The 61569-nt window shown below is 39.2% G+C and overlaps 2 protein-coding genes across 8 annotated transcripts; both read left to right on the forward strand.

Moving 5' to 3' along the window:
* The first annotated feature begins 2508 nt into the window (after positions 1-2508).
* On the forward strand, positions 2509-23082 carry LOC118161185 (interleukin-1 receptor type 1-like). Of its 3 annotated transcripts, none has more exons than XM_035316278.1 (13): positions 2509-2643; positions 3833-3942; positions 6750-6831; positions 8125-8191; positions 9760-9991; positions 12055-12244; positions 13988-14162; positions 15165-15230; positions 17471-17591; positions 18448-18593; positions 20278-20421; positions 21480-21644; positions 22699-23082. In XM_035316278.1, the coding sequence occupies exons 3-13, from the start codon at positions 6829-6831 to the stop codon at positions 23055-23057; spliced, it is 1668 nt and encodes a 555-aa protein (XP_035172169.1). In that variant the 5' UTR covers positions 2509-2643; positions 3833-3942; positions 6750-6828; the 3' UTR covers positions 23058-23082. The 3 variants fall into 3 exon arrangements, with proteins under 3 accessions (XP_035172169.1, XP_035172183.1, XP_035172176.1); XM_035316285.1 differs by lacking the exon at positions 2509-2643 and adding an exon at positions 2913-3019; XM_035316292.1 differs by lacking the exon at positions 22699-23082 and having other exon boundaries at positions 21480-21695.
* A 5663-nt stretch (positions 23083-28745) lies between these two features.
* On the forward strand, positions 28746-46283 carry LOC118161153 (interleukin-1 receptor-like 2). 5 transcript variants are annotated; one of them, XM_035316234.1, is made up of 12 exons: positions 28746-28854; positions 30871-31058; positions 33802-33871; positions 36858-37107; positions 37434-37626; positions 38398-38560; positions 39503-39568; positions 40123-40243; positions 42310-42458; positions 42768-42911; positions 44327-44488; positions 44965-46283. In XM_035316234.1, the coding sequence occupies exons 2-12, from the start codon at positions 31011-31013 to the stop codon at positions 45351-45353; spliced, it is 1755 nt and encodes a 584-aa protein (XP_035172125.1). In that variant the 5' UTR covers positions 28746-28854; positions 30871-31010; the 3' UTR covers positions 45354-46283. The 5 variants fall into 5 exon arrangements, with proteins under 5 accessions (XP_035172125.1, XP_035172138.1, XP_035172116.1 ...); XM_035316247.1 differs by lacking the exon at positions 28746-28854 and adding an exon at positions 28987-29509; XM_035316225.1 differs by lacking the exon at positions 28746-28854 and adding an exon at positions 29591-29801.
* Positions 46284-61569: the final 15286 nt, after the last annotated feature.

A 61569-nucleotide genomic window follows, 5' to 3' on the forward strand; every position in this document is an offset into this window, starting at 1 on the left:
ACTTTGGACTTGGTTGAGCATTCTGCACTAAAAAGAAAATCAACGACCTAATCATTTAAGATCTTCTGGAATGAGCACCCTGGTAGACCCAAGCTCTGATGTGTTGAAACAGGTATGTTCAGACTGTAGAAACTGAGAACTGGTTTGTGTTTTCAAAGATCTATAGCTTTTGGTGCTACAGCAATCTGTAGCAAGACGTAACTCAGTATAAATAGATACTTTGGCATAACTTTGTGTTTTTGTTTTCTTTTCACATTATCCTATTTTAAGCAACAAGCCCAAAGTGTCCTGTGGAGAACTTCAGTGGAACTACCAGGAATACCTCTGAATTACCAAATATGATAGCCATCACTTCCCCAGTCAGTGATAGATGAGTCAAGTGCTATACCTTTCAGGACCAACAGGAACTAGTTACTGTATTACTCCGAAGTTCACCGTGGCCAGATGCTCCAGGATACTGAAGGACACAAACTTCTGTCCAGTTTCTTGGTGCTGACTGATTTCTGAACAATGAAGTCTTACTAGCAGTAACCTGGCATCTGCCCAGAGGTCTGAGCCCTGAAACATGCCCCAGAGACACGCAGTTGGACGCAATGAGAGGCTTTTCCCAATTACATGAGCTCAGTGCCTCAGTATATTCTCATGGTTGACTGTATAATTGGGGTAACAGGCTGGCTTGTACAACTCACGAGGGAAAACAGTTATACGGTGGAATAAGAATGGACTTTAGCAAAATTATTCTTCTCTAACTGGAGTCCTACTAGATGTTTCATGATAAATTCATCTACAACACTCAGGAAACTCTAGGAAACATCCTCGGCTCTGAGAAAGATGCATACTTTGGCACTGAATCACAACTTGGCAGTACGGACACTTGCGTGCGTTCTTTCAGAATTGTACTTTTGGTTCCACATGATTATTTTCTCTAAAATGAACATCGTTTTTTTTTTTTTTTTTTTTTTTTTTTTTTTTTTTTTTTACTTTAGAAGTGTGGTTGTGACAGATATGAGATATCACAATTATGGAAATAGTGATGCGTGCCAGATTCTAGATATGACTACTTCATCTTCCAATATGTAGGTGTTACTCTTTCTATGAGACTGATGGGTTTCTGGCACACTCCCTATTCCCTGGCTTTCCCGCTTATTGCCAGCTACTGGGAGAGACTTCTTTCTCTGATCCCTCATGAGTAACCAACTTTCAAACTAGTTGTGCAGCTTAATTGGAATCTTTGCTATCATCCTTTGGATATTGTGGAATGGTGTATTGCACAAATGGCCGCTCACAGCACCCTAGAATCTTTGTTCTTAGGATTGCTATAGCCTATGGAATGAATGTTCCAATGTTAGCCAGTCACCTTAACACCACCCTTGAGTCAAAAACTGTGAAGGCAAATATTCCTTTAACAGAGCTAAAATAAATAGGAGAGTTTGCAAAGGGTTATAAATACACAGGCAACAGGAAAATAAATTTACCCATCTAGCTCCTAAGTGTTTGTCTCACCCTTTATATCTATCATCCAATAAGCTGGTAAGTATTTCGTGGCTTTCCTTTCTGAGAACTCTGTGGCTCAGGGAAGCTCTTCATCCTAAAATTGTCAATACAGAAGAAGAGAAGCCCAGTAGGACAATCCCTTCTTTTCTCTAATTAGTGTTAATGAAACCAAGAAATCCCCTTGCTAATGAAACAAGTAATCTAGCCCTTTCCCCCCAAAAAGACTAGGCTTTCCATTTTGGAAATGGCAATGGTTCTGTAAGTTTGGAACAGAGGATCGGCTGTGCCATTTAATAATTTAAAACCTTCCTTCCCACACTTTTTTAATCCCTTAACAAGTTCCTTCACACTGTTTTGGGAACTGTTCAAACCCCAAGGGGAGCCTTCTTTTTATGTTACGTTTTTGTAATTCATATTATGAATGCTTACTTTATCTGGAATCTCAGTGGAGTTAATGCATGTGGAAGGTTTTGAATAAAAGCAGAGATGGGAATAAATGATCACTCTGAGTACCCTCCAGTCAGGTTTTTGAGGAGTGACCAAAATTATGTTGGTTGGAATCAAAATGAAGGAGGCTAAGTCAAATTCAAGGAGGAGAGGACACTGAATTGAAAACTATGGGCACAGAAGTGATTCCAGAGAAACTTTTCCCTGTTTGGAAAAAATTACATTTTTATGTTTGAACATCCTTAATTTCACCATTGAAGTACGGAATGAGAACTTCTATAGAGTTACTACTGAAATACAGAAAGAAAAAGCTTATTGTTTAAACTGGAAGAGTGATGTCCTGACACAGTCGAAGGGACAGATGACCAAACAGGACAAAAAGTAAACGTGACGGAAAGCAAAAAGGCTCTGCTCCAAACCAGAGCATAAGCTTATGAACTCATAAACTCATAAACCATAAACTCATGTTTACGGCCCTGAGGAGCTCTGAGGAGGGCAGACCATGGCTCTCCACGATCCATGAAGTAAACCGGGAGGCGCTGCGGCTCTCCCCTCGGAGCCATCCCCGGGCGGTGCAGGCCGAGGGGCGGCCCCGGGGAGGGGCGAGGCCCCGCCGCGGATCGGCAGCCGAGGCGGAGCCAGCTGCCCGCCCGCTATGTGGCGGCGCCGGGACGGCCGACGGGGCTCAGGGAGCAGACGGAGGTGAGGAAGGGAGGTGAGGAAGAGCGGCGGGCCCGGCGGGGCTCGGGGAGCCGCCTCGGCCTGAGGCGCGGCGGGGAGGGCGGCGGGGGTCCAGCGGCGAGGGCCGCGCGGGGGCGCGGCCATTTTCCCCGCGCGGCAGCGAGGGGCAGCGGGGGCCGGGCGGCCGCTGGTTCGCAGGGTGCGCGGCACCGAGCAGCCTCGTTGGGAGGCGTTTTCCTTCGGCGTGCCCCTGTGCTTCTTCACCGCGTGTCCCATTGCACAAGAGCGGGTAGGAAGGGCTGCAGGGAAGCGAGAAGTGTAGGAGCGCCGAGCGTGCCACGTTTAAAGGCTTATAACAGGAAGCAGGACAAAGCTTTTCGTAAATCTCCTTGACCTGGTAAAGCACCACAGCAACTGTTTATTGCACAACACGATCAAACAAGAACTTTTTTTTAAAAAAACAAAAACAACAACAAAAAAAAAAAACAAAACAAAACAACAAAAAAAAACCTGTTATGATGACAAGAGCGGGCTTTGGGCAAAAGCGCTGCCCTGGCAGAGCTGCCTGCGGATCTCCCTGCGGCAGCCGTAGGGGTTGGGGTGGTTGCAACCAAGGCATTGCGCGACAGCTCTCTGGAGTGACAGATTGGTAGGAACGAGTTGTCACCCAACAGTTACCGAGTTGATTCACAGGTCAAGTTTTCAAGTTTCCAGAAGCAGCTCTTAACTTCTGGGGAATTTCGTCAGGAATGTCAGGAAAACGCTGGGTGTGTTGTGTTGTTGTTCCTCATAAACTTGGAAACTTCAGGCTTGTTTGACTTGGACTCTTTTATGTGCTTAGACTCTCAAAAACAGTTCCTAAATGAACACACTCGTCTTTCATACCAGTTGTGAAATTGGAATACTTTGAAAGCTGGGAAACTGACATAAAACTGTTGCACAAATGTTTAATAACACAAAATCCTTAACTTAGATCCTTTAAGTTAACCCTCAAGTGAGAAATACTTTCTGTTTTTGGTAAACATTCTTTTCCCGAGAATAATACATTAATTTTCATATTCTTTTTGCATCACTGTGTTTTTTACAATTATAGTTTTATCTACATGAGTCCTCCAGGTCCTCTTAAATGGCTCCATTCTTTGATGGTGAAAAAGTAATAATTTACTTTTGATTTCAGTAACAACCTTTTCATATTACTTTATATTGACAGGTATCAGGAGTTGAAATGACATAGAAAACTGTTACAAGCTCTGACTACAAAATGAGCCTCTTCCACTTGATGCTGAAAGGAGGAACTGGGTTTGATTTATTTAAATACTGGTAAGTTCACTTCATTGAAGGTGGCGTGGATGCTCTCGTTGTCTCCAGTCTGACGTGAGGTGGAGATCTGTGAATAGGTTACTTTTTGTTGTGCTGGCATCCATGGCTAGTTATATACATCTACAGTGTCCATCTGTCCGTCCAGACATCCATCCATCTCTGTCTCTCTCTCTTCCTCCTCTCCCTGTGTTCTGATGAAAAGTAAGGCAGTACCTGTAACAAGCATTTGGCTCAGAATCTAGGCATATGGTTGCTAACACTTTTTCTCAGAGCTGAACTGGATATGGTCAGCTACGCTTGGCTCATATATTGAGCACGTTAGACAGGAAAGTTGGGACCTCAGGTAGAGTAGATGGGAAACAAAGTACGACTGGTAGAAAGTCTGTTTTGCTTTGCTTAGCTTGAAAAAGCCTAATGACAGGAGTAAACTCACCAAGGAAGAAGTTGTGAGCTGTATGAATCGTTGTGATGAGTTTAATCTTGTATTGGTGGTTGTATTTTGAACAAGTACTTTTGTTTGTTTGTTTTTGTTGTCATCCCTTCCCCTCCCCCCCACCTTCACTGTTTAGTTAAACTTTAATAAAAACTTTGGTTAAACATAAAATGTTGACACATGTAGGTGTGCTTACAAAATTGGGGCACTTTATATCTCAAGTTGCACTTCAAGCACATTTTTTTTTCTTTATGGCTTAGAGACTAAGGATCTGTTGGCCCCCTGATAGTAACAAGTCCCTGTAGATAGTGATCAATATTGAAAACCACTTAAATAAATTAATAGCAAAGTGCTGATAAACAATTGAAGGATCTAGGTGCTTTCTAAGCTACTATCCTGAATGATTTGTCATTGTGTTGGCCTTGGCAAGAATCATTCATGTCCATGTATTTATAAATTATTTACAAGTAAAATCATTTTAAAAGTTGGAGACAGAAAATTTTGAAAAGAAAGTTACGGTCATGCCTTCTGCACAGCTTCCTGAAGGACAAGTTTGCTTAGGGGCCCAGTATGTCTTTAAAAGCTATTCTTGCCGTGTTTGAAGTTGGCAGTGTGCCTAAGGCAAGTAAAAGGGCAAGTTCTGTGATGACAGGCATCTTTCAATGAACAAAAAGTCAGTATCTTAAATTAGGTCAACATATTTTCTATTTCTGTTTTCAAGATGTTAATTTTAAAAATTTGAAGGAGAAGTAGTAAGTCATATTTCAGCTACGGGAAGGTAAATATTAGGAAAGTAACTTGGAAATCAAAACGTTTCTTTTCTTGGTAGATGAAACCACAGATATGATTGGTAGGTGGGTGGTTTGCTTTTTTCTTTTTTCAGAAAGACTTCACATACAAAAATTTTTCCTTTGAGCTCAGCAAGCTTTGAGCTGAAATAGTTTTTCAAACTAAGTATGTAAGCATTGTCATCAGTGAAGTTGCTGGTCTTTCTACGTAAGTGAGACTTTTTGAGCCTCTGTAGCTGTCAGAGGGGCATCTCATACTGCTGAGACTGAGGTAGAAGGCAGTTCAAGGCTAGTCACTAGGTATGTGAACAAACAGCTGCATTTTAAACAAAGTTTCACATTTATGGAGTCTGAATAATGTTTCACTGTGCATTCTTCTTAAGAAAGAATGCTTCTAGGAACCTTTTGTGTCACTTGAAACCGGAATAAAAATGCTCTGTATATTCTCAGATATTGCAACTACAAAAGCTGGAGGCTTCTTCCCTTCCTTCCAGAGTTTCTAAGTTTTACCATTGCAGTATCTGAATTAGGGGGAAGGAAGTTTGTAAACAATAGAACTTTTCCTAAAAAGTTGAGCTTTACCATAAACTATTAGAAAGATATCCACCCTTGGTATTTGAAGCCAGTAATGGGTGCAAAATGTAAAGTTTAACCTTTTGGATTGCTTACTTATTTTTACCCTAAATTTAGGCATCGTTTACTTTTAGTAGTCAAATCAGTCTTACAAAGTGGCTACTTATGTCTGTGTTTGCTGATTGCTTTGGCTCGTGTAATGTTGTCTCTTTGACAGAAACAATATTTTTCAAAGCTCTTGGCTAGAATTCTTGGTCAGTCTTTGCTACAAGTTTTGTTATTCCACTTTTGTTTTAAGTAGTGTCTCAAGTGTAGGCCCAATTATGCTCTTGCTTTTACATTTAGGATGACTGTTGAAAAAAATTAGCTTTGTGTTAGCATGACTATTTTGGTTAGTCAGATTTTCAACCAAGTGATTGTCCCCCTGTACTCAGCTCTGGTGAGGCTGCACCTCAAATAGTGTGTTTGTTTTCAGGCCCCTCACTACAAGAAAGACATTGAGGTGCTGGAGTGTGCCCAAACAAGGGCAGCGAAGCTGGTGAAGGGTCTGGAACACAAGTCCAGAGGAGCAGCTTAGGGAGCTGGGGTTGTTTAGTCTGGAGAAGATGAAGCTCAGGGGAGACCTTATTCTCTACAATTACCTTAAAGGAGTCTATAGTGAGGTGGAGATCGGGCTCTTCTCCTAATCACCAAGTGATAAGACAAGGGGAAATGGCCTCAAGTTGTACCAGAGGAGCTTTAGGTTGGATATTAAGAGATTTTTTTTCACTGAAAGGGTTGTGTGGCATTGGAGTAGGCTGGCCAGGGAAGTGGTTGAGTCACCCTCCCTGGAGGTCTTCAAGAAACATGTAGATTTAGAACTTAGTAGCATGGTATAGTGAAGGATTCTGTACTAGGTTAAAGGTTGGACTAGATGATCTTAGAGTTTTTTTCTGAATTTAATGATTCTATGATTGTATTGTCCAAATAATGTGTTTTTTACGATCACTTTTCCCTTTCTCAATTTTTTACAGGTAAACTGAAATGTCAAGAATGATGATCGACTCTGACACGTTACAAGAAAAACACTTACAAGGCAACTAAATAAAGACTATGGTATGAATGCTTTGTCAGATAAAAAGATAGGCTGTCAGTTCAAAACAAGTAAATACTTGGAAGCTTTTATATTCCGATGTTGAACTCCTGCTCCGTGTGCCCCTTCCTTCTGCCCTGGCACCTCCGTATGTGCAAAGTTTCAAAAGAAGTAGCTGGTGGGGACTATACGTTGCTGTGTGAAGTAGATTGGATATAAAAGTAATTCAGGGCCACGGGTGTTTTTCAGGGAATACTCTCTCTTCTTCCAAGCTACTTCTAGCTGATGAGAATACTGGCACCTGTGTTCATTACATTTGCAGTGATTGTTACATGGGAAACGAGATTGCTTTAGCGCAAGAAGGAGCAGCACGAAGAACAGCCATGTAGGAAAGGGAAGACAGTTAAATGCAGACCTTAACCTTCAAAGAGCTGTCAGAAAGGAAAGGGGTCAAGTGTTTGCCAGCTGACTGTCAGTACCTGGCTTGGGAGGGGCTCTGATGATATCTTGCCAAGGAAAAAGCAGGCCCATCTGAGAGAGGGCTTGGTTAAGATGCAGAGATTTTGTGGAAACCACCTGTGGGCTATGAGGGCAGTGGTTTTCTGTTCAGTCGTGTATGTGTTAGAGAAACCTGTGAAGAAGACCAGAGGTGTGAAGTGCAACTACAGTTCTAGGAGGCTTTGCTGTTTTGTGTCTGACCACAGCAATTCGCATCACCCACAGTTTCCACATATGTTTGTCTGGAAACATTGTCACATTTAGACACTAAATGCCTGCCAGATCACCTTAGAGTTACAGTACATTTGTCTTCCAGCAAAGAGCTACAAGTTCATCAGCTGTTAAAAGCAGTGTGGCCTCTACTGTAGGAGCACAGTTTGCAGAAGGAAACCTCATGTATCTCTGCAATCGCGTCTTTTGTAAATGTGGAGGGAGGAGGAGCTTAGTCAAGCTTGGTATCAAAATTATACAGTATAACTTAAATGTTAGCTGTCTGCTAGCATAATTTCATCCATGTTAAAGTTGCTTTTGGGTTTAACTAGGCTGGCAAAAGAAAAATACACTTTATGCAAGAGTTCTTCCAGAAGAAAATTGGAAAAGTTCCAGTGGAAAGCTGAAAACTGAGCAGCCTTCTGTGGGCACCAACTTTGGTGGTGGCCAAAATGTTCAAAGGCTGGGCCTAAACTGCCAAACCGATTTTTCCCTCCCCACGATGACTAATGCTTTCCTAAATTTTTAAGGAGTAACGCAGGGTGCAGAGGCCACTGTAGCTTGGAACACTCATACCACATTAATGGAAAATATTTTTTTCTTTGCAGCAAAAGATGACATCTACATTTTTGCTTATTGGTCATCTAATTCTACTGATACCTTTGTTCAGTGCTGGTAAGTTAAATACGTTGTTGAAATTACCATTTTAAAAAAGAAAACCTGTAAGAGACAAGTTCTGCATGTCTAGCAGAAAAGAGTTACTGAGAGAAAATAGTGGATTCAGAGTGTTGAAGATATTCTGAATGCCGCATTTTGGATTGAAGTTGCACTGGGCATGGGAAGGACAGGTTGACATAAATAGTTTTAAATCTAGTCACACAAATTTAGGGTACTGAGGCTTTGAATAACCACTCCCTAATTCCTTTAAATAAAGTGTAAAGAGATTGTCTTCCTTGACTACAAGTGAGCTGTTAAATGCCTTCTTTAAGAGATTTGCTGTTTCTCTAGTCCTGAAAACAGACAGGTGGAGGCCAGTTTCCTTTGCAATTAAGTAGTAAAATTTTTAGATCTAAGTTTTCAGTAGAGTTTAGGCTACGTAATTTAACGGTATTTATCATGCTGTTCTTGGAATAAGCAGGATAATATTAATGGATCTTAATTAGTTTAAACTCTATAGGGAACTATTTCAAATTTTTAGATTAGGTGACAGGACGGTGGTAGGGGTGGGAAGGTTGCTGAAAACGTATTTTGAAATTCAGTACGTTAGCTTTGAATTTTTATGGTCATTGAGCAAGATTTGGAAAATAAGATTTTTTATATAAATTCAGTGTTGCATATGTATGCAAATGTTTGGAAGCTTTTAAAATCTGTTTTATGGCCAAGTGGCCTACTCTGTTTGTGATAAACTGGCATTTTCAGAATAATTTCGGCCTCTAGGCTTGAGTGTTTGATGGCTTCTTACAGTATCTGTCCTTCTTTCCTCTCGTATTTTTTGCCTGATGTTTAAAAATTCCTTGCTAGGATGCATGATTGAGTCATGTAAGCTTGCTCCATGCCCATAATTTAAAAAATGCTCTTTATGCTCACCTTTTATGTGATGATCACAATAGCATTTTATCATTTAAAGGGTGGTACTATTGGTAGAGGAGAAAATTGCAAATAGATTAAGGAAATAGCACGTTATAGTTGAGATTTCCTACTCTCAGTACTGCATCTCTTCAAATTTAAGTTACGTTATGTGTTGGTTCACAGGCTTTTTTGATAGGTTGAGGTCTTGATCTAATTCCACGCAGTCATGTGCTTCAGGTCAAACACTTCCTCCCACCCCCCCAGATTTGTTTTGGGCACTAGAGTTGGAGCAGTGTGTGCTGCTACTGTTCTCAGTATGCTTTTGATAGATGGAATCTACATTAAGAAAATGGTAACTCTTCGTAAGTGCTCGCATGCTGAAATAGGTAGGATGTGAAAGATGTCGTGGTTTGCAGTGATGCTATTGCTGACTACTTAAATAGTGAGAAGTTATGACTTAAGCTTTGTGAAGTGTGTGTTTATTCAACCAGGGGGTAGTAAACAGACAAGAAGCAGTAATCTTGTAATATTTCAATGATAAATAGTTCCAGAAAGTCTACTTCCTAATTCTTTTTAACTTTGAATGGATATTAATACTTAAAACAAAAACAATACAGATTAAAAACACTAGTAACTGTTTTCTCTCTCTTTTTTTTTTTTTTTTTTTTAAATAGAAGAGTGCATTATTTGTGATTACTTTGTGCTTGTCGGAGAGCCTACAGCTATCAGTTGCCCAATAATAACATTGCCAGCTCTTCACTCTGATTACAATGTGACATGGTATAAAAATGGTAGTAATACACCCGTAACCACAGAGAGACACGCCAGGATCCATGTGCGAAAGGGTTTGCTTTGGTTCATTCCTGCAACGCTGGAAGATTCTGGACTTTATGAATGTGAAGTAAGGTAAGGAAAGGAGGAGGGAAACAACTGAATTACTAATACTAAAGTGGAGTAACATCTATGGGACTTGGGTGTACAGAATTTTTTGTTTTAGGTAGAAACCTTAGATCAATTAAAAGCACTGTTTGTTAACTTTGTGCTGCCTTTTTTTCTTCCATGTGTGTAGAATTTAGCATTGCAAAAGTGGCTCATACAGAAAACTTTTTATGTTGAAACTCAATAATATTAACAGTATTATCCTTAATGGGTGTGGGGTGTTTTCTTGGTTTTGAATGAAGTGTAAGGTTACTGGAAGAAATCTTAACTCCTTCAGCTTTTCCTGTGTTCGAATGGCTGTTTGATACTGACACATCAGAAAGACATTTTGATTTCTTCACAGAATGTGGTTAAATGTAAGGAGGATCTAAGTAGAGAGAGTTCTCTGTGTGTTACAGAGGATCAACAAATACAGATGTTCTGGAGAGCTTTACAACTTTTTTTGGAATCCTTTGGGAAATTTACAAATCAAGATGCTGTAAACCATTCTGATGTGTCATATTATAAAACATTGCAAAGCATTACTGGTTTAAAATGGGAATGCATATGAAGAGCAAAGCAATGTGCTAGACAGCTTTAAAGACAGTGAGTACCGTGTCCCCAGTACCGTTCAGAAGATCTAAGTGCATGGAGAAGAAACAAGAGAATCTTTTCAGCTTTTTGGCATCTTCAAGCTCTTGTTATATTTAGAGCTCAGATTAGTACACTGGAATTTACTGCTTCAGGTGCTCAAATCTTACAATGGCTGAAATTCAGTGTGTGCTGAACAGGAAATTAATGCCAGGAAGGTGCATAAATTTTTTGTTGTTGATGTTGTGGTCTTGCCACATCATGCTGAGAACAACCAACGCATTTTTGGGTGACCCAAAATTTGTTTTAGTAGGGTGTAGTAGGGTGTAGCTACAGTGCATACAGCACACCGGTTACGTTGAAGAGATTTGGATTGTGAGTGTAGTAACAGTAATCTGTAGGAACCTCCAGTGTAGGCACAGGTCACAGGCTGTTGCAGCTTCTTACTTCAGAGTCAACAATGAATACCAAATTGGAAGAGGAAAGAAATGCAACCCCTTCAAAGCTAACTAGTTAAATAATAAACATTGTTTTAATTTAGGCACTCTTGCTTTGTCTTCTCTTGGGCATCTTACCTCTTAAGTCTGGCTTGCATAATGTCAGCATGCCAAAAAGCATATGCTGAAGGTCCGTTGCATTAACCAGGCTATGCTTTGTGCATCAGGCACTTAAGTCTTAATTATGGCGTTCATCAAGGTGCAGCATATGGAAGTTGTTGGCAATTCTGTCAAAACATACAGCTGACTTCTCTGGAAACCTCTCTCCTAACAGAGCACTGAGAAATGAAGAATAAACAAGAAGTAATGAGTATTCTTTTATTTCTGGCTTAAACTTTTGCTTTCTAGTGCTCTATCTTCTGGAGAGCTGCTATACCACAGGTTGTTCTCTGTTTCGTGTAAGCTCTCAGTCTGAAGTAGTTTCACACCAATGTTTCATCTTGGTGTACACGGTATTCAAAAGCTTTGTCTCTCTTCTGCAAGAAGTTAAGCCTTCTTTTCTTAAAGTGTCCCTTCAAGGACACAGCCTTTCTTCATCTGAAGCCTTTCTTCACAGCCTTTCTTCACAGGAGAGGTGCTCCAGCCCTCTGATCATATTTGCAGCCCTCCTCTGGGCTTGCTCTAACAGGTCCACATCTTTCTTGTGCTGTGGGCCCCAAACCTGGACGCAGTACTCCAGTAAGTAAGATAAGTCCTGAATTCCCCTCCGGTGCTTCCAGAGCAGAGCAGATTCCACTTCTATTCACAACGCAACATCAGAGCTTATCCTGATCTCTTGCGGTCTGGAAGGGGGTGGCGATGTTTAAGAGCTAGGGAGACTGTAGCAGAGGTGATAGGAGCAAGTCTGGTAGAAATATTGAAGTCCCTGTAAGTCCTAAAATCTCTTCAGCAACTCAGGGAGTTTATAGAGGAAACAGAGACCTTGTTGTTAATGACCTGACTTGTCTGCTCTTCTCGTTACAGGGGTCTTAATCGCTCTAGCCAGAAAACTATAAATTTAAAGGTTTTTAAGAATGATAATGGCTTGTGTTTTAATGGAAAAATGAAGTATGACCAAGTGGTGAACAGCGCAAATATTGGAAATATTATATGCCCTGATCTAGAGAATTTTAAAGATGAAGACAATGTTAAGCCTGAAGTACACTGGTATAAGGTATTGTACATAAATATTTCAGATATAGAACATAGAAAATATTTAAAATGTGTTATGATGCAATTGTGAACAGCAGTTTTTGGAAGGCGAGTTTATTCACTGTGAGGTTTGCCGTACTGTTGGGAAGATGTAAGGAGGTATGAGAGAGATTTAAAACAACACTGTGTGCACTTTGACTCTGAAAGAACTTGCAGTCTAAAAAATCTGTTGCTTTTGTTTGTTGATTTGTGAAATGTCCAGTTTATATAGGTGATAAATTCGTAGGTAAAGTACGGAGGCAATAAGTTGAAGAACTTGTGTTTCCTTAAATATAAGGCTCTGCATAGCTATTTCTATTTCTCAGAATATTAGGCTAGTCTTAACTCTTGATTATGGTGCAGCATTCATATGCCTCTTGCTCTGATTCTGGCAAAATACTCTGAAGCCTATTCAAGCTTGGAACAGTGTGTTGTTTTTTTGTTTGTTTGTTTGTTTGTTTTTCCGATGTTGAGGTAGAATCCTAAGGCAGTTCAGCTCTTAATTCTGTTGTTGGTATTAAAGCGCCTATTTGGGCCTGTATATTATATCTGAAATAAGGTGCACAGATGTAGCACCAAGATTCTTTTTGAGATGATGCGGTTGTAAACTGCTTATAGGTCAGAGAAGAGAAAGGATTTTATTTATTTATTTATTTATTTATTTATTTTTGCTGCTTTTGCATTGCCGCAGATGTGATAATACACCCAACAGCATGAGTCACTGCTACAACAGCTCTGTTTCAGGGAAGCAGAAATGTAGACACGCACAGGCTTACATAATGGTTGAGGGTGAAAGGACCTCTGGAGATCATCTGGTCTGACACCTGTGCTCAAACAGGATCACCTAGAGCACATTGCACGGGGTGACATTCAGGCAGGTTTTAAATAACTCCGGAGAAGGAGACCCCACAGCCTCTCTGGGCAACCTGTGCCAGTGCTTTGTCACCCAAACTGTAAAGAAGTTTCTCCTTGTATTAAAATGGAACTTCCAATGTTAGTTCGTGCCTGTTGCTGGAACCACTGAAAAGAGCCTGGCTCTATCATCTTGATACCCTCTAGGGTACCAGCAAGTCCTCCCAGCTTTGTGCCACCAGCCAACTTGCTGAGGGTGCTCTGTCCCTTCATCCAGGTCACTGATGTGTGAGTTGAATGAGACTGGGCCCAGTACTGACCCCTGGGGGACACCGCCAGCTACAGGCCTCCAGCTGGACTCCTGATCACTCCAACACCGCTGAGCACAACCCCTGAGCTCTGCCATACAGCCAGCTCCCAATCCACCCCACTGCCCCTTCATCTATCCCACACTTCCTGAGCTTGCCTGTTGTGGGAGATGTTGTGAGGATGTTGTGGGAGACAGTCTCAAAGGCCTCCACTGCAGGTGTAAAAAACTTATGGAACGCCTGGGGTTGTCTATTTAACTCAAGATATTAAATGAAGGCAGTGAACTAAAAAACTACATTTGAAAACTTAAAGAATTGGCTGCAGTGATATTTAAAAGGTGCAAATGCAGCGAGACCTCTTTGGGCTTCATGTTACTGCACAGTGACGCTTGTATATGACCCACGTTGTGATTAAAAAAAAAGACAACTGTTTTTTTAATTATTTTTCAATAAAAATAGCAAAATGCTGTTTTTAATTTATTTTTAATAATCAGTAGAGTTCATTAATGGGCTTAATTATAAGATGATTAGTTCCCCTAACTCACAGGTACTTTTGATATATTTAGGAGTGTAAGCCCGGATTTCTAGAAGACAAGCGATTTGTGTTGGCTGAGGGTGAAAATGCTGTCCTGATTCACAACGTATCTGTACAAGACAAAGGAAACTACACTTGCCATATGGTGTATACATACATGGGAAAACAATACAATGTTTCACGAACCATGAGTCTAGTGGTTAAAGGTGAGTTCACAGAGGTGGTTTTCTTTTATTCACTCTACTCCTTATTTTTATGCAAACACAAGCAGTCTGTCATGACACCAGCTCTGTGAAAACAGAGCTGCACATTTTCTTTAAATAAATTTATTTTTCCTAGAATGCTACAATTAAAGTACAGCAATGCATATTGCTTACCCTTGAGCATTGCTTCAGAGGAAGAATTGTCATAAGGAAATGAGAAATGTGGGGTTAGAAATAAGAAAGCAGTGGTTGCGGGGGCAGTGGTTTGTTTTTGCAAAAACCATGTAAATAACCATTAAAATAAAAACAAACAGAAGGATTTTATTTATTTATTTCTTAATTTATTTATTTATTTATGAGACCATGACAGCAGAACTCCTGCTGGCCCTATTGGTCATCTTGTCTCTGTAGAGAGCGTTACTAATGACCTGAGTACTACCATGGCTATAGTCCTTTCAGAAAGGAGGTAAAGTGGAGGTAAAAGTTGGAGGTAAAGTGTCCATCTTCTTAGATTAAATCAACGTTCTTACTTTAGATAGGTGATAACAAGAACAGTGGCTTGTTAGCAGTGAGTGCATGTATCATGCAGAATGATAAAATTCTAGCCCAGTTTGTATGTTCTTGACAACTCTTTTACTTAACTAGAAGTTCACCTGATGTAGCAGGTCATTGAGGTAGTTTCTCTTCCTTATCCATCTCTTTGACAGTTCATTGCACTCGTTTGTGTTTCTGTTATCTGGTTTTGTATTACTTCTACATAAACTACCAGTAAGTCTTGAGACTTTTTTTTAATGCTTTTAAGATAAGCTAAAGTTTCCTGCTATCTTGGAAGCTGAAACTTAGATGAGTACAGCAAATTTCATTAGAGATTTTTTCCATTGGAAATTTGAAACTGGTGCTGAAATAGTACCAAAAATTAAAATAAAATCATTGTAGAACTGTTGGTTGAAGTAAGTCAAATCACTTGTTGTCCAAAGATTTTATTTTTTTCTTTCTTTCTGTTAGAAAGCCCACTGCAGATGAGACCAGAGTTTATTTATCCAAGGAACAACACAATTGAAGTGGAGCTTGGTAAGTAGTGACTATTTAAGAAATCATTAAAACTCAGAAAGACCGGGAGTTTATCTGTTTTACTGAAATAACATGTTAACGATTCCAGTGATTTCAGCAAGACTGGAAGGTAGTCATCTGGATTGAGGTTATCTGGAACACAGATGATAGAACATGATTCTTCCAAGTAATTTGCAGGGAGAATAACTGAGTGCACCTAAGATTGGAGTTTTTGACCAGCAATATCATGTTGGGTGCATCTATTTTTTGTTTATTACCATATGCCCCCTTTGTACCACTTACCACTGCCTGTGTCTTGACATATGTTCAGTATCATTGGGAATACAGTTACATATATCCAACACCTCAGGATAGCTACCGATTGACCAGTCTAGTAGTTTTTCTCTTCATCTGTGTTTCTTGTCCCCCTTTCCTCTCCAGAAAACTGATTTTATTCCTTCTAGGGTATGAAAAGTTTTCAGATAGCATTTTGTACCAAGTAGAACTGTTTCAAACTGTCTTTGATTTTTTAAAAACGGCTTTAACTGATCTTGGAGAAGTGCGACTGGCCATTTACCACAATTTCCTAGTGCAGAATGATCTGAGATGTCTTATACTTTCCTTGCTTTTTTTTTTTTTTTTTCCCTCCAATTTTTTTCTTCTTTTCCTTTAATTTTTTGACTTCAACAACTTGTGAAAGATATCTTGTTCAAAAGTTGCCAGGTTGTGGTGAGGATGAGATTTTTGATCAGAATACAGAACAAGCTTTAATAGGAGTTATTTTCCTTCAAAGTTTGGAAGGCTTTACTTTAACCAGTAAAGTCTACAGAAGTGGGAAAATTCAGGACCTGATACCATTAGTATTATTTTACAGACTTACAGTGCTATGGTCTTCAGATGATCATTTAATTCTGTTGGAAATAATTAGAAATGGCTCAACAGCCTCCTCTCTTCTGGTAATTACAGCTTCTCTGGTTTTGTTGGAAATACGTGTCTGAAAAGCTCTATTTGTCCTCTAATAAGGAGAAGCTCTATATGTGCTGCTAATAAGGAGATTTATTTGCCAGATATTAGGCTGAAATAGGGATACTTGCCACCATCCTTTTAAAAACTCATATAGCCCTAATCTTTTCATAAAAACTTATATTTTCCTTTGTGGTTGTAACTGTGGAAGAAATACAGTAATATTATGGTGGTGTTTCCCTGTACTGAATCTTGCAGCCACTCAAATGCCATGTAAATCTCATCCCCAGTTCTTACTGGTAAATTAATTATGACTTCCCATATAATTCAGAAAAAATCTTGCCAGTACAACCACTACTCAGGAATCAGAAGTGCACAGGACCTTAACAGGCATTTTCATTTACTGTATGCATCCTGTAGAGTTTTCTTTCTCCTTTGATCGTACTTGCTGAGAAAATGGAGAATCAAGTACATGGCAGTCCAGGGCCTGTGTGTGGTTCTCAGCCTGTATTAGGATTTGTTATGGGACAGCTTGTTTAGATTCCTTGATATTGTAAATGAACAATTGATCCACATTTGTTATGGCTTGAACACTGTAGATTACAACTTGCTGTCATATTATTGTTCATTTTTGCTGGTCTAAGGTACCCAAATCCAGCTTTAAGTACCTCACAGATCCTAACAAAGCAGTCACACATGAGACTAAAGGGAGACACTTACACATGGGTATCTGCATATGAGGTAGGTAGGGGCTTCAACTCCTGTTATTATTAATAGGACCTCAATTCAGTTGCCTAAACATACATGTCTAGTGCTGTTTTGGATTAACTCGCTGCTCTAGATATGCAGGTTGCCTGAAGATCTGGAGGCCTATTTGCTAGCTCCCTACAGATGTCTGGGTTGCTGGAGAGCATCTCAAATGTCAGGCAACTGATTTGGGCCCTGGAGATCTTTCAGTAATAGTCAGTGGAGTCCAGAGAGCCATTCAGATATAAGACGCAGGTGTCTATTTTAATACGAGCAGAATCCAGTGGAGGTGAACTCCTTTATAGCTTAGACATCTAGTTCACATGTAGACATGAACATTCAGTTACCTACATTTAGGGTGGGATTCACATTCAGACTGGAGAGACCCAGTTGTGGAGTAGAAATGGATGAGTGTAATGGACTTTGGTTTTCATAAGGTAGGTGGGATTTTCCTTATCCCTCCTTTTCCCAGTTGTTCCCTAGTCACTTGATCCTGCTCGTGTTACAAAACTTTTAATAGTTGTATTTAAATGGTTTGTTTTGTTTTGTAGGCTCTCATGTAGTCATGGAATGCAATGTATCCTCTGGCATAAATGGCTTGATTCCATACTGGGAAGTTAACAATGAATATGTTGATGACTTTGATAGCACCTACAGGGAACAGTTTTATGAGTAAGTATATTTATACACTGAACTGTAAGTGCATTTCTAGGTGATGTAATCTGCAGTTACTTGCAATAAATTCACCGTAAAGTTGACTAGTAGTCAATGGCAGTTGTCATTGGAAGACTGATTAGAAGTCTGCATCAAGTACATTATGTTCTTACTGCTTGATTTTTAAAAATAAATAATTTATTATAAATACTGATGCATTTGATACAAATGGAATGAAGCAGCCATACACGTTTTTAGAATGCTGTTATGAAACATATAATTTTAAAGCCTTATATATACATTTGTTTTTATGAAATTCTTTTGTTAATAGGCTACACCTTCCCCTCCATCATTAATATGAGAAGGGTAGATAAAAAAAAAAAGCCCTGTTGAAGTACAGATGTGACTGTTAATTTCAAAGAACACAAAAGAGAAGCTCTTGTTGTAGAATCTCTCTCTTCCAAGAGAGGACCTTTGTTACTCTGTGATGATTGGTCTGGGCTATTGTAGAGTGTGGATATGTTGATGCTTTCGCATTATAGCAACCACTGCTTTTAATTATAGTCCTTAAAACTTATTACAAGGAAGAGTGTGTGGGGGGAAAGGGTGAAGGGATTTTCAGCATATCAGTTCAGACTCATGCAGAAGCATTGTTTCCACCAAGTGCCATCATTGGTTTTTTAAAAAAAAGTCTTCTGTTACGTTGCAAACTGCTTTCTTTTCTACAAACCTCTTAGGTTTGCAGAGGTCAAAAATGAATATTCATGTATTTGCAAATAGTGTTTAACATGGGATAGATTCAGCAGAGATTCCAGTTTCTATACTGATCTTTCTTCTTTTTTTTTTTTTAATTTTAATCCTTTTTTAATGACAGAAAGGGGATGCCTCATGGAATTACTGTTGCTGGAACAAAATTTAACATTTCAAAAGTGAAACTAAAGGATTATGCCTATAAATTTTTCTGTCATTTCATATATGAGTCTCAACAATTTACATCATACATCAAATTGGAACGTCCAGGTAAGATATCAAGTCTTGATAAAAATTGTGATCAATGATGCCTACTTTTCAATTAGTTTGACACCACACTACTTGCAGCTGAAACTGTGTTTCTTAGCAAAATTAAAGGGAGTAGCACTTTGAATTTGCTTTGCCTTCTCTTGGTAGGTGCTTTAGCAAGCATTAATGAAATACTTAAATACATTGAAGCAAATATTAGGCCTCAGTGGAATTCTGTGCTTCGTTTTGCACACTTGTGAAGAAGCACGTGGATCAGAGGAGATCATGAGTGTAGAAGAAGAGTGACAATGGCCAGTTCTCTTACAGAACTGAGGGGATACATAACCAAGTATGGAACAGAGTGTGTCAAAAGCAACTGAGCATTTATGCACACCTGGTTGTCCTTCGGTAACAAATAATGGGCTCAGATTGTCAAGAGGAAAAAAAAAAACTGTTTAGATAGCAGGAAAAGCTTTTAACAATGCTGAAGTGAAACTTAAATAGATTGCTTGGAAGGTCAGAGAGTTTCCATTACTGATGCATATGGTTTGTTACCACCTTTTAGACAGGCTCAGGAATGTTGGTTGGGAGCATCCAGCTTCTTGTTGAATACCCCTGTCTTGTGCTCATAGACAGGGTAATTTTGACCTGGCACTGGCTAGTCTGAAATCTTTCTTTTTGGTAGATAAATCTTCAAATAAAGGTAAAACGAGCTTGTAAAAACTCAGATGTGAGGTTCAAGAAATTCATTCTTTGTAGTCAAGAACAGATACACAGAAAAGCAAACCATTAGATTTTTTTAAGTGTCCATTTTTATTTTATTATTTTATTTTTTTTAATATAGCTACAGAATATTCCCTGGTCCGTTGAGTGACAAAGCTGATTTTATTGATTGTGAACCAGTCCTTTGACAGGTGTCACTTTCAAATTTACCTTTAGCTGGCCACACTGTAAACAGATAACTGACTGAAAGTGGATGCCAGCCCTGTCTTACTACATAACTGTAATTATTTGCTTACTGTAAATAAAGGCCTTCACAATGATTGACAGGATAGAAATTAACCTCAGACATTCTTAAATGCATGAACTAAAAATTGCAGTTTGTGGAGTCATTTGTGGGCTTTAATCTATTTATTAAATCTGTTTTTTAATCTATTAAGAACAACAAATTGGTTGGTTCAGTTGTGGGTCTTTGAAGAGGCTTGACACAATGAAAAACTGGTTGGTCTGTGGAGAACAGTGTGGTCAGGAAATCATCTCCTCTCCTCTGATGGATCAAATTTTGTATGAGAATTATCTGGACTATACATCAATATTAATATATATATATATATAATATAATCTTAATTTATATATAATATTAATATTTTGGTGCTTAGGCTGAAGAGTAGCCTGACTTGTCTTGTTGGCAACGTACCTTTTCTCTGAAAGATAAAAGCACCCTTGTCAAATAACAGTATTTGTAGAAAGAATATATGGAAAACTTTCAGTCCTGTCATTCATTACATCTATTTTTTTAAATCCATATATATGGATTTTATATATATATATATTAATATATTTTTAATCCATATATATGGATTTAATCTGTATATATGGATCCTAAATATTGAAGGGGAAAACTTCCAGTTTTTAACATCTAGTCTTATTTCTCACCTATAACTATATTTTTGTTTCTCTCCTTTTATTCCACTTTCTACTGCAGCTCAGAACATCCAGGGTTACTTGATTGGAGGAGGGGTTTCTTTGGTATTTTTAGTATTTGTTACACTCGTTATCTACAAGATCTTCAAAATTGATATCGTGCTTTGGTATCGGAACTCCTGCCATCCTTTCGTGGGTGAAAAAGGTATGCTGATGTTGCACCAAGGTGTACTTAGTGTGCTGTGTGTTGTAATGATGTCTCCATCTTCTCTTGCAAAGCAATGAGTTAACCTCACTGGAGCATGATTGGTCTTGATTGGGATTTTTGAAAATAAAACACATTTTTAGGATTTATTGATTTAGTTCAGATGACAAAAATATCTATGGGGGAAAATCAACAACTTTTCAAGAATCCAATTTTATCATTCATTTTCTTAAAGACACATTTCAGTAGCTGGAATGCTGTTCTGGCTGCAGCTCTTCAGATATCCTATAATTACTATTCTTACAAAAAACAGTAATATAATGGAATTGCTCCTCACTCTGGATGAACCAGGACAAATTTCACTTTTTTTTTTTTTCCTATTTGAAGACATTTCTAGTTAGTTTACTTTCTGTAAAATCCTGACATTCAGAATAATGTTGACTGGTGTGCTATAAGACTGGTGCATCTATAAGAGCAGTATGTTTAAGTATGAGTCATTTCCAAACATTTGAGGGGAGTTATGTGGCTAGAGAAAGAGAAAATATCTACTGGAAGTAGTTGTTCTGTTGGATTTCTGTGAAGCATTTTAAGTTTGGTCTTTCTGGAAAGCTTGTTCCAAAATACCTAATGTGCTTCTGATCTTGAAATTTGTCAAATATTTTGTTTTGTTTTCATGTCTAAGTGATTGTAGTGTTATGAACCTTTAGGTTACAAAAATAATCTAGTTATGGGGCTGCTGGGTTTCTTAAGGATTCACTTGTTCTACTGGAACAGCTATTTTCTAGACAATTCACTGGTAATGCATATATATATATATTTAATTTAGGGTTGAATGAAGAAATCTTAAACTATCTAATTTTGCAAGTTTCTTGCCTGTTCAGATCCAGTGTGCTGAATCTTAAAGGCCAGATTCTACAAATAAGTCAGTCTTGATTATAGTTATGCATGCTTAGATAATAGTAGGATTAGAACCCAAAGTAATGCTTCAAGTGGAGTGGGATAGTGTTTAGGAATGTTTTTCTGTTTATGTCTTTAGGTTACATTTTTATATTTTTTAGCTTCAGATGGGAAGATCTATGATGCCTACGTTCTGTATCCAAAGAACAGAGAGAGCTGCTTGTACTCATCAGATATTTTTGCGCTGAAGATACTGCCAGAGGTCTTAGAAAGACAGTGTGGATATAACCTCTTTATATTTGGGAGGAATGATTTAGCAGGAGAAGGTAAGCTATCCAAATACAAATTAGACTTGAGTTTTCTTATTAGCAGCTGAAGTGAGTTGCAAATACAACTCAGGAAAAGATCAAACAGGTGTGGTGCTAAATACCTTTCACCGTCTAAAGAGCTCTGATTTTCGTTTTCTTTGTGAAGAATGAGGCATTACAGCACTGGATGCTCCCATAGAAGTAGAGTGTGTGAGTTTGTTTATCTCAGCCTTTCCCTCGTTGTTATTTAGGTCTTACAGACCTGTTGTTGTTGTTAATGTCTGGCTAGCCTACACATCTGAAGACGGAATGATGCTGAGGGGAAGAAGAGTTGAAATAGTGTATGTGAATGATGACTAATGGCAGGAAGCATGTGGGTGATACGATAAGAACCTGCTGCTTTGAGGTACCATGTAGCAGAAGAACTTCTGAACTGTGTAATTTCTATTTGCTCCAAGGATTGCTGTCAAACACAGAGGGATGCATGCAGTAAAGGGTGCAATGGATGCTCAGACACTGCAAGTGAAGAAAAATGAATGCAAAGCAACGTTAATTTATCAGGAAAGAATCAAAGAGTACTTTGCCCTAGTGAAAGTTCTTACAAAGCATTGCCTTAAAAGGCTTTAAAATCCTTGTGGAGGTTTCCTTTTTGTGTATATGCACATCAAATTTCAATTTCTAGCACCTGACACTGAAAATTGCAGTCTGTCCCACTTACTGCTTATGTGAGATGAAATGAAGAAACTCATGTGAATCTTTTGCAATTTCACCTATGGTGATAATAAAATGACATCAAAGAGATAAGTGATAGAAAGTTGGTAGCTCTTCTCTGTTTATGCAATACAAATATGTATGTTTTCATGTGGTCAGAGCATTGCATTAGCCAAATCTCCACTTGTCAGCTAACCCACAGTAACAGCTTGGATGCTCTTATCGTGTCCCTATTTGTGAGGTAAAGGGAGGCTCTAATATCAAACAGTGAATGAAGCAGTTGCAACATATGAGTAATAAAAAATAACCCCCTGATAAACACCCTGATTTTTTTTTTTCTTCACAATTTTTCTCTCTACAGCTGTGATCAGTATTGCAGATGAAAAAATCCGTCAAAGTAGAAGAGTGATAGTTATTTTAGTACCAGAACCATCATGTTACAGTATTCTAGAAGACGCGTCTGAAAAGCATCTAGCCATGTATAATGCTCTTATCCAGGATGGTATTAAAGTAATTCTGATTGAACTTGAAAAAATACAAGATTATACTAATATGCCAGAATCCATCAAATATATTAAGCAAAAGTATGGGGCTATCCGATGGAAAGGTGACTTCTCTGAAAGGTCTCATTCAGCAAGTACCAGGTTCTGGAAAAAAGTACGTTACCACATGCCGTCCAGAAAACGTGGATCTTCATCAGGATTTCACTTGTTGCCATAAAATACCAATTCTTCCTAAATAACAGCAGAAAGATGACAATCACTGCCGAAGTTCATTATAATAAGTGATGGAGGAATTGAAGGTCATATGTATCTGTTTTGTACAGACAATCTCATCCAGATTTTCTGGATTGAAGGTACTTCAACTTGGTCTACAGATGTGAATCACGCTTTCTTCTGGCCAGATCAACAGAATGTCTTGAAATACCATCAGTAGCGTGCTGATGGCATGGAAGCCATATAGGAAGTACATAAAGATACAGAGAATACATTCTCTATCAAGAGTTGCACTGTGATTTGTCGGAATATTTTTGACTTTAAAAATGGAAGGGGGAAAAAAGAGAACTTCTTTCCAATTTAAGGTTGAATATGAAGGGAACTGTATTAAATGTAATTGTGATGTTATGTAATGGGCTTAGTTGATGCCAGTAAATGTTTGTGCTTTTTTTTTTTTAATGAAATGACATGAATCTTATTTGTTACAAGTTTGTTATTTGCTGCTTTGTTCAGTTTGCTCAAAGATAATTCCATCTGCGTGTTAGTGCGTCAGTGTGGTATCATCTAAGAGAAAATGTAAGAGACAATCCCACCCCACCCCAAAATACTGTTCAACTTGGCAAAGCATAGATTCTCTTACCTGATCTTTTTTACGTTTTAAAAAACTGCATGGTTTTCAATCACTTATCCCACTCAGACATCATAAAAAATACTATATTGCTGTACCAGGTCATAAAAATGTTAAATCTCCAGAGGATTTTTTTTTTTTTTCCAGTTATGTGGCTTAATATGTTCTTATTAGCCATTTGGAGCAATGAGCTCATGACACATTCTCTCATGCAGAGTGCAGCATGGTTGGCTTCATCCCCCTCTGCTTAGGGACCAAAGGGCTTCAGGGCACAGGCAACCCAGCTGGGCGGTTTTCATGGGGTGCTGTTGGTGAAAGAGAGCAGGTCTCCCCTCCTGTTCCCAGCCAGGGTGCTGGCTTTAGCATTTGTCATGTCTGAAAACAAGCTGCTTGAACGGACTAACATAGCAGAAATTCTTTTCCTTGTAGCTTTCTCCCAGATCAATGAGTTGATCTGGTTCCTAGAGGGGTCCAAGTGCAATGGCAGAAGTAAAGGGATAGTGTGCTCATGCTTTTTGGCTCCATGTGCATTTAGAAAATAGAGCTAAAATAACATTGCCCAGTACTTAGAGAGTGAGACAGATGGCCTGTGTTTTTGCCTGTAGCTGCTTGCTTTTCTTTTTTCCCCTCTCCACTGATGTTGTAAGGAATCTAAGATGACTGGGCACCTAATTTAACTGGGGTCAGAAGAATTTATGCTGGAGTTGCAACTTTTGTGCAGCTGTTTGAGAAAGGAATTTGTTAAAACTTACCGTAGATGTCAAATGCTTTTCCTTTCCCTCTTTTTTATTTTTTATTTTTTTAGCAATTTTATGTACATCTCAGTTTTGTTAGCTCTGAAGCTAAGATGCGTACAGGCAGTGATGTAGATAATAAATTGCAGGGAACTGATTGTTAAGAAATTATCAAATCTCCCTAAAATCATGTTTATAGCTATGAATTTTACAGGAATGAGAGATGTGAGAGCTAAATTATGTGTGCTTTTCAGTCTATGCTCAAGAGTTTACATTTTTAAGTTAAGAGATTTGTTTTCGTATGGAAGCTTCAGCATGTGTCTGTTACTAGTGGGCTGTGTGCTTGGTGTATAAGGCATATTTGGGTCTCCTGAACAACTTAGACAATTTCAGAGTTTGATTAATTGTATATTAATCTGGAAAGTAGCCCATGGTTCAAGTTAGTTTACACAGGCATTGTTTTGCTTCTGTGGCTAGTGATTTTTGCCTTTTTTTTTTTTTTTCCTTTTTTTTTAATAGTGTTTGGGGAAGATAAATATTGCACCATTTTGGTGATTTTTAAAATGTAGGTTTAATGAACAATTGACTGCATTTCCAAGGAAGAAATATGACAACTCTGCTAATTGTGCAGTAGTTGGAAAAAAGCAAAAGGTTTTTTTACTAATTTTAAAGTGAAGTAAAGTGAAGTCTTTGCTAATATGGCAGTTCAAAACAGGTAGGCATAGGTAAGGCAAAGACCTGTGGTGATTTTTCTTGATACAAGTCACAATAACAAGACATTTCTAACTCTAGCTTTTCCGTATGTTAAATTAAATTTATCTGGGTTGAGGAGGGAAGCTGTGTACACTAACTCCTCTGTGATTGTTTTTATCCTAGTACAGACATTGAAGAGAAGACTTCTGGGTAGATTGTGATGACTGATTTGTAGCAAGAGTTTCAGATCTGCCTTTAACTGCTGCTTGAAGCTCTGAATTCCTGTTTGTGTTTGTGTCCTACTAGCTTCTGTCTCGCAGCGCCTTTGTTCTCCAACTCAAATTTCAGCAATTTTTTTCTCGTACAGCTCCCTTATCACAGAACAACTAGCTTACTACTGTGTCAAATTCCAGTGCTTTCCAAGCTGTACTTGAAGGCTGTTGTTAGTACAGTGTTAGGCAGAAATTTTGCCTTTGAGTTGATTCTTTGGTGTCTCTGACATCACTTTGTTTGTCTGAAAAAAATAATGTTCTGCACCATTTCCAATTCTTCAGCTCTTTGAAGACTGCTTCCTTCATTTTGACACTACAGTCTTTATTGGCTTTTTTTTTCTTTTTTCTTTCATGGCTTTTCTTCACTCCCTTCTCAACCAAAAGAAAATGATAATGTGAGGCGCCATCCCACGGAACTGCCCAGTGACCATGGGATGCTGTGACTCCCTTGTTCTGCCTCACTGGTGACAAAATCAATGGAAATCGCTTGCTCTCCCACCTAAGTTAATCGATTACCTCAGTGTATGCTGGAAATTTGGAACTCTGCTTCTGGGGAAGAGTGCCTTCTGAGCTTCAAGCTTCGTGTGTTGTGTGTGTGTCTGACCGGACTGGCGTAAGAATCTCTTCACTTCTGAACAGGAATGGAAAAATGTGCATTTGAAATGTCAAGATATCTCTAACTTTCATGATACTGGAATGTTTAATTGGTGAATGTCATGTATGTACAGACCAATGCATATCCTTATCCTCTGTTCTCATTCTGTGTTTTATACAAGACAAAAATGTCAGGGAAGAAACACTTCTGGTCATGAAGTGCCACATTCACTAAGCTGTTGCACTAAATCTTGTTTTCAATATTGTGTCTGTTTGGTGACAGCCGGTGGGGGGGACAGGGGCTAAAAGACCCTTGAGATCCATCCCAAGTTACTGAGATCCATCTGGGCAAGGCAAATGTGCAGATTGTTATGGTTCACTTGACAGAAGAATTTAGTGGGACAGAAGCTGTGCGGTTTGGTTTTGGAACTCTTTTGTCAGAAGATCCCTATTTCAAATGTGAAGACTAGACACTGGAAGTATTGTATTTATGCCCTGAGGACTAGGGGTCCAATATTGACTTTGTATTTCCACCTTGACAGTTTGTGGTTTGCAGGCCAGCCAACAGAGTTCCAGCAACCTCTGGCCTCCTGAATTTTTATTTTTATTTGTGCTGTCTGGAATAGATTGTAAAACTGCTACTTGTTATGCCTACCTTGGGTGGAATGTTATTTTACTGAGCCAAAATACTTTTTTTTTTTTTTTTTTTTTCTCGATACTTGTTTCTTTTGCTATATTTATATGACTGCTGAAGTTTTCCTGCATGTTATGTAAAGACACTTTGAAGAGAGGTCCACTTTTAATTCAATAAAACACTACACAATTTTTTCTTACAGCATTGCTTTTTTTCTCCTTGTTCTTCCACTGAAGCACACTGTGAATGAAGAATGGCAAACACATGTCTTGGTTTGAAAGTGTATCAAACAAGATGGCTTTTACTCACTTTTACTCCATTCAAGCTACTTTTCCCAGAATTGGGAGTGGAGGGGAGAGGGTCTCACTAACGCGGGTTTAATCTGGTTTCAGTACAACAGTAGCGTGAACCACCTCACCCTGGTCATCTGTAATTCTTTCGCATTCTCATTGTTCTGAAGTCCCATTTCACTAGTCATTTTTACAGCTAAAAATTTCTTATTAAATGTTTTAATTTACCTTACAAAACTAAAACTCCACCTGCCTTTTGCCAGTGCTCATGGTTGTGAACTTGAAAACAGGTCTTTGTTTACCAGTCAATCCCATGGCCCATTTTTCTAGTTTTTTTGTTTGTTTGTTTCTTGTCAACACAGTTTTATTTCAGACTGTTGTCAGGCAACTTCCTTCCCGCTCCTACAGCAGCGAACATTCACACTCTGACTTGCAGAATGCAGAAGGAATGAAATATTTATTTCAGGTATTCTCATTGTTCATATATCATTTATCAATGAAATACTGTCCAAGGTGGAAAAAAAAAAGAAGAAAAAAAAAAGGATTTCACAGAGAGATAGATTCTAGTTGTCAAATACATCATTTTGGGAAAAATGAAATATACCAACTGCTGCACACACATCTGGTCTCATTATTACCTCCTCAGTAACAGAAAGATAAGCCATTGCTCTGCTGCAATTCGATTTTGAAGATGGCACTGATAAGTTGAATTAGTCTTCCCTGTGCAAGTTACAACATCATTCTGTCTTAGACCTTCATGGCTTTATTGCTGGAGCTGGCAGTTCTTGGTCTGCTTTGAAGTGGTCCTGGTGACAACATCAAATATTCATGCAAACCAATGTCAGGTGATGGACTTCTCTGGTCTTCCTTGCCCTTTTTGACTTGTAACAGCCAAATTCTGTACTTCAGGAGTGATGTACCCCCAGATTTTGCTGTCTCATGAAACACAGTAATTTCAGGTGATATTCCTCCAGAGGTTTTGCTGAATTCTAATTCTTATCAGTCTGCAATGTTGAATGATTGAATAGTTCTCATTTTACCTATTCATTTTGGTAATGTTTTAACATTTTGTTTACCAGAAACATTTTTTTTCCCCACCATTAGTGATATTATAGTGAAGTTATGAGAAAAAAGGAATACTTCAGAGGCCCCTACCAACCTCGGCCATTCTGTGATTCACAGAGCAGAACCTCCTGTGTGTATATCTCAACATTCTTCAAAAATGATTATTTTATTTTATTTTTTTAAATTTTATTTAGTGCTTCTAGAAAAAAGGCAGTAGAACAGATTATGGAACCCCTCACATGTCTTTGCGATAAACAGATTTGAACCCACAGATGTTTTTTGTTAGTGCAAAATAACAACACGGAAACTAGAAAACTTACATAAAAATAATTTGACCTTAAGCAGTAAGTGCGTAAGAAACATTTTCAAAACGAAATACGTATATAATTGCTGACAAAAGGCAGAGTAGGTGACTGCATAAATCCTTCCATCTTTACTGGGCCAGGAATGAGTTAATTCCCTGTGTTCCTCCCAACCTCTGGAGCTGTTACAACATGCCTGCAGCCAGCACTAAGTACCTGGCTTTGGTGGAGGGCAACATATGCAGGCAGAGCAGAGCTTCAACTCTTATCTGACCTCATCTTATCTGTGGTTGTCATGCGGTGAACAGGATGGTAGAATGTGTTTTTATTTGGTAGATACAATTTAGAAACAGTGCCAGAAAGTGCAATAAGAAAAAGCAGGGTGGGACAAACAGGACAAGCAAGGATTATTCTCCACAGCTTTTGTGAAGTGTTTGTAACTGGCTTAGCAAGTTTAGCAAACGTGTTTATGGAGTACTTTTACCACGAATGAGAACCTGCCTTGGCAGTCCCAAAGTGCCCGTGATTTCTGATTACTTTGCAAGGAACCTAGGGATGCTCTTTGCTCTATCTGACCATGTATTTTCAGGTAAGCTAATCAACAAGTGACAGCACAGCGTTAAAATGCCTGTATCTGATTCTGTACTGGCTGCATGGCTTAGAAGAGCTCTGAGTCCAGCAGCGGCGTGTGAGTGAAGCAGAGAGCCCCACACACTGGCGTATTGTGAACGCAGCATTTCCAAAACAGCCACAAGCCAAGGAAGCTCCAAACACCCCATCGCGGCTACTTCGTACGTGTTGAGTTTGCAGGTAAAAGCTTGGCAGTGAGGTGGGACTACACCTGTATGTTCAAGTTTGAGCCAAAAGATAGCTCAGCGTGACACACAGCATGACCAAGCTGTCAAGGCAGCCTCTTGAAAAAGCTAACAAACAGCTGGTGTCCCTGAGGGGCTCCTTCTGGCACCTCCACCTTGGAGATGCACGGTCTCTTCAGCTACGGAAGCGTGCTTCTGCTGCACTGATAAGAAGCTGCCTGTGAATCAAGAAGAAAAAAAAAAAAAAAAAAAGAAAAAAGTCAGTGACAGTCTGTTGCGATCGCAGCTGAGGTAACAGCGTGCTGGGCGGGGAGGGGAGCCCAGCCCTGACGTGAGGCTGCCTCACCACCACCGCCACCGCCGCCGCTGCCTGCGAGTGGCAGCAGGGGAAGGGGAGACCTCACCAGCTGGAGCTGCCCACAGAACAGGGTGAGGAGCCCCTCTCACACTCCTCAGCCCCCACACAGACTGCTGGGGAGCCAGGCAGCACTGGGGTTTCCCCCAGGAGCCCTGGGAGCTGTCAGGGGGGCTGGTGGATCAGGAAGGTGCCCACCAGCCCAGGGAAGGGTGTCTGGGAGCAGGGCTTGAGTAGGGCAGCAGCCAACGTGAGCTCGCAGCGGGGACCCGTGCTTTTCTTGTCAGCCGTGTCACAAGTCATTCGGCATCAGCTGGGTCAGGATAATCCCACTTTCCCTCCAGGAAAATCAGTACAGGTGCACAGGTAATCTTTGAGGTCCTTTTTTTTTTGGGGGGGGGTGGGGTGTCAGGGGGTGGGGTGGTGTCTCTGACCAACGTGTTGTCTTTTGGCTAAACAGGGCTGGAAACTGTTTAAAAGCGGGGGTGAAATATTTAATAAAAGGTCAGTGTTTTCCTCCACGAGTAATGCGTGGTTTGATCTGACTCAGTTTCGGAGAGGGTTTATGCAAGTACTTTTTCTCTAAGTGTTGGCTCCTGGGCCCGATCGGTGTGTGTAGCCCGTCACAGTGCCGCTGGCTTGCTCAGCAGGGGCTGGTTGGGACCAGGAGCGCCGTTATGCTCAGGTCCTCTGCCCCACTCACGTGCGTGTTTCGAGGAATAGATAAGAATTGAAATGATGCTGTAAAGCACTTTGGTCCCTTAAACGGTAAGGGATGTGGGTGATTCAGAGAAAAATGGCTAAAAATAGATCGCGAATGAAAGTCCTGGTTCCATAACCACCTCTGAACGGGCGGGCTAACACAGCTCTCTAGCATCAGCTACATTGCCAGCACAGGCATTTGTTGCAACCGGGAAAGACTTGACAAGTTCTCACGAAGAGTCAGGGCAGACCGTGCAGTTAGAAGAAGCATTTAAGGTAGTATCTATGTATATACATTTTCTGTTTTTAAATATTTGTGAGTTCATGTAAATGAACCGTGCATGTTAGTTCTCTTGTGCGTGTTAGTTCTCTTCAATTACAAGAACAGGAGTGTTGCACGTTTTAAGTCTTCCATGTGTTAGAATAAGACATTCAAAGAAAAAGTGCTGTGAGTGTGTAGTAATTACTGGAAGCCATGAGTCTTCAAACTTTTGATGAGACTGTCTTTATTTTTATTTTTATTTTTTAAAAATTGAGTATATCTACTTTGAAAGGGCTAAACAGAAGAGGAACAGGTGTCTGTACTAGTTTAATCACAGATATTTTGATGAAAATTATGTTTTACTTGTTGTGTAATTGCAGTTTGGGTGCATGTATCATTGAAGAACTCTTTCAGACACTTCTGCCTGTCTGTCTGTCTGTCTTTTAAACTGATGAGAATGTTTCCTTTCAGGATGAAACTTTGTGGACATGGCCTCAGACACAATGATTTTTTTTCCCCTCTGGAGGATTTGGGCAAAAATAACTGCATCTGAATTCTGTCCTGAGTGGTAAAGCTCTACAGGTCACTTGCAGACTCAAGATGTGGACAAAATGGATGGGAAAACGGAGAAATTTAGCTGTTTGTCGTGGCATAATGTGGTAGGAAAAACATTTGCACTTGACTCTGCAGTCATACTTTATTATTTTCAGCATGATTTATGAAAACATGTCTACAGAACAGAGCCTGTTTTGCTGTCGGATATAACTTAAACATAAATGGAAGCTTTTTCTTCAGATAAGTAGTGTGGGACTCCTCAGAGCAGTTCATGTGCCTGGTTTTACACAGTGCTATATATTTGCAGCTCTTCCGTGTTGGGAACAGGGTAAGTTAAAAAAATAACTATTTAGAAAGAACATTGAACTTATAGAGAAGGAGGGTTCTGAAAGATTGTTCTTCAGGACATGGCAAAATACTACTGCTGGATAGTTTCTGAATCTGCTGGTGAGGCAAAAACTGCTTGGAAAGCATATTTGAGACAGAGTAATTGGGCAAGGTAATAGAACAGAGCTTTTTAAAAAATTATTCAAAAAGTTATACAGAAAATACCTGGCCATAAGTGGAGTCCATTCAGTCCTGTTTTCTTTTTAAATTATTTCCATTAAAATATTTTCATCTTCTTTAAAACTAAAATATAGAAATTTTAAGAATTACTGTCTATTCATCACATTTAGCGAAGAAAGGTGGAGTTTTGTACAAACACACATGAAACGCCTCTGGTGATTTAGAGCTTAGTGTGTTTCTTTTTATGCTCAGCATTCTTGTGGGGACTTAACTCCTTAAAGCTAAGCAAGAAAAGACGTGCCTGGCAATTAGAGTGGAACTTGCAATGAGGGAGGCGGCAAGAGAAGGGGAAGAAGGAGTAAAGAAGGCATTGCAAGAAGCGGTGGGTATGACTCAGTGCATGGCACACTCCTTAGTCAGTTTGGTGAAGAAAGACAGCAGCCAGAAGAATCATATTTGATTATTATTTAGGTTGGTGATTAGCTAAAGATTTTTAACATCAGGATGGGATTCTCCTTATTGTTCTTCAGTTTGTATAACTACATTTTTCCTTTCATAGCTATGTAAAAAGTGTAGCAGGTGTCTGCAGAAGGTAACTTTCAAGAACAGAACTAGCAAAAGTGCCAATAAATTATATAAGGATGGAGTCAGCATTAACTTTTGTGAAGGGAAATCATGGCCCACAAACACTACAAGTGTAGTAGAAGTGTAGATGTGTATGTGAACACACTGGATGCAGGAGACATGGTTGACATAATTTGTCTTAATTTCCAAAAGGCATTCAGCAGAGCAGTCAGTGAAACGAGACTGCCATGACATATGTAGTCTCATATGTATAAATAAGTAGTTAAAAGATAAATGCTCAGTTTCTGAGGTGGAGGAAGATTGCCAGTGGTGTCCCAAGTGAATCTCTTTTGCTCAGCATATTTTTTAATGATCTGGACAATGCAGAACTGTTGCAGTGGCAGAATTTGCTGACAATACGAAGTTATTCAGGGTAGAAAGTGGAGGTGTTAATTGAGAAGAGTGTCATCAGGATGTCATGATAGCGATGAAGAAAATTTTAAATGAACACATATGGGTGAAATCCTAACATCACATACACAGTGGCTGACTGGGCTTACCTGATTTTTTAACACTTAGTGATGAGCTCATAGGCCCATGAAAATATTAGGTCAATACTTAGTTGTAGTCAAAGAATGAATAGAAGGTTAGAAATTACTTTGAAGTTAATAGAAATTAGTCCAGAATAAATAATTGTTTCAGTTTATAAATCTGTAGTGCACCTATGTTTTGATGACTGGATGCCACTTCTGGTCTTTCCTACCATCTCAGGCAGGATGTAGTGTACCTGGAGAATCACACTGAGGGGATGAGGTTGGCAGGGACCTCTGGAGGCCACCTTGTCCAAGCCCTGCTCCAGCAGGGCCACCCAGAGCAGGCTGCCCAGGCCCATCTCCAGGCAGCCTTTGGAGATCTCCAGGAAGGTACAAAAGAAGGTGGCAAAGATGATCAGAAGTATGAAATCAGGCTCCATCTAATGGGCAGTTAAAGAGATGAAGACTAACTTGTAAAAACAAGAACTGGGGAGGAGTGTGCTAGATGTGGAAAATCCTGAGTGCTTGACAAGCTGAATCGGAAATGTTCACTTTTTTTTTTTTTTTCTCTCCTGGTATAAAAGTTAGGAGCTGTCAGATAAAAAGAGCAGGTAACAGGCTCAAAACAAGCCAAGGCAAATTTCTGTGTCAGTATTTAAAATTTGTGGCTTCTTGCCATGGTTCCAATGGGTTTGGAGGGTGTTGGACTAGTTTTGTGGGAAAGAATCTGCTGGGGACTACCAAGTATCTCGATACTGACTCTGGCATAGTTTCCTAAATCATAAGTTGATGGGTTCTAGGAGACTGTTCCAGAGGATTATCTGTATATTCTTGTTCTCTTGCATTATATTTCCCAAGTCATCTGCTACTGGCCACAGCTTGAGACAGGATATTGCTTTTGAGGGACCTCTGATGCTGCTGGCATAGACATTCTTATGTATAGTTGCCTGTCACATTCAATCAGAATTTAGCCTTCCTTTTCTAAGAGAAAACATGTTACGTAGTGGGATGGCCCTGTAATTCTTGCTTTTTAGTCCTAGAGATGGTTATATTTTCCTGTAGTCTAGATAGTTCCTTTTAATATGCTACAAATATGTGAAGTGCATACACTTATATGAGAAAAGTACAGCTGACAAAAGACACTGAATATGTAATAGAAACTGTGTAATGCAAATGTTGATTTTCAATTGCGGAGATTTATATTGGAAAACACTAATTCAAGGTTTTCTTTCCTTTTCTGTAGGGTAACTTTACAGTAAAAACATTACTGTCCTGTAAGATCACGACAGCATTTCTGTCTTTAATTATTGCAGGTAGGTTCATTGGTGGCTATGTAATGCCTTGTTTGGAAACAACTTTTCACATAAGTAATAGTAATTTTATGTGAAAATGGCTGAAAGTTAAATTTAATGGTAAAAGTTAAATTTGTGTGCATGCCAGTGAGATTTTTTTAAATCATTTCCAAAAGCAGGAGCCTATAAAACATAGTGTGATATCTTATGTACTATCTTACACAGAATCACTTAGGTTGTAGGTGACCTCTTGAGATCATCTAGTCGAATCTTCCAGCTCCAAGAAGGGTCACCTGGAGCAGGTTGCTCAGGACCATGTTCAGTTTTGTTTTAAACATCTCCACAAATGGAGACTCCACAACCTCTCTGAACAACCTGTTCCAGTGTTCGATCACCCGAACAGTAAGAAAGTGATTTCTTGTGTTCAGATGGAATTTCATGTGTTTCAGTGTTTCTCATGCCTATTGTCCTGTCAGTGGGCACTACTGGGAAGAAGCTGTCTCCCTCTTTTTCATTCTGTTCCATCAGGTGTGTATGTTTACACATTGATAAGATCCGCCCCACCACTGAACTTTCTCTTCATGTTGAACAGTTCCAGCTCTCTTGGCCTCTCTTCCTAGATGCTCCAGTCCCTTTCTCATCTTTGTGACCCTTCAATAGACTTGCTCCAGTAAATCCATTTCTCTCTTGTAGTAGCAAGTGCTACTCCAGATGCATCTCACCATTTCTGAGTGCAGGAAGGAACACTTCTCTCAGCCTCTGGGCAGCACTCTTTCTAATGCAGCCCAGGACACCTTTAGCTACCTTTGCCATGAGCGAGCATTTCTGGTTTATGGTCTGCCAGGACATTAAGGTAGTCTGGAGTCTTGTGGGGCCTGGGGGGGATTCCTCCCCATGTACAGGACTTCGCATTTGCCTTTGTGGACTTCATGAGGTTCTTGTCAGCTCATTTCTCCAGCCTGTTGAGATCCCGCTGAATGGCAGCACAGCCCTCTGGTGTATGAACTGACGAAAGGAGTTGTGGTTCTAACTTTCTGAAGTGTGTTCATGCGACTTTTTTTCCATGTTGGAAAATACAGCCATATGACAATTAATACAACACTGATTTTTTTACAACTACGAGAGTATTCAGTTTAGCTTCTGCCCTTCAGCTGTCAACCAAGAATCCAGTGCATGTTTAAAACTTTTCAAATGTATCAAATGAGTTGCTGCCATAATCTTGTCTTACTACCCAGAATCTTGCTGCAGTGCCAGATTGTTAGAAGAAAAATACTCTGAATTTCCATTGCTTGAGTTTCTATTATCTGTGGATGGACAAGTTCCTACACTCACCAGTCCTTTGGATATTCTGTTTTTTAAGCTGAGTTAAAATAATGGCCAGCATTGGAGGAGAGGGATTTCAGAGAATGTAAAGGAGGAAGTGCACAAAATATGATACTCTTTCAGAGCCTTAGGACTTAGTGACAGAAAAATGTATCAGTTCCTGTGACCACAGCAAGTAATTATTGGTCTTCATTTCATAACCATCCAAGTTGTTATGGAGCAATCTGTACAGATATCTGAGCTATTCAGTGTTTTGTTAAGTAATTTGGCATGCATATAGGACATATGCGTGTACTGGATGTATGTGGTGAGAACATTATGGTAGAAATGCTTGGGAAAAATACTACCTTGACATCTCTGGATGCTCTCTGGAATCATTAACTGTGCCTTCAGTGCTGGTCAGAAAAGCAGAATTTTAGGAAAGAAATACATTAGAAAACAAGGTTTTGTTATGCCCTATATAACTTCATGGCAAATGTGCATCAGTTGAACTCTGCAATTTTGATTATTCTATCTGGGAAAGACTGGGTCAAAATAGGCAAAGAAGTAGGTGACAGTGTTGTCCGAAATGTGATGGCTTCCATATGAGAAGTCATTAAATGAATGAGGATTCCGAAGTAAAGAAAAGAAATGACGGAGGGAAGATGTGGCAGACGTCTGTAAAATCATGAGTACAACAGAGTAGGCAGATAAGGGAATGTTTATGTTGCCATTTCTCATAACAAGAAATACATGGTACCCAGAGAAATAATAAAATGCAATAGTTTTTTATGAAGAGCATGAAGGGGGAAAGAGGGGCCGAAAACAAAGTATTAATTTACTTGTTCTGTCCTACTTTACTTTCTTATGCATATGAAAATGACTGTTACCAGAGCCAGGCTTTTGCACTGGGCAGACACTTGCATGGCCATGCATGGTTGTTCTTGCATTCTAATAAAACAAGGTATTTTAGATAAATAGTACTGACTCTGGAATGTGACCACGGTATCCAGAGTTGGTGCCTTTTTTTTTTGTACTGACAAAAAACAAACAAACAAACAAACAAAAAAAAACTTTGTGGTGTTGCTCTTTTCCCATCTGGATCTCCTTGGGTTCAGGGGAAAGAAAATGAGCTCATCATAAGTGTGCTTGTAATAGTTCCTCTCTAAATGCTCATAAAATGAGGGGTGAGTTGAAATTTCCATAGCAAATTTAATACTTGTGCAACTGCAACTTTAACTTTCATTGTCCTCTTAGGACATTTGGGTACTGCAAGCACAGTCTGCCTTGAAGACTTACTTTGCCTACACTTAAGTGAAAGTAGCAAATAAAGACACTAAATTTGAAAAATGTGTGTGCACGTGTATTATGCGTGTGCAACAGACCGGAGAAATACAAGGACTCTAATCATTTGCATCTGAACTAAAGCATACAAATGACAATCAGCTGCAAACAAAGTGATTCTGTTAAGTGTAAAAGTTGCATTTGGAAAACAGCATTTCATTTCAATAGCATAACTATGTCTGTGCATTACTGAATAATGCTCTGATCTCCAAAGACAAGGGATTATAATTGTGTTTTAGTAAATGGCTTAAGAATGAAGGTGGACACTACAATGAACTTTGTGAACATGATCAAGATATGAGTTCAGTGTATTCTTTCACAATGTTTGAGGTTTTCTTTAATGTTTATCTCTTTCCTTTAGAGAAATGTGAAGCCTATGATGTGATGTTTAGGCACAGTCTTGTGCCTGATGGGCAGCCTCTTGCTATTACATGTTCTCTGGAAAAGAGCTTGAATTTTAAAAGTGGAGACTACAACTTAACATGGTATAAAGTTGGTAACCAGACAGCTGTGCCTAGAGACAAACTTTCTAGAATTCATCAGCAGAAGAATTTAATTTGGTTTCTCCCTGCAATGTTAGAAGATTCTGGAGATTATGAATGTGTCATAAGGTGAAGGTTAAAAAAAATTAAATTACTATAGAAATGAGTTGCAAATGGAATAACTTTTAAGAAGCAAGTAGGATTTTTGGGGTAAGAGAAATACTAACTAAGAAGGCAGAAGAAGGGAGAATATGTTCACAAAAACTAACTTTATATTGGGGGACGTAAGTCTTTTTTTTTTTTTTTTTTTTTTTTTTTTTTTTTCATAGTAGGTAAAAGTAAATCTATAAGAGAAATTATACATTGTAGTTCTCTCTTTCTTCTCCAAAAAGAATACAATATATTTTTGAGTTGGAAAATATATAAAGTAGCTTAACTTAATAATGTTATGTTAGTTGCAGGAATTTGACAAGCTACAGCAAAATGTCTACAAAAGTAACGGTTTTTGAGAGGATTGATGGTTCGTGCTTAAATGAAAAATTTGCTGTAGAGGAGGTGGTATTCACTTTATCATCTGCAAAGGTTGTGTGTCCACACTTGAGTTACTTCAGGAATGAGAATAATATTCTGCCTGTTCGCTGGTATAAGGTAACAATGCCCTCTTTTTTACTGACATAAATTATTTAATTATTATGTCAATTATTTAAAATATAAGTAACTGAATTGTAGGAGAAAAACTACATATTTATTACAAATGGGGGAATAAGACTTTCATCTTCTAAAGTTATATACTTTTTTTTTGAATAATGGGATAGAAATTCAGTTTAAATGTAGCTTTGACCCATGAATCCACTAGGTGGCATCTTTTAACCTGCTAGTGAAACACTGTCATTCATTTCTTTTGTGTGGAAACAGACTTAGCATGTACTTTGTGAGGCAAAGCATATCCATTGTGTGTTCAGTATTGTTCCATCAAATGAATGTCATTTCATATTGTTCACAATTATCTAATGGCTCTTTCTGTTAAGAACATATTGCCTTCTCCAGCATTACTGCCTCATGCCTGTGCAGTCTATAAGATACTGAGAACATTTGAGTACTTGGAAAAATTAAGTCTAATCACTGAGTGATTCTCCATTAACAAATACTTTTGTATAACCTGACCCCTCCATGTCACTTTCTTATCCCTCTCTTCAGTATTTTATTTTATTTATTTATTTTTTTAAATATGAGAATAATGGGTGTATCTGTGAATTAAAAACTCAAAGTGAAGTGTGGTTTGCTTTTATTTTAGCCCCCTTCCCCTTCCTCAGGCCCCACAAGGAATCCATCCTTATGTTGTGGTCCGCTGAAAGCTCAGATTGGATTAAAGAGTTACAAATCATGTGATAGTGATATGAGTTCTTTACACATGTTTAGGACTGTCAGCTATTGAAAGGGAAAAGGTTTGCCTTTTCAAACAGTGATCTTGTGATTTTCAATGTGACTGTGCAAGATCAAGGAAACTATACATGCAAAACAACATATATCTACAATGGAAAGCGATATAACATTTCACGAGACGTTATTCTGACTGTAGCAGGTAAGTAGATAAATTCACTTTTTGTTTACAACAATGACTCTACAAAACTTTGTCCAGGTTTCTAATGACAGCTAAAAATTCAGTTTGTGGTAGGCATGCATAGGACTATTAGTTTGCACCTAAAAAAGGGAAATAAATTCTAGATGAGAATTTATATATTTTAATCTACTGTTGCCACTCTGTTGATTACTCTCCCTTTGTAACTTGTAGAGAGAAATAAACTTTTCAGAGTGTTGTATGCCTAGTATTAATGTAAACATCTAAACAGGAAGTTTGGTGTTATACTTTCTTTAGATAGTGCTTTGGGCAGAACTGTAAGGCCTTTAACTGGAGTACAGAAATTTAATTTCACATTTATAATAGTGAAAGTCTAAACCAGATGAATTGCAGTCTAAAATTATTTCTCTCCAGTTTGTATCTGTGAGCTGTTGACTGATAAGCTAGCCAGCCTGTAAAGTGCTAATACTATAGATATTTATCCATATCCTTTTCAGCACCTCTGCATGCAATATTACATGATTTATATGTCATGGAACAGACAGTCTGTCATCAGCATGATGACATCAGATTAGTAGCACTACATTTTGGAAAAGGAGGAGTGAAGAATCGTTGAGCTTCAAGTCATAAGTAGAATCATAGAATCATAGAATATCCTGAGTTGGAAGGGACCCTTAAGGATCATCAAGTCCAACTCTTGACACCGCACAGGTCTACCCAAAAGTTCAGACCATGTGACTAAGTGCACAGTCCAATCTCTTCTTAAACATGTAACATGACTGTCTTAGATATGACACTCTGAGTATTGAGTGATGTCTGTTGTAAAATTGCTGTCAACCTTGTCGATAGGACAGGGTGTGTTTAGGTTGCTGTTTGGTTATAGAGCATAGAACAGGCTGCAGCTGTCCCTGGTTTTCTGAAAAGGACTTTCTATCTTTTGCTTAGTGAGCCCACCAAAAAAGCCTCCAGAAATATCTTATCCACGAAACAACTCCATTGAAGTGGAACTTGGTAAGTAATTTTCTCTATAAAAAAATATGGTTTTGTATCCTAGTGAAAATTCACGCCCAAGAAGAGTGTGTGCTTGTTTTCTTTAGACAAAACCTAGTTCAGTGACCAGCTCAGTTTCTCCTTTGCATTAGTCTCTTGCAGGAGAAGTGTTTGGGGTGGGAAGGAAAGAGACAAGGGACATTGCTTACAAAGTCATAGAAAAGCTGTAGGGAAATTTCTCAGATGCAAAGAAAGTTACAGGGAAACCAAGTGATTCTCTGTCACATCCATTGCTTTCCATCACTCTGAAAGAGATTCTGAAAACAGATCCATCTTTGAATCTGCAGGGACAGTGATACCACAAAAGGAGACATCTCCTGATTTGGCCTCTTCCATCCTATCGGTCTCTTTTTGAAACAGCACATCAGTGAATCTATAGACACTGTTAGAGGAGTTTTTCTGAAAGGGTATGGGGCCTTCCTTAGCTGGTCTATATGGGAGTCTGTGAACAGAACTGTATAGCATTTAATTAGAGTATGAAAATTAACGTTTCACTTTGTAACACAATTTTATAGGCTCACAGGTTACAGTGGATTGCAATACAACAGGTGCTGATGGGTATGAGGTGTTTTGGACAGGCAACGGTGTGTATATTGATGTATTTTATATGAGCAGAATTTTTGCAAGGCCTTATGAGTAAGTATACTTTCAGATTAGAAAATACTGGGTTGGCAACCAAAGTGGAACTTTCTCACTCTTACATGAAATGCTTGCCTCCTCCAATTCACTTTCTGTTTGAAGTAGAAACTTGAAATGTAGTGTGTGCATAGATTTTGTGTGAATTATGCTATTTCTGATCATTATAAAAATCTATCTAAATTTCTGACCTTGGAAAAAGTGATCTACAGAGGCTTACGGTCTCACAGCTGTAATGCATTTTCTATTGAGCAAGTTCTGGCCCAGTGGAGAGACTTCTTTCAGTGGGGTCAAGCATGTCCTGCCACATGATCTTCAGACTCTCTCTCCTGTGTTCTCCTTCTCCTTCCCATCTACCTCTCTGAAAGGTTACAAGAAGAATAACCTGTGCTTTACAGGAGAAATTGAAACTTCTAGTTTTAAGGGTCTTGAGTTAGAGAAGTGTAACTGAGATCAGGTGGAGAGCTAATGGGAGATTTTGTCGAGGATGCGCGCTGAAGCTTAGTGGAGTGAGAGCAGAAAAGGAAGACAGATTTCCAGTGATGGGTTGGGGTCTGGGAGGAAGACTGGGATTTGGACTGAGTGAAGCAATTGTTAGATAAGGTGAGGATGAAAGGCAGGTTAAGTGGAGTTAGGAGGGAAAAAATTAAACCTGACTCGGAAAGGCAACTGAAAGAGGAGCAGAAGGAAATCTAAAAGTGTCATAGATATGATAGATTGGGAACTAAGGAACTGAAAGCTAGTTTTTTTGTCAGCCCTCGTCTCATGGTGGTGCTATGAAGAAAAAATGTGATTGATTTTATACGTTCTCAAGCACCATCTGTGAGGGAGAAACTGATGAAATGAGAATGATATCTTCAAGGTAAGAAGATGGTTCAGAGAAATTATTAAGTCCTCATTGTAAAACAAAGGGGGAAATAAATGCTGAATTATTTTAGTGCTCACTTAGAGAAAACCTTATACAGAAGTCATATCTTGTAATGTCATAAACAATTGTGATGCCATAGACAATTCGACCATAATAAAGGCATTGAGCTGATATAATAAAAGCGATGTTATTTTTTATATTTCCTAACACTTAAATGGTTGTCTTGTTGTATTTGCAAACATAATATTCTCTGGATCTAGTCATTTGTATTAATGATGTTGATTCATTTACTCCTTACAGTGTTCAAACTGCTATAACCTATTGGTCATATACTGATTCGTGTGGTCCTAAACGTGCTTTCTATGAGTTATTTCAAGCCTTTTTTTTATTATTTTGCATTTCAAATGGTAATGGGAGTATGTTTTAAAGGAAGAAAAGTTGGCTAAGTAGGCTGGTTAGTTAATTTTGTATTTGAGATCTACTGTTAATGAGGTAGTAATAGCCCTCATTTTGCTGATAGTTAAAAACTTACTTAGTTTGAACATCAGTCACATAGAACACAACTAATTGAACGTGCAGCCTTAGTAGTTTTTTTGTGCCCTTATGCAATGGGAATAACCTGTATGTTGTAATGGTGCCAGCTGATGTTATAGCTGTTCAGAGTCTATTCTGATCCTTGGGATGAAGCAACAGTATAGACCCTATTTCCTGCAGATGGAAATGCATCATGAGTTAGTGTTGTCTGCTTTGGTTGACGACTTCGGTGTCTGTCCCTGAGCTGCTCACCAGAAGATGACGTCCTTGTACTGGGGCCTCTTGTTAAGTCATTTCATGTTGTGCAATTTTCTCTTCAGCCAAGCCCTGGGGCTCTCCACCTACTTTCACAGGGGCTGAGAACTGCCTATAACAAGGGTTTTTTTATATTTGTAAGATATACGTTTGTACTGTACTTTATAGATATCATTTCTTTGGGGAAACACAGCTCCTGATAGGATTGGCTCATGTTTTCTGATGTCTATGCTAAACGTCAGTAAGAGGCCCAACTGCTGTTTGGGTGTCCCTCATGTAATGCAGTTACTCATCTGTTCAGTTGACATTTGCAGATGGAAGTGACCATTGTCATGTTTCAGCTATTAGTGATGAAGCCATTACAGAAAGGACTGCGGTTTTATGGCTCTATTTGTCACCTTTTGGATAGGGAGGAAACTTCTTATGACGGACGCCCTATCTATTCTGTGAAGCTCATAATTTCAGAAGTGAATAGTGAAGATTATGAACAACCGTTTGTCTGTCAAGCTTCAAATGCCTTTGGGCAGGTTGCATCCTATATTATACTAAAACACAGAGGTAAGGACTACTGCTACTTTTTGTGGCCTTTGTTTCACTTGACTTTCCCAGAAGGGGTTTTGACACCAACTGCTCATATATCACATCAATAGAATGTGATTGTGCACAATCCTTGTGCACAAGGATTACTCTTTGTGTATTTATGCATGTTCCCCATGCACAGGGGAGGAGTCACTGTAGTTATGTATTTATCATTATTAAAAGGTGGAAGTGAAAAATGTGATATTCAAATTCATATTACATTTGTGTGAAAGATCAGATTTGGACAAATTCAACATTTTATTTTTATTGTTATTATATTTTGTGCAGTTCCTGATACACGATCATGGCTCATTGGAGGGCTTCTCTCTTTGTTGCTTTTAACATTTATTATTTTAATAATCTATAAGATTTTCAAGATTGACCTGGTGCTTTGGTACCGGGATTCTGGATGTGCCTCTGCAAGTAAGGAAGGTAAGTGAGTGTGACTAATTATGTTGTAACTAGCCTATTGATTTTTTTTTTAATTTATCATTATTTCTAAGCAATAATATGATTATTTAATTGAATGTATTTGGAATTTCCTTGAGAATTTTTCAGATATGTTTCAAAAGATTTTTTCAGTCATATGGGTGAAATATGTAATCATAATTGAGGTAATAAACACTGCATAACATTTAAGGCAGTTATGATGAGTTATGGTCGGAAAGAACTCCATATTTTTTTCCAAATTAGCGTGTTGCACTCACTTTTCTGTAGTTTCTCTGCATGTAGATTTGTGGTCACTGATGATGATCAATAGGTGTCAGCAGAGCTACATCCTGTAGAGTAGCACATTAATTATTTATATTGAAAATGAGACTATGATTTTCTCAGACAAAAACATTTATTTGTTTGTTTTTGCGCAACTTGTCTGTCTTCTTACCCATCACTTTCCTTATAAATCCTGCAAGTTATGATGGTTACTTACCAGAGAGAAGAAATTCTACTAGTTGTCTCTTTTGTGATTCTATTGTGTTTCTATTAATTATTATGTGTTATCTATTAAATATGTGTTTCTGTTGATGCAGTGTAGATAAATACATTGAATGAGTGTGAAAAAGTGGGAATAAGTGCAACATAGTAAATATTTTGCTTGGGCAGCCTTCAGAATTCAATTGTCTGAAGTTCCCCAGAGCTTGAAAGTAAATGGATTATGTGCAATAAGATAGTTCACGTATAGTCATAGCTATCTGAAATGTCTTCACACACACACACACACACAAATGTCAACTTTTGTTAAAAGCTGAGTTTTCCCAGTAAATTTTAATATTCTAATTAAAAAATAAAATCAAAGAAAATATGTTTTGTAACTTGTTGAATGAAACTTATCTTGTTAAATTTGATTTTGCTTGAGTCTTCACTTCACTCCTGTTTATTATTTAATACTGACTCTCAAAACGTCATGTTTCTTCTGGTCTCTATCTGCCTTTTCCTCACATAATTATTAGGAAAGAATTGCCATTTTTCCACCATTGCTGGTGGTTCATCCTAAGTGGAGAGAACTGCTTTTGGGTTTGTTTCAGGAGCGGTGGTGAAGAAAGTCCTGCAAGAAGACTCTATTAATGTCCTGGCACCTGTGGGGCTGGGGGGTCCTTCCTGCAGGCCCCAGGGTCTTGCATCCAGCTCACTTGCTGGCAATGTTCCTTCCCATGACAGGAAAAAGAGATCAGGTTCTGGGGTTCATCATCTTCCTTTTGACCTGTAGAGCATTTTAATATTTTGCTGTTATTCTGTCAGGAAGGTGTGAATAAATCCTTCATTAATATTCTTTAAGCAGTTCAAAATGAAACCTTGTAATAACCTTGCTGTTTTTCCCTTTTTAACAGAAACATTTGTGTTTGTTTTAGATGGGAAAATCTATGATGCATACGTCCTGTACACAAAAGGCAGTGGAGGCAGCAGCTTCTATCATCTGGAAACTTTTGTTCTTAGAATACTCCCCAGTGTTTTAGAACAACAATGTGGATATAATCTCTTTATATTAGGAAGGGATGATTTACCAGGAGAAGGTATGGTTTAATTAGCAGGGTTAATATGTTGGGGTTAGAAGATTACAGATACAAGTAAAAAAAACATCTATTATTGGAAAGCTAATTTAAAACTAAGTTTCTTTGTTTCTTTGTTTGTTTTTACACAGAGAATTTGACCTCTTGTCCATTGGATAATTGTTGTTTTTTTTTTGTTGTTGTTCCATACCCAAATTTCTGCTTTGATGTTATAAGGGTCTGCATTTTCCTTCTAATGATAAACAAGCTCATGGGGACTGAAGAAAACAATTTTTGTCAGCAATTTTATGCAATGGATTTGAATCATGGATGATAGTTGGGAGATCTTAGACCTATCAGTTCTTTCTCTGAGCTAGTTGCTATTCCATATATATATATATATATATATATAAATATATACACACACATAAAGTTTAAAAGCTATGAAACATTTTACATCAGTTATAAAGTTTCTATGCAAACTTTGATTGTTCTTTCAGCTGTGGTCAGTGTTGCTGATGAAACCCTTAAGCAAAGCAGAAGGCTGATGATTATTTTGGCATCGGAAACACCTAGTTGCCTGTTAGAAGATGCTTGTGAACAACAATTAGCTATGTATAATGCTCTCATCCGTGATGGGACTCAAGTAATTCTTATAGAAATGGATGAAATACTGGACTACACAAGCATGCCAGAATCAGTCAGGTACATTAAGCAAAAACATGGGGCTATCCAATGGAAAGGAGACTTCTCAGAAAAATCTTGTTCAGTGAATACAAAATTCTGGAAGAATGTACGCTATCAGATGCCATCTAAGAAAAAATTACCTCATTCTGAAATCTATTTATTGCGCCAAACTTTGAACAGTTCCACAACGAAGGGAAATTAAAACCCACTTTTAAAAATAATACTGCAAAGGTAATTCTAAAATGCTTTCTACACAAATTCTGTGTGTTATGAACAGAGTTTTCTTCAAGGAGTATAAACTACTCATCCTGTTCCCAAACTATACCCTAATAGGAAAACTGTGCAACTTTGTTTCTGTTTGGGCTATGGATAGTGACCCAATTTATTGTGTTGGCCTCAACCAGACATTTGAAGTACGCGTGCAGATGTTGGTGGACTGTTAAATAGTGGTAATCTACAGAAATGTAATATCCACTGAAGAACCAACCTTGAAGACCATTTGTTTTCTAATTGAAACTGCAGATGATAAATTAAAAATGTTTGTGTAGTCTGCGTTTTCCTAGCCTTTCTGTTCTTCTTGTTGCCCCTCCGTGGTTGTCTGACTTCCCCATTACCAAAGGAATCTGTACTGTGCAAGCTCTGGGGGCCCTTCCTTAGCAACAGTCCTCATCATTGCTTCTTTAAGGGGATGGGGAAATATATGACATAGCAGGTATGTTTTAAACTCCTCATGGTACTGCATGCATTTCAGCTGAACAGTTGATTACCAAATGTGTTAGAGAAATTGAATGAAATCCATGACTTCTTAAACATTTATTGAACAATCCTGTGAGAACTCATACATTGCTTTTTTTCTAAATTTAGTTGCTTGAAATGATCAGGAAAATTAAAATATTTCAGACTTCTTGCAAACTCGAAGCTTTCTAGACTGTGCTCCTACTCAGGAAAACGTTCGCATTCTGTGTCTCACCTGTGTTACCTACCTAGAAATTGCACTAAGAATTTGTCAAAGGGGATGTGCTTGGGCTGAGCATCCTGGATAGGGTGGAAAGTGGCCAGTTCTGAAACCTGACCAGGAGCTGATGGCAAGAAATCATATCTTGTTTATCTGCGGCAGAAAAGAAAAAATAAAGGCATGTGGCTGTATCTACTTGGACGTAGCTTTGTACTTCTGGGCCCCAATCCATTGTTTTGCATGTATCACCATTAAAAGGGTGATAAAGAAAAGATGCTGAAAACATGGTTGAATTTTTCAACTTTATATTTTTATGTGCTCTGAAATAAAATAAATAATAATAATAATAATAAAGAAATGACGCTAGGATTTGTAGTATTACAGATAAGTACATTGACTTGCATGGAGTTGTGCTGGTATTTTTTTTTGTTTCATCTGTGAAAGTGCTGTGATGATTTCTGGTGACTTCTTTTTTGGAGTTCTTTTCAGCTGTTTGCTACAATATTTGAGACAAGCATTTTTCCAGTAAGACTCTTAGGGGCTGTAAGTGAAGACAGATGATTGTAAATTGGCATTTATCTACCTGATACTTTCTTTTAAGCAACCACATTTAGTATGCATATTTAGGCGTTTTAGGTTTTGTGTGTGTGTGTGAAAAAGTGGGGGAGAAAAGTTTTGGTTATTGTGGTTAATTGTTAGTTAACTACTGGAGTGCAGCCCAACACAAAGTGCCTTAACCTTCTATCATGGGAGTTTATTTTGCAGTTGAATTTTGTATCTGTTTTCTCTTCTTGGAAACTTTTTCTTGCAAGATACATATGAAAGCAGACTTTTTTTTTTTTTTTTTTTTTTTTAGTTCAATAAAAGAACTCCTATAGAGACGGATGTGCTGATTGTTCTTGATTAAAAATAAAACAAACCAAACAATAACAACAGATTAGTTAGCAAGAGGTTTGCTTCTGGAAACTTCACAGGACCAGAAGAAAAAAACAAATATGATATAATCTGTGAAGAAGTATTTGTTCACCACAATGGGGTAGATGTATTTTAGTTTATTGTCTATGCTGACAGAGAAAATAGTCAGAATGGTATGTGGTGGAAGATACACTCAAAGCATTCTTCTCAATATTTTTTGCTTTTGAACCATAACTATGTGATATTTCTTCTGTTGGCTTGTTCCTGACATTTTATTTTACTTTATTGTCACTGCAGGTTGTCCCTCCGCTTTCTTGTCTTGTGATTAACTTGTCTCAAATTTTCTAACTCCAATCCGTCTTTCCACCCACACTGAAACTTTTTTCCCCTGTAGTGCTTTTCTCCTTTCGTAATTTTTCTGCCTTTCCTCTCTTTGTCAGCTAATGCTGAGCATATCACATATTTTACATTTGAATCTACGCATCTATGACTGTATTAGTTCATGATAGAGGCTCATGTGGTGGGGAAGAGGATATGCTCTGAGTCCAAATTAAAGGCTTCTGCCTTCTGTTCTGAGGCTATGATGGTTTATGGTGGTAAACCTTCCATATCTGCAGTTAGCTTGAAGGTGAAGCAGGCAGAATGCCATTAAATGTTTATAAAAATCTAGGCTAGACTTTTTTTTCTGTCTGAAAATACTTAAGGATGTGTTTATCTTCATGAAGGCATGTAAGTAGAATTGGTAACTAGCAGCTTTATTACAGAGTACCCAGCTCTCTGGTTCAGCAACGTAAGCTATGGCACAGGAACAACAGGAACAGTAAAGTTTTCTCCTCTCTTCCCTATGCTCATTATTCCCCTGCTGCCAATGTAGGCAGCAGCAGATCAAAGGTAAAATATGCCAAGTAACATGCATGTTTGTTCTCTTTTAAGATGTGATAATAATAACCTGGGCTTGTTGAAACAAACTGAACATTGGTCACTAAAAGGGAGCTAAGGTCACTAAAAAGCAATAGTACAGTTCACTTGTGTCCTCAGCCCCCTCTGATTGCTTCCCATGTTGAAATTGATTGGAAAAGGAAGTCTGATGTCTGCCAGGCACCAGGCATAACATCTTGTTCAACATCTTCATTGACGATTGTTCCACATCTTCATCAATGACCTTGATGAGGGAATCGTGTCCACCCTCAGCAAGTATGCTGATGATACAAAGCTGAGAGGAGTGGCCAACATGCCAGAAGGCTGTGCTGCCATTCAGCGAGACCTGGACAGGCTGGAGAGATGGGCAGGAAGAAATCAAATGAGGTTTAACAAGAGCAAGTGTAGAGTCCTGCACCTGGGAAGGAACAACTGTATGTATCAGTACTGCCTGGGGGATGACCTGCTGGAGAGGAGCTCTGAGGAGAAGAACCTGGGGGTCCTGGTGGATGACAGGTTGACCATGAGCCAGCAGTGTGCCCTGGTGTCTGAGAAGGCCAAAGGAATCCCGACATGCATTACAAGGAGCGTGGCCAGCAGGTCAAAGGAGATGATCCTCCCCCTCTACTCTGATCTGGTCAGGCCTCACCTGGAGTACTGTGTGCAGTTCTGAGCAACCTGGTTCAAAAAAGAGTCCAGCGGAGGGCCACAAAGATGATACAGGGCCTGGAGCATCTTCCCTGGGAGGAAAGGCTGAGAGACCTGGGTCTGTTCAGCCTGGAGAAAAGAAGACTGAGAAGGGATTGTATTAATGTTTATAAGTGTCTTAAGTGTGGGAGACAGTGGGATTTGGCCAACCCCTTTTCAGTGGTTTGTGGGGACAGGACAAGAGGCAATGGCCAAAAAATGGAGCACAGGAAGTTCTGCACCAACTTGCAAAAGAACTTCTTCACTGTGAGGGTGACAGAGCTGGAACAGGCTGCCCAGGGAGGTTGTGGAGTCTCCTTCCCTGAGGATATTCAAGGCCTTACTGGATGCCTTACTGGATGAGAGATGTGTAATCTCTCTCAAAATACAAGAGTCTGGGGTATGCTACTGAGTACTGAAAACCTTAAGATTAGGCAGCACCGAACTCAACTGAGCAGGGACAATGAGTTTCTCTGGATGTTCATGTAACAGAAATAGTTGACTGCTCTGTTGAATCCTGTTCCTGGGCGGGGGGACCAGGACTGGGGACCAACTTCAGGTTGGTGGACCTCTTCAGAATGTTTCTCCACAGCCGAGATGCAGGCCTGTAGGGAAGTGTAGTCGAAGTTTTAGAAAGCTACCCTAACTCGCCTGGAGGAGAAAAAAGGGAGGGCAAACAAGTGGGATAACACATCTTCCCCTGACCCTACCTCAGAAACCATTAACAATTACATCTTTCACACTTTTTCTTCAGGGACCCAGTCTATGGATGGGTTGGGGGAGATGGCCATCAGTAACTTTCTTCTTTAAAGTTATCTCCTTGAAACTATAACTTGTGGTAATTTAAAGGCTTCTGACTTGCCTATTGTGAAAACAGTATTTCTTTTATGAACAGCACATTCTCACAATTGCCACTTAGTGAAAGTAATGATAATGCCTCTAGTATCTACCCAAATCTCTTTCTTCTTACCACAAAGCAACATTTGAATTCACAATAAGGCACCTTTTTCACACAGTCTGTTGTTCAATCTTAAATACCTAAGAACATTCTTCGAAGTCAGCCTTACCTGTGTGCACTTGAGCGTTTTTGTTTGTTTGTTTGTTTGTTTGTTTTTTAGGGCTGGGAAGGAAGCATAGAATCCATGTAAGTAACTTCACTGAAGACAGACGAGGTGAAGGAAGTACTGGAAGTACTCAAACTCCTCAACATTACACAACTTTAGAACCCAGGAACACTTACCTGCCAGCCTCTGACCTCAAGTCACTTCCAAACTACTTCACAGTGAAGTACTATCTCTGAGTCCATTTTGTTATGACAGTAGAAATGCACCCTAGATAACCTGAGCCTCAAACTTGTTTCCCTCCCTTCCCCAGTCTATTTCTTACTGCTGGAAACCCTTGAAAGAGCCTACCTCTTGTTCATCCCTTTCTCTCTTGTTCATCTCTCATACTCAGTGGCATTCATCTTCTTCTCACAAAAATTGAAAAAGAAAACAACACACAAACACAAACCAAACCAACAACAATAACTATTAATTCCCTTGCACTGTGTGTTACAACAGATCCTAGCTGGGCTAGGGCCTTTGAGAAGGGGCTATATATATTTCTCTCAGAGGTGTGAATGATATAGGATAGTGGCTATTTCCACTTAGGGAGTAGTATTGGACAGTATTAGATGTTGTTTTGAAGGAATTAAAAAGAGAATGCTTGGCAGTACCATCATGGGGGGCGGATTTTAGTTCAAAAAGGTTATTTTGCAAAGAAAACATACAATTTCTGAAAATAACCTTAAGACAACCTTTGGCAGGTAAACACCATCTCAATTGGGTGACAGGCTAATTGAAAAAAAATATCTTGTAATGTTTTAAAAGTGTTTATCCAATCTGACCTAGACCTGGCAGTATTATAAAGCTTTTGTGTCTTGGCCCATACTGGGGGAGAATAAGAGAGGAAGAGAGGAATAATAATGGCAGCAGCATCTTAATTACCGATTAAGATCACAGGTAGCATTTGATCTGTTTGTGGGACATGTGAAGTAGCAATGTGCAGTTTCATCCTTGTATGTACCTCTCTCTAACCATAGATGTATATAAAGTGGGCGTATTTCACTGATTGTTGTTTTTCTCGTTGAATATAACTTTAATCAGCCTGATGATCATCTTCTGATTTCCTCATTGAGGCCACCTCCTGGATCACAATGTTCCTCTCACAAGACTCAGTGTTGTGGAAATTCCCTTTACTTAGATGCAGAGCAGATTCTTGCTTCCCCTAAATGCTTCTGGCTTGCCATCAACAAAGTCTTTTCAAGCACAAGTACAGAGTACTGAGTAGGAGGGGAAGGGGAGCAGAGGTTTTACAGACTGTATAGACTCAGCTATGAAAGTTGCTATTTTTGACCTACACTGAAAGTCTTCACCTGCATTTCATAACAGAATGTGGAATGTATCCACCTGCAGATTATTATAAATGTCTTGGTGAGGAAAAAAAGGCTTTTGACATGTGATGAAGTTTGAAGATGGTTCGTGCCTGCATGCTTCTTGGGACAGGGGCGTGTAATAGACAAAGGGAGAAGAGCTTACTGCAATAGCTCCAGCTGACATACTCCTTGGGCCAAGAGCTGTCTTGCAGCCAAAGGACCCAGTTTACTTATGCTGTCTGCTGGGAAAAAAAAAAAAAAAAAAAAAAAAAAAAATGAAAAAAAAAGCTGGAGAATAACACAAGAAACACTTTGCAGAGTCAGGCCAACAACCAACTGAGACAGGCATTTTGTCCTCAATAGTGGCAAGAGGAGCTTCTGAATATCTGATGGACATCTCAACAGCAGCGCTTCACTGGGCATCTGGGCTGGCTCTCTGCTTGCTGAGGCAGCTGGGTAGGTCCTTGCTATCTGCTCCCCTCAGTGTTCCAGCTTTGGGCAGGTTGCTCTGTCATCATGGGGAAGGGTGTTATTTCTGAGGGCTCAGGTGGATGTCCAAGCTGAAGCCACCCTTGCTTTGGTACTGCACCAACAGCTTCTCAAAGGTGTTGGTTCCAGCTGCTCCTCTTGTTGCCATCAGTTCAATCCACCTTGGCTCTTGCACCACGGCCAGACAACTTCTGTGCTGTCACCATCACATAGGCTGCTCATGCAGTGTCTCAGGTCTGATCCTGGACTTGCCATCCTTACAGCTTCCTCAGGTGCTCCCTAAAGGCTAAGAAATGGAGCCAAGTGCAGGCAGGGTGCTTTGCTTTTCCATCTCCCAAACAAATGTTAGCAGGGAGTATGCACATTTGCAGTTGTTGAGCTATGGCTAGTTCAGATTACAAGTATTTTATGTCCAGCATTCAGGATGTGAAACCTGAGCTCCACTGAAACCCCAGAATCAAGAAAACATGCTCTTGTCTAAACCCTGAAGTTTGGTTATGCTTCCTCTTCCCCTCAGTAGCAACAAAAAAACGTGATACCTGCCAGGTTTTGTGCAGCCTGTTTGGCCTGTGTTGCTCCAGTATTTCATGGCCTTTTGCCCCGCCTGTAGTAATAGGTGTCAAATGAAGTTGCACGTTTGCAGTGGGATGCCTTAATCATGCTTACTCAGCAAATGTTTGGTCTCTGGCATCCTGCTGACTTTCTCTTTTGGAGTAAAAAATGAAGTTTTATATTTCCTGCAAAATCTATTTCTATTGGTGGGAAATAAAGTCCATAGAGTGAAGTACCAGAACCCAAACACTGTCCTGTAAGCCCTGTAAGCTGCACGGAACAGAGCTCATTTCCATTTAGATATAATTATGCTGAGTTTGTCTGTTGTTATTACACAGTTAGCTACTACAAAGTTAACCTCCCTCAGAAGGGAGATGGAGATGTCTTTCCGTATTAAGGTGACTTTGGATGCTGAGAGCTATTAAAAGATTCACCTTTGCTCTTGAAGGAAACATCTTTCTTCGTAGGTTCTTGGTTAACAGACACTCACACAATATGAAATCACCAGGGAAATAAATGCCTGCAGACATCAAGTTGACACAGCCATCCAGTGTAGCTGATTACTGGGAGAGGTGTGACACTTTTTCCTGCTTCTTCTGGTGTGGTCTGACGGGTGTTTATGCTCTGGCCTTGCTGGTTTAGACTGTCCTGCTCACACTTGCTCCAAGGCTGCCCCTTCTGTTGTACCAGCACAGCTGTGAAGCTGGCCCAAGAACCAAATCAGCTGAAAAATAACTAAGGTTTTCCTGATTATCTTGGCCAGTTATTTCTTAGACAGATTTATTTTCTAAGTGATCTGCCATCTAGGAAAATACAAAGTTTTTGTTTTGTTTTGTTTTGTTTTCTAGTACTGAATAGGCAGGGAAGTCAAAGTGGTTGGTTAGGATGGCATGAGAAGCACTGCTCCTAAAGTAGGGCTTTGGGAAGGCTAAGTGGCTGGGTGATGTTCTGTCCTACTGTGGCCGCACCATTTCTAGCACTCAGGCTCTACACACTGAAGTGTCGTGCCAGGAACACATTGTCTGAGATAATGTCTACCTTATCTGGTCCCATGTTTGGGTTTGGGGGATTTTTTCCATGCATTGCATCTGATAGATTTTCAGTTGCCTTGGTCGAGGGATTGAATGAAAAAGGTCATAAGCCACAGTGAGCAGCATGTTCTAGGACACCAGTTTCAGATGAGGGCTATGTTTTGCAACCCACACAACTTTTCTTGTTTTGCTACCCATCAAGCTTCAGCATGATTTCAGTGCTGGCCATGCAGATCATTAAACTGAAATAAATGACAGATTTTATGAAAAGGATAGCAGTGCTGTAGCACTCCTTGCCAAAAGATGTTGCAGCAGTAGGAAGCCTACATGGGTTCCTGGGGAAGCCAGACTTGGAAGAGATATCCAATAGCAGGTGAATGAACAGACAAATTTTAACAGGCTCAGGGATCTCCTGGAACTGAGAGCAACGGGAAGCTAGGAGAGTGCTGTGGAGGAGTGACAGTGTACGCTGGCCATGATCTTACTCTTCACTTTTCCTAATAGTTCTTCCTGCAGAAAAAGTACTGAGATAGATGGTGTGAACCCACACAGCTGTTCTCATATTCCTATGACTGGAAGTATAAAAACATGACAATGATGGAGCTTGCTTGGTCATTCCTTCAGTTCGCTAACACCACTGTAGACAATCATTCTTTCATATATATTTTTTTTTTAAATGTAATTTATTGATGGTTTCTTTCCACAGATATCAATTCATAGAGGGAATCCTCTTGTGTGAATAGTAAACTCTTCAAAATTTGTTATCTGTTTCTTCTGTCTATCATTACCTGTTCCATTGTTTCAGCAAAGTCTGCCGTCATTGTCCATTACATTGCATCAACAGGCTTCACTGTTGCTTTTTATCCCTTTGAGAATTTGTCATTCTGGCATTATTTCAGCCACCTATGTAGCTGTTTGTCAGCTCAAGTTGTGAGTTTTCCAGTGTTTGGAGCAATATTTTATTTTCTTTGTCTTTTCAACCTTTAATGGACCATCATATGAAACACTGTTGGTGAAAATCACCTGGAATCATTTGTGTAGAGCAGGTTATTTTGTCATCATTATTCTATTGTATTAGCCTTTGGAATATAAATATTTATTTTCTCTTTTTGCAGATGATGCTGTTCTAGCTTGTCATTGGATATTATTTTTTGATTGAAACTTCTCACTTCTCATTAATTTACTGTGATTTCAGTCATAAGATGTTGACTCTTTCTAGACATATTGCCCTACAATGAGATCACTTGGCTCTGACATATATAAAGAAAGAAAAAAAGAAAAAAAAAATAGGACTTAGAACTTCCCAGACTTTTCTATTGGCATGTTGCAGGGAGATGCATGGGCTAGATATAAATGTTCCATTGTGTTTGGAATGAAACACAAGTAGTTATGAAAAATACTACTTATAACCTCCTTAAATTCCACATTTTAAGCTATTTGTAGGTGAAATTGACCATAATAACAATGTGCAGCTGTTATTTAATGGTGGGATTTCCACTCTAGGCTTAGTATTCTCCAAATCAAAAGATCCCTTCTCTCCTCCTCCCAATCTCCACCCCCACCTCCAGGGGGGAAGACCGCCAGGGATGGGGTGTCCACAGCTTCTAGAGGCAAACTCCTCCAGGGCCTCACCACCTGCTGAGCGAATATTTTCTTCCTAATATCTAATCTAAATCTTCCCTCTTTTAGTTTAGAACCATTACCCCTTGTCCGATCACTACACTCCCTAACAAATAATCCCTCTCCAGTTTTCGTGTAGGAACACTTTAGGCACTAGAAAGCTGCAATGAGATCTCCCCAGAGCCTTTTCTCCAGGCTGAACAACCCAGTTCTCTCAGCCTCTCTTCATAGGAGAGGTGTTCCAGCCCTCTGAGCATTTTCATAGCCCTCCTCTGGGACCATTGTAACAGGTCCATGCCTCTCTGGTGCTGAGGGTCCCAGAGCTGAATGCAGAACTCCAGGTAGAACAGAGGAGGACAATCACCTCCCTCACCCTGCTGGCCATGCTTCTTTTGATGCAGCCCAGGGTATGGCTGGCTTTTGGGGCTGCAAGTGCAAATTGCTAGCTCATGTTGAATTTTTCATCCACCAACATCCCCAAGTCCTTCTCCTCAGGGCTGCTCCTAACCCCCTCATTGCCCAGCCTGTATTCATGTTTGGAATTGCCCTGACCCAGGTGCAGGACCTTGCACTTGGCCTTACTGAACTTCATGAAGTTCATATAGACCTTCACTGATCCACAGAGTCGCTATTCTATTTATGACTACTTTTAAACTGTGTCTTTCCATTCTGAACATATGAATTCATAGAAAAAAAAAATACCACTTTGCTAGTGATGTAGAGAGAGATTAAACTGATTTTCTGGTTTTATTTTGTATGATAAACTCCCTTTTCTGCTGAACTATTCAAACTCAAAGTCTGTGTCTATCCAAAGGTCAGATCTGACACCTAAGGTTTTTCTGGGGCACAAAACCAGCCTGACAGAAATTTTATGCTGACTTTACTGTGTAGATAACTTTGTGATGGCAGTAGGCAGAAAGGCTGTGGAAAGAGCTACCCACACAAGCACTCCTATTCAGAAGACTTCTGGTTGTCTGAACTACCTAGGATAATTTAATTTTCATGAATGTAGGACTACTTCTGTGATATCCTACACAGTTAGAAACATGAGTGCTTTGGGCAATACGTTTGCTTGAATTTATGCACACAGAAACAAAAGGGAAAGGGATGGTCTGATATGCCTATCTAGTCAGTGGCAGAAGGTGAGGACCTCTAATACCTTCAGGGGGAGCTCTTCTCCCTAAACTGGCTACCATTGACCCTTGCTGTTGACTGCATAGGGAAGTAATAAGAAATTCCTCTATCTACCCCCAGTCATGTTGTAAGATGGCTATATATGTTTTCTGAGAATAAATGCTACCAGTGAACCCCCACTCAGTTCTTCATTCTCATACTAGCTTTGCGGTCAGAGCAGTCAGTACAAAATACCAAAGCAAATCTAGCTAAACCAAATGAAAAACAAGCAACAACAACAACAAAACATCTCTTGCCGTGAAGAATGTGCTCTCTCACAACCTATTTGTACACTTTCTGTTTCTTTTGAGGTAGCTGGGCTCTTTTGTGCCTGGTAGTGAAGTTTTACCTGCTGAAGGAAAAGAGGAGGGACTCCAAGCCACCTAAGGGAAGTCAGTCTCAGAATACACATTTCATATTAATGTCCATCCCCCATTAATTTGGCTAAAGTAAATTTCATTCTTGCCTGTTCTTTCTTCCACGTGATTTATAATCCACAAATACATAACATCTCAGTTTCAGTGGGCAGGGGGGAGTGTCCTTTCAATGATGTAGAAACCTATACAGAACTTAGGAGATGAGTCTTCTGGTTTCTACATAAGTATTTGGACTGAAAGTTTTCTCTGGGCATTGTGGATTTTTCTCAGTCTGAGTTGTAAATGATTTTACATAGGAGAGCAATCATTGTCTTGTCCAGAGGATGGGATTCTGAGTGTGTAAAGTACCTGTCTTTAGCACAGAACAGACCCTGAATGAGTTAGGCAATGCTGGACATTATCAATGTACAGGATTTTTGCCTGAGGTGTGGGTCAGTCCTGTTTTCAGGCAATCATCATCTAGAAACACGTGACAGCTGGAGCCTGAATGATGGACAGCTTGAGGCCATGTCTATATTGTCAGGGCTTGAAATGACCTTTGGGAACAGCAGACTGACTCTAACCTTCATAGTGGTACACCAGAAAAAAAAAAATAAAAATCCTTTAGCATTTTCAAGGGTAATGGAAATGAATACCAGGAAAGAAAAGTCTCCTGCTAGTTTGAAATTTCTTTAAAGAGAGAAAACAGCAAATCTGATTACTGTCTGGATGTGTAGGGTCTGACCCAGTTGTCTCCATGTATCCCATCTGTCCTGTCACACCCACAGCGGTGTGGCACATCTGCACCATGGTTGCTGAAGCAATAAGGAGCTGGCCAGGGAGCATCCTCAGCTCAGTGGCCTAGTCTGTGATCAGTGTGTTATGTACTGCACATAAATACAATGCCACCTGAGGAAGTCAGAGAATTCATGGAAGACACAAGCCTCAAGATCATTACTAAGCTAATCAGAAATACGGAGACAGGGTGTAGCAATCCTCATGTACAATTACCTGAACGAACAATGCAGGGGGGCTGGCAGTTGCTACAGAGTCCAATAAATGGTACACACTGAGTCTGTGGAAGTGCAGAGGACATGAAGGCACACCTGCCATCATTTGTCATTCTTTGCAGGACAGATTTTTGCTGAACAATCCACAGGCATTTTTAATAATGTTTTTATCATTCCTAGTACTTATGCTGCTGCATTAGGGATGTTCATATACCCTAACAGATACCAACATATGCACAATAGGTAATAAAAAAACCAACATCCTTTATTGCTTCCTCTTTTAGGTTTGATTTCCTATTGCACTCACAAAGTGCTGAGGGACTGGTTCAAAAAAAAGCTATATATATTAAAAATAAAAATAAAAATGTGGAGTGATGTAATGGAAGAGCATGGCTCCAGAAGTGTAGCTTACCCGCCACTGAGAAGGACACCCACAGGCGCTAATACCTAGCGCAGGTGAGTGAAATGGGTGAGGCTTCAACAGAGCTCAGTGTGGTGCTACTCAACTGGCTAGTAGGAAACAAAAAAGATGACTGTGCTGGAAACTCTGTTTCCTTTGACACTTCAGTAAAACTGAGATTTGGAACAGAAAACTATCTGTTGGCATAAAATAATAGGCTTCTTTCCTTAGAAATGAAAAACCTGCTACTAGTTTTTGCTGTTCTCAGTGCTCAAAATCCACCAATTTAATTGTCTCCTCTATGGAGGAGTATTTCTCCATATTTCTGCATTTCTTTATATTTCTGAGCCATAAAGAATGGGAATTTGTTATTGTGGAATCTGTAACCGTCCTCAACCATTAAACTTGCCTTTTGCACTCAAGCTGTAGAAATGCAGGGCATTTATTCATGCTGCATTCCCTAGTGTTTTCAAGAAATGGCAGCTAATACATGTTTCTATGACATATATTTGAAATTACTGTGACTTTTGAGGTATGTTCACACAGGTTATTTCACTCGTGTAAGAAGATAAAAGATTGCTGTCATCTTTGACCCTGCTAATGCCAGGCCAGGAAGCATGAAGCAATATCATGCTGGGTAGATGTAAGCTTGCACTTGCAGGTTTTCTGCTTCAAGGACAGAACAAACGGGAGGAAGGAAATGAGCTTTTTCAAAGAGCCCAAATAGAGACCTCACAAGATCAGACCTCCAGGCTCTGCAGGAATTCCAGGTCTCAAGGAAGGAAAAACGTATTTTCTAGCTCTTTGCAGAATTATTAATCACAGCATTTATGAGATGAAATAACAGACAAAAAAAAAAATAGGGGGGGAATTTAAACTCAAAGGAGTTACCTCATTTTTAGTTTGTTTCTTTTGTCTGTTTCCCTATTAATGTTAGAAAATAAGAATTATCGTAACTTCTCACACACATACATATGCAAAAACCTCACCTAGTCTTTATCCTTTTGCTAAACAAAACCACAAGCAAACAAAAACAAAATCAATCAATCAAACAAACAAACACCAAACAAAAAACAACAGACAAAACCAAATAATAGACAAAGGGGAGGATGATGAACACTGGTAGTCCTTACCTGTGTCAATCAATCATGTAGGATGGACATCCTCAGTATAAAGTAACTTCTGCAACAGCATCTTAAATGGTGATCAATGTATCTTTTCTTCCTAAGTTCATGTCATAACTTTTGAACACATTTGTGTACCTTTTTTGGCAACTTCACATGGCAACAGATTTCATCTTTATTTACGTGAAAGAGTAGCTTTCTCTGTTTTAACCTTGTGGTGATAATTTCCCTATTTCTTTTATCATGAAAGGTACTGAAAAATCATTCCCTGTGTAATTTTTCCTCATGCTAAAAGTCCTCTCTTTTCATATGCAGAGAGTGCCAGTCTATTTGTTTAGTTCTTGCAGCAGAAGTCCTCTGCACATCTGATAGCCTTACCACTCCTTTCGGTAACATTTGTGCTGTTATATCCTTTTTGTCACTGGTGACCAGAATTGCATCCAGTGCACAAGATAAGAATATGTTGCATCAGTATAATAACATTTCCTGTTTTGCTCTCTATTCTTTTTCTAAAAACTCCTCACAATCTACTTGGCCCCTTGGCAGCTGCTGAACATCAAGCTGTTTTCAGGAGAAAAAATAAAAATCCAGAATAAGCCCAAGATGTCATTCCCAGGTTGTGGAAGCTGATAATTTTCTGTGTGTTGGTAAGACCTTTTGTCTGAGAATAGTGCTTTGTGTATATCAATGGCCCACAACACCAGCACAAGAAAGCTAGAGAATACCTCATTTCATGGGGTACCCCGTGAACATTTACCCACTGTTCAAAAACTGCCTCTCTGATGCAAAGCTGACCAACAGACTGGCCTCATGTTCAATTAGTTTCACAGGATCTATGAAAGTTCCACCATCTGGGAACTAGGGTTATTTAGTATGGCTGTCAGGCTCTGGCATGACTTGCAGTAAGTCCTGTGGAGAGCTGCAAGAAGGTGCATTCAGAGGAATTTTTGGTTAGTAAAGGCAGAGGAGAAAGATGTATTAATTTTATACTTTCGTGGTGAAAGGAACAAGATATTCCCCAAACTTCCTGCAACTGACCAAGCCAGGTGCGTACATTTCTACAATAATCAGCCAAATCACTGACATATTCTATCCTAGTTTCCATATAACTAGATGTTGGAAGCCAGGGTCAAAGAAGGTTTTACTGCTCATAGTCCTCCCTATGTTGATAGGTGCTCTATGTCTAAGGAGTAGAACAAATTTCTGAACACTAGCAGAGGATGTCCAGACACCTGGGTGAACATCTGGATACTTCAATTACAGAAAAAAACTAATAGAGTGTTGTTGTTGTTTTTTATTCTGGAAAATAATAATAAAAAAACAAGAGTTGGGTGACATTTCCTTTTCACAGGAAATATTCTGGATTTCATGGAAATCCTTGATTTCCCTTCCAAAATGCTTAGAACTTTTAGGGACTGAAAACTCCAAGTGGCAGCCAGATCTGATGCTAAATACAGTGAGCTAGTTCTCATTAAAAATGTTTGTCTAAAAACTCAGTCCATAGCCTATAGGCAAAACAAAACTTTTTCTCAAATAGTGATATTATAAAAAATATAAATAATTATTAAAACTAAAGCTCTGTTCATACATACTGTCGATATGTTATGAGCCTTTTTTTATCAGTAAGACATTCATTTCCAGTAATTCATATACATTTAGGAACAAACAAGGCTATTTACTATGAAGTCACTATAAACTATATCTTTTGTCAGCAAAGATATTAAATGACTTTTCAAAGAATCCCAATTTGGTTCAGTCTTGTAAATTAGGAAGAAGTGTGTCTTTCCCATTCAAGTCACAATTTCCAGTGTATTATGTATTTATAGAAGTTTATTCCTAAGAAATCGTGTGGAAGAACTCCTTATTCTCAGGGAAGAAGTCAGATATGAACAACAATATACTGAATAACTTTAAATTTCAAGAATAATGGGAAATAGAGCAAGTGCTGCACAAGAGGTTAGGCATTTGCTGTTACACTAAGCAGTGACCTCTTGGATCAAGTTGTCTTTAAATTAAAATTGGAAGATTTCACTTGGGTACATCTTGTCTTTGCTCTGGACCTGTTTCCTAAAATTATTTGGACACAGGATGGCTGATTCATTCAGCTTTGCTTTTGTGGATAAACTTTGGATAGGTTTCTTGCCCAAAGATATTTGCCTGCTCAGATTCACTTTTGTCTCTGTCCTGCGAAAGTGTGGCATCCAAAGCAGCTTGACAGGACCACTGGTGGGAACAGAAGACCCTGGGGGCTCAGCATAATATTTTTATTTACATAAAAAGCAACAGATGTACTGCAACAATCCTCTCTCTGGTTGGCTTTGTGGTCTTTTTATGGGGATCCTGCTGGTGACCCGATCACATTCAGAACAGCTGGCTATGCTGTTTCCAGCCTCCTTAGGATGGCAGTTCAGCTGCTTTTCATTTGGGACAAGGCATGGAACAGGGAAATTGAGAACTTTGTTATAAAGGGAATCTGGTTTTAAGATGCAAAGGTAATGGTGTTAAGGTTTTTGTTTGAACAATATCATCCTAGCCTGACAGCCATAACTACCATTATTGAGATTTTATAGAAACTGATGGTGATCAAAGGACTTCCCAAGTGACCTATCAACATGCAAACCAAAGGCAAATACGTGCCAACCACATTAAGAAAAAAAGGCACACATTTCTTAGACAATTCCCTCTTTCAAGATGCTCTCAACTCCATTTTGTATCCTCTGAACACTAGCAATTACAGGAGAGCTGAAAGCCTGATAAGAAACTTAATAGCTG

Source organism: Oxyura jamaicensis, chromosome 1 (genome assembly GCF_011077185.1).
Source record: "Oxyura jamaicensis isolate SHBP4307 breed ruddy duck chromosome 1, BPBGC_Ojam_1.0, whole genome shotgun sequence".
In the NCBI taxonomy this organism is placed as follows: Eukaryota; Metazoa; Chordata; class Aves; order Anseriformes; family Anatidae; genus Oxyura; species Oxyura jamaicensis.

Coding starts and splice junctions, on each gene's coding strand:
- LOC118161185 (XM_035316278.1), top strand. Junction 9,992..12,054: donor CTTTATGAATGTGAAGTAAG/GTAAGGAAAGGA, acceptor TTCTCGTTACAG/GGGTCTTAATCGCTCTAGCC. Junction 12,245..13,987: donor CTGAAGTACACTGGTATAAG/GTATTGTACATA, acceptor TGATATATTTAG/GAGTGTAAGCCCGGATTTCT.
- LOC118161153 (XM_035316234.1), top strand. CDS start 31,011: ATGGATGGGAAAACGGAGAAATTTAGCTGTTTGTCGTGGCATAATGTG. Junction 37,108..37,433: donor GATTATGAATGTGTCATAAG/GTGAAGGTTAAA, acceptor ATGTTATGTTAG/TTGCAGGAATTTGACAAGCT. Junction 44,489..44,964: donor GGATGATTTACCAGGAGAAG/GTATGGTTTAAT, acceptor TTGTTCTTTCAG/CTGTGGTCAGTGTTGCTGAT.